The sequence below is a fragment of the Nannobrachium achirus genome, assembly GCF_963921795.1.
Source record: "Nannobrachium achirus genome assembly, chromosome: 16".
NCBI classification, from domain to species: domain Eukaryota; kingdom Metazoa; phylum Chordata; class Actinopteri; order Myctophiformes; family Myctophidae; genus Nannobrachium; species Nannobrachium achirus.
Genome location: NC_137823.1, coordinates 48,789,867 through 48,861,955, shown reverse-complemented (window position 1 = coordinate 48,861,955; position 72,089 = coordinate 48,789,867). Strand labels below are relative to the sequence as shown.

Sequence of the window (72,089 nt, the reverse complement as noted above, 5' to 3'; positions counted from 1 at the left end):
TAATAAAGCATGACTAAAAATCATCTCTGACTGAGAATTGTCCACATACATAGCTGAAAAGTTGTCTTTTTTTATTTTGGCAGATAGTGGCATATTGCGTATATCTTGTGTATCTCACAATAAATGTTACACTTTGAGTATGGAGACATTTGCCTAGAGAATCAGACTGCTGTCAGAGGCTATGACTGGCTGCCTCCTGCAAGGACAGAGCAGAGACAGGTGTCACAATACTCACTGTCCTCCTGAAACAGACACTCTCTGTTTCACATTTCACACTCATGCAGACCGCTGCCACAGTTGCTCTCTCTCTCTCTCTCTCTCTCTCTCTCTCTCTCTCTCTCTCTCTCTCTCTCTCTCTCTCTCTCCCTCTCTCATTGGTTTTGGTCACATGGAGAGCATAAGTTCAACAACATGTCACTGACACCTGTCACACACACGCACATGCACACGCACGCACGCACGCACGCACGCACGCACGCACGCACACACACACACACACACACACACACACACACACACACACACACACACACACACACACACACACAATGAGACCATTATGCTTATTATTCCATATCTATGTCATTTGTATTTGGGAGGAAAACAAGCAGTGGAACTTGGTTTCATGGGAAAATGTGATATACTGTATTTGCTCAGCACTGCTTTCACTCATGTTCCACAACCCCTTGAGAACCATTTACTTGTTTCTATTCCATCATTCCAAGTTGGATAATGTATCTAGTTTCATTACAAATATGAGAGTGCAGACAAGTAATAGAAGAACAGAAAAATGTGAATATTACACCCCTGAAATTATCGACAAAAGGAGTGGAATGTATGAGTAAACTACAAGTTTGTGTTCTCCCTGAAAACCATTATATGAGCATTCTACAAGATTCTGCCTCCAATCTTCACTGTCTCTACTATCATTTAGCTGCTCATAACAGACTCCATACTGGCTCATAATCATGCATTTGCTGTTTGTTTTCACATGCTATGGAGATTGTTTGCCAAGATTCTTTTCCCTGAATATTACCTTTAATAAGGGGGGTGCATTTTGGTCAATTTGCTAACAAGGGGGATCTGGCATCTTCACTCATCCTCCCCCAAATTCCCCACTGAATATAATGACCATGTTACTAATAAGAATGCCAAAATTGCAGGCAGCCAGCCAGCCAGCCACACATGCTAAAGAAACAGAACAAAACCACATACATACCTCCTGCATGAGGAATTGCAAGTTGATAATCCTGCTCCCCTGAAAAGCCAATACAGCTATAGTGGTTGTGATAAGTGAGCTAAAAGACCATTCCCATTTGTATTCTGTCCTGAGGGACAGGGCAACAGTTTACTACAGAACATGTGAAGAGGTGGTCACACCGTCTCCTATGCGTGACTTTGTCTGTATGTTTGTAACTATGTATCATGAGCTGCAATACCGCTGGTTGACCACAGCGGCAGGCCTAGGTGACCAAGTGGCGCTGTTGAGACACACACACATGACAGTATAACTATGGTCTGATTCCTTGAACTGGAGGCAGGTACTATACCACAGGCCTGTGTGTATGTATTAAAGCACCAAAACCTTCTAATAAGTGCCTCGCACTCCATTTGTTTATCAATTACTAATTCCTCTACAGTTCTTGGCGTCTATAAACAGGATTCCTAACCCGCGGACAGATCCTACAGAGAAGGAGCCCACAGCAGCTGCAGAATCAAGGTAAGGCTTGGCCTTACCACTTTTCTATGTTTTGATTGGAGTCTGTAAAACGCAGTACGAAATTATTTGGTTTGATTACACTGTCATATAGAGAAGTGGTTCTTTTCAGGCCGTGACCCCCAAAATAATCATATTTAAACTGGGGACTCCCCTCTGATGAGCACTAGTTGAGGCATTACATTTTGTATACTATGGTTCTATTGTGAAAATAGCAGATCTACATGCTCACAGCGCCTCTCTTTGCCAGGTGTTGTGAGCATGTAGATCGGCTATTTTCACAATTTTTTGATCGGCTATTTTCACAATTTCTGCCTCTAATATGTTTAATTGTCATTTCACGGGTATTATAAAGTCCTTAAAATGTCACTTTAGAAATGAGCAGATACCCTCTATACACTTAAAACCTTATGTTGGTTTGTTTACTGTTGAGTGAGACAACAATGTTGCATATTAAGTTAATCATCTGGGGACCCCCCCAAATAATTTGATCCACAGGTTGAGAACCACTGAATATAGGGGAAATCAAAATGTCAACGTTGTCCAGACAAGTCGGATGATATAGTCTATTATGTTAAAAATCAATGTTGCTATACATGTGGTGCCAAATGCGCCCGTCGTCCAATGTGTCCTTGTTGGGACAGTAGTAGCCAAGGTAACATGGAGGGTCATGGCCAGGGGTCCTTCTCATCAGTGGACCAAACAATACCTCAAACCCCCCCGCCCAGCACTGCCTCTCAGCCTGTAGCGCTGTCAGGTGGAGACGATGAGTGTCAGACACAAAGGCTGCGTTGAAACACACAGGACATATGTCTCTGTCTTCCAAAACAAACACACACACACACACACACACACACACACACACACACACACACACACACACACACACACACACACACACACACACACACACCAGTATAGTCCAAAAACAGTTGCAACTGCACATAGATCCATGTGCACATACAAATGTACAGTACGTATGAGATGCTAATAGACACAAAAAACACACGCGCGCGCGCCGCGCGTGCAATGCAAGCCCACCTCTTTTGGAGGTGTTGAGTGTATTCGTTGTCTCCGGGAGTTTTCTCCCATTAGCTTGGGGTTAACACCTGTGGCTTCCTTGTTTTACACCCAGCCCGGGAAGAAATGGATACTGTTGCTGAGTTACACACCAGACCTGGGTGAAAATATGCTGGAGCATATTGGTTCCAGTAATAATGACATTACTCCTAGCTTTAACTCCCTCAGCAGCCTCAAAAGTGAGAAATGCTGCTGTAAAAAAACCTAAAAAACTAATCATCTTGACGTATATCCGCAGAGCATCTTAATAATCACAATATCGCTTTCTGACAGCAAATGTGATGGGCAAGGCACGTTTATTTGTATATTACACTTCAACAACAAGGCAATTCAATGTGCTTTAGTTTAGTTTGCATTAAGCATTAAGCAAAGGAACCCCATTAGAAAAGGACATTTGAATTCAGTAAAAAATAAAGGGACGAAACATTCTGGCTTCCAAGACTGATAACACAAGAGTGTTACTCAAAGACGAAGAAGTATGCATCTTTTACCAAACAAGGGAGTGTGTGTGTGTGCGTGCGACCGTGTGTGTGTGTGTGTGTGTGTGTGTGTGTGTGTGTGTGTGTGTGTGTGTGTGTGCGTGTGTGCGTGTGCGTGTGCGTGCGTGCGTGTGTGTGTGTGTGTGTGTGTGTGTGAGATTGCACATGTGCATATTTATTGTGTTTCTGTTCTTAAGGACATAATGCACGAGTCTGTATCCTTGCCAAACGTGCAGCCTGGCAGCTGAAAGTGAGGATGGAAAAAGATGGTGGAACGCAGACTGCTACAACATGCAATGTGTGTCAGTAATAGAAGAAGGGTTTCACAGCCTTATGAAACATCACTCTCTCTTTCTCTGGGTAGACATAACAGGAGGATCAGTCGTACTCATTTGCTGCTGGACACATTCCAGGTTAGTGATTGGCCTGTGTGTGTGTGTGTGTGTGTGTGTGTGTGCGTGTGTGTGTGTGTGTGTGTGTGTGCGTGCGTGCGTGCGTGCGTGTGTATAACAGAGAAAGTGCGCACCAGATTCAGTCAGTCCGACGCCTCATTACTCCCATTACGTGGATACGCGTGGGGTTAGGGTTAGTAATGGGGAGAGTCGGACGAACGCAACGTCGGAGTAATGCGTGTCGGAACAATGCTACGCACCATTTCAAGTCACTCAAAGCCCAGAGCTGTTCATTGTGCACTAAAAAGAGCTTGCGTGAGTGTGCGGGTGCTGCCAGCAGCAAAGATACGTCTATATGTTTGTCAGCAAGATAGTTTGTCAGTGCTCACATGCGTGTGTGTGTGTGTGTGCACGTGTGCGTGTGCGTGCCTGCATGTGCATCCTCTATTCCTGCAATATAGCAAATGAGGTTAATTGGGTGCAAACAACACTTTCTGTGATGCCATTACGATATTAAACACACAACAAACAAGCCTTGGCAAAATCAATACATAATTTTAGCTGTTTACAAAATACACTGTGGGACTGGATATGTATTTTATGTCCTTGAAAGTGGCACCTTTTTGAAGGCATGGATGCAGGTGCTTCAAAGCAATATTCAGTAAACAGACAAGCATTCTCTACCTCCTCAAGCACATCTCTTCAAAAGAGGTGCAGGTGAAAGAAAACAGAATTAATTGAGATATCGGCGTGACAGTGCTATTAAGTACACTGCTAACAAAACCGCAAAGGTAAAAGCTAAAAGCAGAATGCAAAAGGGACAGCATTTCCTGACCTGCAGTCCCATTTGTATAACCTTGATACCGTATTTTATCCATTGGAATATAATTGCGCGTTGCATTTCCCTGCGATGAAAAGCAGAAAACATCAACAACAACATAGAAAGACCTTTATTGATCCCACAAGGGATCAAACCTTTTTTCATTGGAGCCTGACAAAAGCTGAGACCCCCCTCCACATGCATGCACACACAAACACAATTGTGCTTTACCATATACACTTGTACGATGAATAGTTAAAAATTGCAAGTTAATTTTGTGCAACATGCTTAACATGTTTGGACTTCAAACAGGCATGGTCTCACACTCCTAACCCTGTGGGGATAGGGGTGCATCCCTAGAGGGGGCCCCGACCTCCTGTTGGGGAAACATTGATGTAGAAGACAAGACACTAGGCGGCCTTGGTCAATTACCTGATGACATCTGTGTATGGCTGCCTGCCATATTTGTGTGGCATGGCCGAAGGTCAAACCCTCTAGAACGGGATTTGTCTGTAAGTACAGTATGTACTACAGTATATGTATGTTTGTGTCCTTTACTTCTGTCCCCTCAAAAGTACAGCAATCACAGTTCATGCCGCTATGTGCATGAAGTCACGAAGCAGAGGCCCATCCAGCCACCTGGACAGCTTACCGAAATGAACGTCACAGAGAAACTCATGAAGAGCATGAAAGTCGGATCGTAGATGGAAAATGTATACATTGTTCTCAGGTAGCACATTCATACTGGGGAAGTATCTTTAAAAGATTGCTTTTTATGGTCCACCTGCTTAGATCAGGTTAATGTCTTCTGTACTGTATATTTATTTATTTTTTTACACTTTAGTACGAAAACAAATACAAAAACAAGATATCTTGAAAACTAACTGGTTAGATTGACATTGTTCTTCAACTACAGGCTCACAAGTCATAGATATTCCATCTGCACACAAGATATCTGCAAATCTAATGGGCAGATTGCCATGAAATTCACTGAGCATATTAAAGATCCCTGGACCACCATAACCACTTGAGTGACCGCACTCTCCATATGGAGCTGGTCAATATCTACATCTGACCTCACAGACTCCATATATACTTTATGGATATACTGTAGCTGACCTGTTCTGACATCACAGTGATGACTCGACCAGCTTAGCAGAAGGGTATATGCCAAAGCAGCCATGTGCACGCGCCCATGTGCATGCACGCATGTGCGCGACCTCGCCCTTTAGTGCGAGGTTAGGGTGTCTTACTGGTTATTATTTATTATTATTATTTCATGAGGCAATGTTGCGACAACTTGCAAGCACAGACTTACACATGCGGCTGCTCATAAGTTTTCCTTTTAAAGAGATGAATAACGGGCCGTAAAGGTCAAAAGTCAATGTCACAATAAAGGTCAATGTTAAAATTAAGACCAATTAAGAACACATAGGTGGATTTACATGACATTTGGTGAATTGGTGTGAAAGATCAGTTGGCTTGCCTGAAGAGATTAACATTTGGGTTTTAAAGGTCAAAAGACAAGCTCACAATCCAGGGCAAGGGGAAAAATACTCATCTACGGTATAAATGACACTTGACACTTGCACAGTGTTGGCGGATCTTTAGTCAAAATGATCTGACTGGGCACCGCACTCCCTCTGTCCTCCGTGATACATGCGGTGGGTTTGAACTGTCGATCGGTCGGGTGGTTTGCAAAGGAATTTTGCGGGCACAAGTGGGTCATTGAATTACATTTCACTTTGACATGTGATCCATGACTTTTCAACCTTGGTCATAATTTCTCTTGCTATCACATGATTACAATATTTTAGATATACTTTAAATTTGGATGACAATGCAATGAATCCAACATATTAGGAGAACCTGTTGCTAGCTAACCTTAAACAGTATTTCCCCAGTTAAACTACACATTGGATTGAATACTAAAACAACTGAATAAACATTTATTTCCCACTGAACTTGATTCTGACGCCTACTAACCAACGGGTATCAAAAGAGTGTATACAGTATGTACACTCTTTGCAACATACAATTCAACTTTTTCAACTTGAAGAGGTATTACCTATAAATGTAGTAGAAATACCACCGCATATTAACAGCTGGTAGTGGTACGTTGTGCTTACTAAGTCAAACTGTTGTCTACAGTATGCAGGCCCTCCACTTAACTGTCTCAGCTCGAGGAAGTATAACCTATGCTCGCATCCTCCAAACCTCTTGACAGGCGCAAGAGAGGATGCCAGACATTCCTATTTGAATTCCATATCCAGCTTGGGGTGGTGGTGGTGTGTGGGTGGAGAGGAGAGGGGGGGGGGGGGGGTTCCCACCCTACTTCCATTGACAATAACAGTGAATGGGTCATCACTGCATACTCGCCAAGCTTTTCTGCCCTTCGGTGTAAGATATTTCAGTTTTTGACTGCGGTTCTTACTCCTCCACTTGTGGAAGGAACAGGTGTTTGCCTGCACAGGAGCTTCCCACTACATTCACCCTACACTGATATAGGTGGACTATGAAACTGCATCTGGCCCTTTTTATTAGCCTCTTTAAACCCTATACTTAGTAAACTAATAGCTGGGACTGGGTTGCGGGGTCAGCTCTACTTGGTCCGCTCTATCTTTCCCTTTATATCTCTATAAATCTCTGCGAAAACTTGTCAAACTACTGTAAAAGCTCACAATCTGTTCATGTAGTTAGAAGAAAGGTATATGCCCAGTTAGTTTGGTCTGTTCAATGCCGTTTTCAATGTAGTGTTTTTCAAACTTTCTCATATCAAGGTGGATTATTTGTCCACGGACCACTTGTTTGATGAGATTTAGCCTCTCAAACCCAAAACGTAGAATATTTTGTTATCGTTTCATTTCCATGCTGTATTGATGTTGGTACCATAGGAGAGGCAGGCAAACGTTGATCAAAATCTAAATTCTTCTATACATTGTCTAATTGTGAAGACTTCTTGTAAATTAAGTAATGCAGAATGTTTAACAATAATTTAACTCGTGAGAGTGTAAAATGAAACCAAATTTGGTTTCATTTTACGACCCGAGTAACGACCTGAGTTGTCAGGCAGCTAGCAAACAGCTAGAGACCTCCAACCATCTAGCAGTGGTAGTAGATTAGGACCAAACTGTTTAACCCCTGACCCCTAGAATCTGACGGGCCACTGAGGGATTGTGGCGGTTCGCTCGTATTGCATTCTTCTCATTGGTCGGTTTGATCTGTTTACTCACTCAATTAGCACAAACTGCCTATCAGCCTTGACTGCTGAGCTATGTTAAAGTGTTAAAGTGGAATTCGGATGAATTTTGTCTTCAAAATGCCATGCCATGGCTGAGGACAGAGTGGTTGACATTCACTGATGCCTTCTATAGTGACACTGTACACAGTAAATATTTAGTTTGGTCCTCTGATGTTACATTGATTGACAAATTCTATACAAACTGGATTGGAGCAGGAGGAGAATGTGACCGTGAAGAATGACACTATGTTTCTAGCCTAGGTTATATTGTCTTGTTCAGAAATGATGCACAGAGAGCAGGGAGTGCCTGAAACCACAAAATAAGTATAAATCACAGACTGAAGTTGCGGTTCTGAAAGCAAAACTGTGAGTTAGATTCCAACCTTTATAAATGGCATGCACTTTATAGCATCTTTTAGGAGAACAGAAAGGTGTGCATGCATGAGACTGGGGATTTGGTGCTGCGTGCATCTGCTGCAAGATTCCCTACATGTAAAATCCCTGATCAAATCACCAAACAATTCCCCCCAAAACAAGAAGAATGGTGTTTTAGTTTTTGTTGACAGATATTGGTCACGCATGATGAACATAGATTCTCATAGCGAATGACACAGGCAGAAGACCGTTCTCCTAAATGTAAATGTCCAATGTTTCCAATTTCCAAATATAAGCAAAATAACACACACATTTTGTTAAAATATGACCTGCTGCATGCTTGTATTATATTTTTATTTTAATCTTCTACTGTCTTTTTCCTATTATGGATTGATTGATTGATTGATTGATTGATTGATTGAATACTTTATTAGAAGTTTGCATAGGAAGGTAGGTACAGGAGGACAGTAGCCTATTCACTGATACAAGGTCAACTAAAAGGATAAAGACCACAAGAAAGTTGTTAGGCTTGTTTTGGGGTCCCTTTGAATTAATTCATACAACATTAAATGACAGACCAATAAAACACTGTATTAGGCACACAAAAAAACAAACATCATGTTGACAGCTGTCACAGGTTTGTGTCCTCCTCATGATGTATAGGACTATAAGGGCCTTACATACAAAAAAAAAGCTGAATTTTGAACACAAAGGTCACACACTATGGTATGCTATTGAATGGTAGGCTCCTTATTGAAAAATATAAAAAAGAAAAATTGTTGCCCTCACCTTCACCTTAACACAACACTACAAGTGAAAGTCACAGTAGATCAAAAAATGATGAGCTGAGTGAAGTTAATGGTCTAATAATTGCTGCCCTCAGCCAGACATCCAGTTTAATGGCAGTAGCCTAGCTAATTAAAAGACCATTAAACTCCCATGCAGTTGTGGACATGGTTACAAAGACAGAAACTAGAGCAGGCGTTTTGGCTGTATAGCCTAGGCCACCTCATTGGTCAGATGGAGGCAGAGCCACGTCAAAGCCAAGCAGCCTGTTGCCTGTCCGTCTCTGTTACGCTCTCCAAACACACTGAGCAAAAGACAGCCGAAGGCTCAGCCAGCAGCGCCGATAAGAATCGGGTTTTGACACTCTTATCTCATCATAGTCGACTCCTTGAAAAGACAACATAGGAGGATTATCATTTCCCTTTTTTTCCCACGCCTGCTGTTTTCAAATGAAGCTTTTGCTGCTCTTCCCGTCAAGTTATCCGTGAGATTTCCGCGGCTTTTTCTTCGCCATGAGCTGCTTGGATGTTATGTATCAAGTCTATGGTCCACCGCCTCAGCCTTACTTCACCGCAGCCTACAGCCCCTACCATCATCAGGTAATAACTAAGGATCATGCTTGTTGACTTAAGTTGAATGAAGCTAATTCTTGACAGACAACGTTTGACATGAGCCAATAACTGCTTATTTGGTGGCTATTTTTAGATATTTATCCATGATAAAAAAAAGAAGATTAAAATAGGTCTACCAATTTGGGAACATTATTCGTTTGCATAATTTCGAACCCGTTCTCCCCACCCGTTTGTGATTGAAAATTGTTTTATTTTTTTGTTATTTTACAAGTAGTTTGTTGCAATGCAAAAGTTTCATGAATATTGAAAACAATATATATTACTATTTTACATATAGGCTAGTAAAGCCGACGCGCAATTACAGGGTAATCTTCAACGAAAGTGCTTATATTTAGTTTGATAAAGCCAGATTTAAGACTTTTCATTTGCAACGTTTTTGTCGGTTTTTGTTTTCATGACAGCCTGAAGTCTTGTTCAATAATGTTAATTAATTAGGCTAATGTTAATAATGTTCAATTTATGTTAATTCTTTCTTTATTATGCAGGCCAATTATTTATTTCGTGTTCTGATAGGCTATAGGCCTATCTATCAGGACACCACAGCCACTGCACGTCTATATTTTTTATTTTAGTTGTTAGGCCTAACTCGGCATAGACAGTTTATTTATATCAAGGATTATTTTACAACATCGGGGACTGAGCACACGATTATTGCATTAGTGGTCCATTGGCGACAATTGCATTAACAGATTATTTCTCAAATTGTAGGCTATTTAATGGCCTAGATGTTTTCCCCTTATAAACTGTGGCTACATCGGTGGAGTGCCGATATATAGGCTGAGAGTGTTTTGTTTTGTTGTCACTGTAATTAAAAAATGAACAATCAACACATTGTTCAAAAAAAAGAAAAGAAAAGAAAACATAAATAAAAATAAATCTATGCCCACTCTTTCCAGAATTTGATCTGGCCTATATTTCCCTCTTTATCACTTTCTTAAAATCTCTCTCGGTCAACATCCAGATACGGGTTCCGTTTGAAGTTGGAGCTGCTGTCATATTTCAGATAGTGTGAAAAAGATGTCCCTTTAAACAGCTTGTAGATAAGCCTCAGCCTGAGTTAGCCTCCTCCACAAATTTAGCTACTATAAGCCATAAATGAATAGGCCTATCTGTCTATTGAATTTAGATCTACAGGTATGAACATTAGCCTATAGTAGGCCGGATATATCCCTGTCAAAATAATCAGGGAAAACGTTTTAAGTTGGATTTGAATAAGAATTATTGAAGTAGTTGTAGCCAGGCTACTTATATAATGTGATTTTAATTATGCAACATCATTTAAACTTGACATTATTATTGATAACCACCGAGACTCGATCAGAAAACATTTTTGAACAAATATCATCTGTTAAACTGCAAGTGGCGATGTCAAACAAACTAGAAAACGAGACAGCCTTTTCCTGTTACATCAAACAATTAGTCTATATTTTCTGTCCGTTGTTATAGAAACTGGCCTTTTATTCTAAGATGCAAGAAGCGCATGAGAGCACTTCTTCGTTCTCGAACCTCCCCGGCGCGGCGCCCATCAAAGAGGAGCAGGACTGCGGCCGGGACAAGGAGCCTCCTCCGCAGGGCGAGTACCTGAGCTCCCGCTGTGTCCTGTTCACCTACTTCCAGGGAGACATCAGCGCCGTGGTGGACGAGCACTTCAGCCGAGCCCTCAGTCAGCCCAGCGGCGGACAGCAGCAAGCCTCCTCCGGGACAGCCGGCAACAAGCCCACGAGAGGTCAGTTGCTGGTCAGATTATAGCGTAGGCTACATACATGTGACTCTAGAGGACGCGTTGATGCTACAAAGTCGAGTTTTCTTTTTGAATACTGAAATCTGCAGTCTTTTCATGTGGCTGTTGTTGGGTCGTTTTTGCAAAGTAAAATAATAATAATAAATAAATAAATAATAATATGGACATATTTTGATCATTTTGATCATTTTACTGTATAAACAGACTATTAGTTTTATTAATTTTTTTATTGTATTTTTTAATATAGGCTATATATAGCAATGTGAGCACTAAAATATTTTTTTATTTATTGGCATATAGTCCTATTTGTTATAGCCTATAACATTTCAATGTTCAAAGCCCTGATAATTAATGTCCTTATGAATAATTTTTTAGGTTCTAAGACTTACAGCAAATAAGAATAATAAATGCCACAATCCTGTGGTATATCCCTTTAAAATGTATAGGCCAACTTTTAAAGGGACACTTTTGACTTGTTCATGTCATGTCAAGTTTGAATGAATGGACTGATCAGCGATGCATGTAACCACACTGAAGTATTTTATTGGGATGTTTGTTTCCTTCATTTTAAGTGTGGCTCTAGAATCCATTCAGAATGCAGTCACGTACATTAAGTTAATTTCCATGTATTGTTTATTGCACATTGCAGATGGATCATTCCCAATGAACCAGAGGAGCTTCCCTCCTTCCTTCTGGAACAGCACGTTCCAGCCGTCCGTCCCGACCACCCTGGGCAATGCGCTCTCCTCCCCCCACACAGAGCACCCCTTCCCCGGGGACCCCTACTCCTCCGCCTCCCTGCACAACCACCTCCACCAGCCCAGCCCCGACGCCTGGCACCCGTCCCACCACCACCACCATCACCACCACCACCCCTACTCACTAGGCAGCGCCATCAGCAGCCAGGGCTCGGCCTACTCGCGGCCGGGCGTGCACGAGGTGTACGGCACGGCCTTTGACCCGCGCTACGGCTCGCTGCTGGTGCCGTCGGTGAGGCCCCACCACCGGCTGGCCCCCGGGAGCTCGGCGCCGGGGCCCAGCGGCTCGCCGTGTGACATCGGAGGGAAGGGGGAGTCGGCGGCCGGGTCTGCCTGGAGCGGGGCCTTCACCGGGGCCGGCTCCGAGATCGGACTCAACATGGACACAGGTAACGGTCAGCAGCATGCAAGTTTATCGCTCATAAATGCAACCCTTTGCCTTGTTAACATAGCTTACCGTACCCGCAATGATGAACAACCAATCATGCACCCATTCATTATATATCCATCTCTTTTTACAACTCTGTCCATCAGATCGTTTCGATGTAGCTTTGCAGTCTCTGTGGTTTTGAAAATGCTCTTTAGAGCATGAAAGCGCGAATGAATTAAAACCAATTAACCCGCCTTATAGATCACCCTTACTAGACTTAATCCATGCACGGTTTGAATTGACGGTGTCAGGTGTGGTAATGGTCAGTGGTGACTGACTTCAGGTCAGTGTCCTAACAGAATGAATTCATGTCAGGGTCCTCTCAGACTGGCTTCAGGTCAGTCCTAACATCAGCTGTCGGCTACCCTTCCCACCGCTGCTCTGCTTTCACCTCCTTTCCGCCTCAGGGGTGTTTCCTCTCGCCTCCCCCTAACAACAACATATTGGGCTTTCTTTTCCTAATCTGCTCACTTCGCCTTTTCTCTCCACCTCCCCCTCTCCTTTCTTTTCCTCCTTTCTCTGCCCTACTCTCAGGTCTGCAGGCGCAGGATAAAAGCAAGGACTTGTACTGGTTCTAGAGACCCCCCTCACCCCACCCCCTTCTCATCCTCCTCCTCCCCCTTTTCCCCTCCTTTGCTGCTGGCCGCTCTGTCGCTCCCCCCCCCCCCTTACCCTCATGCTCTGTTCCGTTCTGCTCTGAGGAACGACCTGACAGACAGACTGACATGACGGACAGGGCAGACAGACTGGAGGACAGGCATGCATGGTGGCAGGCGGCGCTGTAACACAGCTTCTGGTCTCGCTTGCAGCTCGGCGCTACGGCGGACTGTGCGGCGGCAACGGTGCGGCTCTTCTGAGCTGAAAACCGCGACACGCGAACACCCCGACGCCCCCTCCCCCCCCTTTTTTGTGGAATGCAACACCTCAAATGGACGCAAAGACTGCGAGAGCACCGTCTCGACTCCCGTCGTCCTCCTGCGACACTTTGAGGATGCAACAGACAAAGACGAGCTTCTCTGCGTCTCCGTGACAGACGTGAGGCGGCAAATACCTCCTCTGCTCCGGGGACACGCGTATGCTATGCACGCAGACGGACAGAGACACATGTCTTTTCACACTCGAAAGACAAAAGGCAACAGGAAGAGGAGGAAGGGGAGGGTCTTAACTTGATGGACTTGGCAGGACATGCCTCACTGGGACAACTGGGGCTATAGATGCACACACACACACACACGCACACACACACATAAAAGGGCCCTCTTCTTGTGGCGGACAGCCTGGTACAGCCTGTACCATTAATTCAAACGACATTAATGTTGACAGTCACAGTCCGAGTCCGTACGATATACTTTGCTTTTATCCTGCGCTACGTGGACACCGGTGACATGTAGTGTACCGAACAAAAAGAAAAACAGCAGAAGACACTCGTCCTTGATGTTTTTCAAAAGACTTTTATTTCACGGTGGAAAGTGGACATGTTGAAAAGAGGCCACCGAAATGTGTGAAAAACATTTGACCTATTGTGATTGACTCTGCGCCGAGAAAATAAAAAAAAGTCACTTGCTGAACTGCTTCTGTTTCGTCAACACGAGAGAGAGAGAGAAAGAGAAAGAGTGTGTGTGAGAGAGAGAGAAAAGTGAGAGAGTGGCGGGCCCTCTTGTTAGATGAGTGAGGAGAGCGGCGGCTATTTGAAGCCACTTGACTCTATCTCTCCTTGCTCAGCTCTGCTCCCCTGCAGCTGTCAACGACAACTGCTCTTAAACTCAATGTACACATACACACACACACACACTCGCGCGCGCACACACACACACACACACACACACTCGCGCACACACACACACACACACACACACACACACACACACACACACACACACACACACACACACACACACACACACACACACGTGCGTGCACACTGACACACACACACACACACACACACACACACACACACACACACACACACACACACACACACACACACACACACACAAACACACACACATCCACAAGCATGATACTCGCACGCACATTCTTGAGAACACAATTATAAACCTATGTATAAACACACCATCCCACTGCGGTTTTTGAGCCAGGCCTCGCGGGTTCATAAAAGGAGCATTTAGTGTTATCTGGATTTTGACCTCACTGGGGACAACTGGCGGATGGGCAGAAAGTGTGTGTGCGTGCGTGCGTGTGCGTGCGTGCATGTAGATCCTGGGTGTGTGATGTACAACTGCTCCTCAAGCCCACCATTTATCTGTTACTTAAGGGGAAAGTTTACCGATGTACAACCTAAATCCCATTGTTTTGATGAGAGAAGATCATTAATACTGTTTGGCAGACAGCACCCTATATTTTTGTATTTCTGATGATGTGAAACGCGTCATTTCACATGTCAGAATGTGAATTGATGCATTTCATCATCTTCCCGTGGAGAAATACACAGAGGACTTACCGGTATGGTATTTTTTGCCACACTGTATTATTGATCTCACATCAAAACAATGGGATTTAGGTTGAAAATCAGCAATTTTCCTCTTCAAAATGAACATAAACTTGCGTTTTTTCCAAGTACTGTAAATACTGTTAATACTTAATAAGGCTACTACAGTATGCTGTATTCTATGTGAATGTATTAATATATTGCCTAAAGTGTTGTTTTTGTCCATAGTGTCCAACCAATTCTGATAACTATAAAATAATCCGGACTCAAGGCCAACTTCACTATCGTGTCCGTTCTCTTTTCGCTATGGGCAAAAATAAACCTTTCAATATCTTCTAAGGTACCTCAAAAAGCATTCTGAAGGCTTGGAGGTGGTAGAGTATAAAACCAAAGTTATCTTTTTTTGTCCATCAAAGTAAAGATCTTGATAGGATCCTCTGTATCACAATGTTTCTTAGTCAATGGCTCTGAACCATAAAGTGAGTTCAGAGACATTGCCATTGGGTGACAGGGTTGCAGGCAAAGATTTTAATTGAGAAATATCCTCCTGTTTCTGCAAGAATTTACTGTAGCATTATTTGCGGGACACTTCCGGTTAACAGCAGACATACATGCTCACGTCGCGTCGCAGATGCAACCGTTGTGAGCTTGTAGATCACTCTCGGCTGCGGTGCCGGAAGCTGCCTGCACATTCTGCGTAATGCGTGATGGGATGTTGGAAAGTTGTGGATAGGTTTATTTATCTTGTTTTCTGATTATATAATGAATGTCAAATGCAGGTGACAATGTCAAATCATTTGAGAACAACTGATTTAGTACCGAAATTGAGTTCAACGACGAAACAACAAAGCTCTCTTGATTTGATCTTTTGTCTGACATAACAGCACATGATTTTGAATACTTTACTGTACTTCATAAATGAGCGCACAATGTCATAAACAATTAATTCCATGGAGGTTTTGACAAGTTAAATTCTAGTCTCGCAGTTGCCAGAAGATTATATTTAACATCAGGGGCACAACTATTGACAGAGGTTAAGACAAAAAAATAAAATGCACAACAGACATGAATTGACCAACCATGACCTTACTGTACGTTACAACCAAATACATCGGAGGCTTACCTGACTTTTTCTCTGGCAAGACCTGGACATTTTGATTTGTGATTCACCTGAGACTAATGAGTGAAATACAATTGATCAACAAGCATAATACATAATAACTATCAGGACACCTCAATAAAGTCACAGGAGACGGGACTTCTAAAAAAAAGGCTATCAATGCTGAGAAAAGATACAGTGCCATTAGGTTACAGAGGTAGTTACTGACTGTAGGTATATACAAATACATGGCTGGCATTGTGCCGCATAGACCTGCTCAGGCTATAGTGGTGTGTTGTACAAGAGTGTGTGCAACCACTATCAGGTGCTGATGGCAGTGTGCAGTAATTTGTAAGGAACAGTGCAAGTTGTCAACCTCACAAGGTCATACTAACCAGGTTGGACTTAAAGGTCAGTGGAATTCTAGACCAGTAGTTCTTTTCATGTGAAGGACCTCCAAATGTAGTATTCGTATTTGACCCTGATTTGAAAGGATTTTGTTACATAAAAGAACCCTCTCAAGGACTCCTGGGGGTCCCCAGGCCCAGACCTCACTAGACAGTTCTCTTAGCAGATGGTGTTGGTGGAGAATATAGGGATATCAGTGTGGGTTGGGGTGTGTAGTTCTAGGGTGGATGGCTGACTACTAGAGGGATGGCTTTCGAGAAGCGGGATTTCTGAGTTGTCACTGTCTTGATGAACCAGTATGCAAGGAGCAGCGCTGTGATGCTGATGGAGGATGTGAGAACGCTTTACAAGAGCCTTGTCGGTTATAGTGTTGTTTTTGCCTTTGCCTGTTTGTACTTTAGCCTGTTGCCCATTTCAACCTGATCCCCCAAAGATGCATGTTGAAGCCAGGGGTAATGACGGGTATATCCACAGCAACAACACCTTTTGTTTGGCTTTCTCGGCCAAATAGAGGAATTTTAAAGGCAAATTAAAGGCTTGTTACATTAAGTCCACAACAAGTCTGTTCATAATCCATGTCTGTCTTCTGAATTCCTGAAACCTTTCAAATAAACACGCGTTCCTGTATGAGCAACTACATCTAAAAGCTCCCTTCTTCCAAACATTCAGCCCATTCTCTTTTTAACAGGTAGATTGAAGGAAATTCACCTGTTGTTATGCTTGAATGCAATGTATATGCATCAATGGCAAGCAGCTCCTCTTTCTTCTCACCAAGCAATGCAGGAAGGCTACCAGTCAGGATATAGTGTTAAGTGGAGTGGGAAGATAGTATGTTGACCTTGCTGTGTTGAATGATGGACCTATCTTTATATTACAAAAGAGTAAGTGATCTACTTCCGGGTCATGTATCGCTAACTTAAATACCAAACCACTTGGCCAAGATGTACTACATATGTACTAAATATAGCTTAAAAATTCAAACACCCATGTCACCTTTGCAAGATGTCGTTTCCAAACCTCTGTATACAGTTGTATTCGTTATTACCCTCATATTTTGCCTCTGTATAAAATAGTCCGCCGGTCAAATATGTCCGACCGGAAACGTGCGCTGCGGCACAATAGTTCCGCCACAATAGTTCCCCCCCCCCCCCCCCCCAATTTTTTTTTTTTTTTAAACTTTTTTTTTTTTTTTTTAAACTTTTTTTTTTTTTTTTTTTTACTTTTTTTTTTTTTTACTTTTTTTTTTTTTTACTAGATGTGAGCGGCCCTTTGGGCCGCGACCCTCTAGTAGTGTACAAGCGGCTAACAAATTGTACATTCACGTCAATAAGAAGCCTCACACAATTGTATATGGCGTTGTGTTTGTGGGCCTGTTGTCGTGGGCATGCGTAAAACAAAATAATAATAGAAAGGGGCATTCTGCACCTCATATCTCCACCAGACAGGGTGTCTCCAGGACTGTTTAAGCGTGTTCTTTTGTTGTAAAATAGTCTCTTTCTGAAAACTTGTGTGAGTTTTGGACAAAATATGTAGGAGTAGAGGCAAAAGGTGTGTTGAGAATCCAGGAAAAATCGTTATTGTGTGACCTACTGTATGGTTCAATGGGCTCGTATATCACAACCATGAGGCTGATTTATAAAATTTGGATTAGATGTCCTTTATTATTCACAAATTTAAATCATTTTGCTCAAGTCAATGCATACAGTATACAGTGCATTCAATGCATACAACATGTTGTATCCACCAGCAAAAGGTGCATATTTTTTGGGTCTGTGTGTTTCTGTGTGATTCATTAGATACTGAAGAATCTGCAGTACTATACTAATAGTACAATCGTAACGTGATGCAAGCATGACGTGCTTTGCAGCAAGGTTTCTACAGCAGGGAACAACAGAATGAAGCTGTCTTCTTGGATTTGTGCTCTCCTCTGTTCTAGTTTTCATAAGTGTCAAATATCTCTCTGCGTGAGTTAACAGTGCATGTTGAATGTTGCGGATATGTTCACCAGCATTTGTGCCGGCTGTGCCAGGCGTTGTCATTTGCATTTGCGTATTTGCACGAAGAATGTTTCAGGGTCAGTGAACATGATCAGCATGATGCTGATGATGGCTTATAGCTGAAATGCACGTTTTCTTGCCCCCAATAAATAGAAGATGATTGACCCGTGAGTGCTGGTGATCGGTTTGTTTTGTTGCACCTGATGAGAGCTGTGCTGTGAGCCTTGAGTGCTTCAACTCTATATTAATCCTTTTATTCACTTAAACTCTATATCATTGACTGGGGAACCTCAGGGTCTATATTTGGTACTTGATAGATGAATATAGTATACTGTAGTAAAATCCAGATTGATTATTTAACTCTGACTGTAAAAATGGATGGGTCCACTTTCTACACTCTTCTGTGTATATAGATGCTGATAATAGCAAACAAGTACAATCAAATAATACAATACAGCACGAGTAAAACAGAGCACAACACAAAGTGTGTTGACGTCACAGCTCAGCCATATGTTATTTTTCTCAGAGTGTACGTGTGTGTGTGTGTGTGTGTGTGTGTGTGTGTGTGTGTGTGTGTGTGTGTGTGTGTGTGTGTGTGTGTGTGTGTGTGTGTGTGTGTGTGTGTGTGTGTGTGTGTGTGTGTGTGTGTGTGTGTGTGTGTGTGCGCGCGCGTGTGTGTGTGTTTGCCAGTTGAAAGCTCGGACAGCTGTAGATTAATATCAGCTTCTGACTGGAGTGATGAAGGACAAGAGAAGGGTGGAGAGGTCTCCGTCTTTCTCTCTCTCTCACTTTCTCCCTCACACACACAATCCCTGGAGAGACAAAAACAAACGGCTCTATTCAGGCAAGCCTGCGAGTATATTCAGCTCGGCGGGAGAATAGAAATGTGTAAAGAAATGCTAATTGGCACATGAAACTCAGGGTGAGGGTTAAGGTCAAGAGTTCTTTAATCAAAGCATTGCAAAGCCTGATTCATACTCTGTCGCGCGACGGTGCCACACACAAAGAATAGCCAACCTACAAGCTCACAACCCGTCGCAGATACGATGCACTGTGAGCTTGCAGGTCGTCTATTCTCGGCCATTCTCGGCATTCGGCAGCATCGCGAGACGTTGCATAAATTGGGCTTAATGCTGTGTTCACACTGGCAGATACAAAGCTACAGTCTACCATTAATTCTCAATGGAAGCCAGCGACATGAAGATACAGTACAAAGCAGCGTTTTAGCTGCTCCAAAACGACCAAGTGTTGTTGGCACCGTCGCTCTCCACACAATGCCTGCTTTTTAGGGGGGGAAAGTAATTATTACCGTCTAGCGCAATCTTCTTTTTAACCCAGGGCTTTATTTTCCTTTAAATATACTCGTCTGACGCACGCTTGATGACGTCAACGAGTGAGTTACTCATCAATTCGACTCCGACAGATACTGTACACTGTGTCGCTTTGAAGCTATACCAAGTCAGCGTCTTTCAGATGAGGCCCATGTTTACCCCTCACACTTTTAATAAATGAGTTGGGCGTCATTGTTCTTCCCAAATTGCACAGTTTAAGAACTAGGTGTGCCTTTAAGTTTTCCCTTTTACTTCTGGAGGACTTTCAGGATTCAAGGTCACTGAATGCGCAGTCTGCGATCGAATGCACTCAAGCTGGCAAAATGGCACTAAGTTCATATAATTTGAAAATACTTAGCTTGATACTGATGGAATAGTTAGGCAGAAATGCCAGAATTTGAATCTGTGGTATAGTCAATACAGATGCCTCAAATTCCATAGTGAATCTAGATTTATTTTCCCTTCACATATATAATTCTCTATCAGTACAGAGCTATCGTGAGACTTGCAGTTGTAATGTAGCCTAACCTCAGGTCATGGTAAACCACAATAAGCTGAAATAATTTGGATTTGTGAAAGTAAAGCAGAAATGACTGTACAAAGAGTAAATAAAGGCGTGTCTGCACTCACAGGATAACATTAATGTGAAACCGACAACCAGGCTCTAGTCTTAAAGTATATTTTATAACTCAGTTGCCCCACATTATCCACAATGTTAATCACCTGTGTTTTTCTTACATTGCATCACTGTCCCCATTGCTCTCTTTAGTATTGTGATTTAAGGGGTACAGGAGGTGTTTCACGCATATAGATCTACAACCTCAGTTCTCATGAGTACGTAGGAAGACATTGGCTGTACCAGGCAAGCAAAAACTGCCCAGCAACTATTACCTATAACATCTTATTAATATTTTTGGTAGACAGCGAGGAACCTCTGTCATTACTTGGCCTACTACAACACCATCTCTATCTGAATCGCTTTGTCAGCGCTGCAGACAAAGCGATAAGCAGCCATCAGTTTCATAGCGTGTCCAGCTATTAACCCCAGCCATGCCAACACTCTCGCTTTCCAGCCTTTGGCATGTCAAGGATCTTGAGTATAGAGTGTCATTATGACCTTGTAATGTGATGTCCGCCCACATTAAAACGTGGCTGAGGTATTCAGCCCCCCTCAGTGCACGAGGAGCCTCGCTCGGGGCGATTAATCCAAATCTACTGGTTCAGGAATGGAAATGTGTACTATGTGTACTATTGTGTACTGTAAGTACATGAGTCATATAAGAAAGCTAACAAGCTCCCCATGGCCATCCTGACTTTTCACTACTGTCCCAACCCATTCTGTCACATGGATTTTAAACAACAAATGGCTTACACAGTATATCTTTGAGTAATCATTAGCAGGCACGTGTACATACCGGTATAGACATCAAAGGGGGCTTGAGCCACTGCCCTTTTATCAGTCAGTAAAAAGTGCCCTCTCCAGATCATGAATGTAGTTTTCACTCCAAACTCTCCAAACTCTCCTGAACTTGAATGCAGAATCTCATGTTGAAAGAATTGCCCTCTCTGTGTAGAAATCAAGCATCAAAAATACCCGACCCGCGACGCGTTGTGAGCTTGGAGGTCTGCTATTTTGGAGATTTTCACCAAAAGGCCCTTTTAGAAATGTCAGCCCCTGCCTCTCTAATATTCTCTGCATGTCCCTGATCATTAGTATGTTTTGTGTGTAAGGCAGATGCTGGCGGGGATGCTTCAGCTTTTAATAAACCCCCTCTGGTCATAATTTGTTATCGCCATCGGGGATATTACCGTATTAGCCGAATATAGTACGACTCTGATTATAAGACGACCCCTATTTTTCAATTATCATTTGGGGAAGAAAATATGTTGAAGACAAATATTATAATATTATAAGTTATTTATAAAGAACGTTTTTATTGTACAAATTATTATAGAAAATGTCATACAGAGATAACATTCTGCTGTATTGTATTGCATTAACCATCAAAGTCATGTTCTATTCAAGAACAACATTCACAATTCAGACTGTGAAAATCACAATAAAAAAACACTACATTTCCCATCAAGCTTAGCGGCCCTCTTCATCATTCAGATGCGACGATGCATTAAACAGGATCCATAGGCTGTTAGCCTGTGTTAGCTTCAGTTGCTGTTTAGATGTGCGCCCGTCATCCACGCCGATGTTCGCGAGAACAACGCACAAGCACGCGCCCCGGTAAGTTCAGTGCCAAAGCCATCCGATTTTGCCAAACGAGGTGAAATAAGCCGAGGTCCAAATTTCGCTGCACAATATGTAGTGTACGGTAATTACCGTAGGAGTTCGCGGGGGCTATGACGAGAGCAGGGAAAGGTCCTGAAAGATACATAACGTATCTCTTCGGTGAAAAGACTAATCCCCGATTATAGGACGACCCCCTATTTTGAGGATATGTTTATTAGAATAAAATATCGTCCTATATTCGGCATTATACGGTACATGCAATTTGGGAAATGTAGATTGTCTCATATGTTTGATAATGTCGCAACTTTACGATTTAATTTATTTAATTTTGTTAATGTTTATTTATTATATATATATATATATATATATATATATATATTTTTTTTTTAAGAAATTCAAAATATTGAAAATGTCTATCTAATATCTATTACCTGGCAAACCTCAACCTCCGCCCCTGATTTCTCACATGCCCCTCTTCTAGCGCCACCATGAGGTTACATGCGAACTGACGGTCACTTATCTCCCGATTAGGGAGTCCTACTGCTACTGGTATATATTTTTTGTATCTTGCACCCTCCCCCCATCCCTTGCCCCGCCTCGCACATCACGGCCCGATGAGGAATGCCAAGCCTGCTAATGCCCCTGAGCTGCCGAGCGACCAGCTACCACATTCACTCACATCACTCACACCATGCCGCGTGGCCGGCCCTTTCTCACACGAGCACCACCCGCATTTTTCACATTAGTCGACATAAGCGCCCACAAATGCGAACGTGGAATCCTCCTGTCCGCACTTTATTGACGAGGTCCCTCGCTGTGCAAAATGCAGGGAAAGAAACAGAGCGAGGGGAGGGGGAGTGAGGCAAATCATGAAAGGCTGTCACGATGATTGTGAAGGTTGTTAATTAGAAGGTTTCATGTGATGGTGGTGCTATACTGTAGGAAAGGGTCACACAAATTTACAGATTTTATCCTCTTTGGAGCATGAATGTGTACACCAACTTTCATGCTAATCCTGGCATTACTTTTAAAGGTTAGAGATAAATGGACCAGTGTGAAACAACCTATTTGAAGTGTTTTGTAGGGATTTTTATTTGAATCTAAATGTTACCGCTCTTTGAGGCCCCAGAAAGCATTGGCTGTTGTCTTTAATTAATGGGGACTCAATGGGAGTCTGCTATGTTTTTAGGTCTGCTACTTTATTTCATGTGAAGACATGGCTAAAATGTCCTTGAAAGGAAAGTGCCTATACTTTAACTTCTGTCCTTGTCTAGGAACATCATCCCATGCTCCATCTATGTCTCACCTTTTCTCTTCATCTCCATTCGTCACCCCCTGATCTATGATCTCTGCAAGCAGAGCAGATCAGAGTTAAGTGACAATATCGGGTTTCCTTCCCCGTCCGACTGTTTACAGGAGAGATGGAGCGGAACAGCCCTTTAACAATGGAGAGTCACTCTTCCTGCGCTGTTCTGTCGCATTCCCCACTTTTCGAATATGGCTTGCTACAGTTCCTCCCCTGAGACAAACGACATAAAGGGAGAAGGAGATAGAAAATTTGACATTTGTTGCAAACAAGTGATGTGTGTGAGAGAGAGAGAGAGAGAGAGAGCGAGAGAGAAGAGAAGAGAAGAGTTGGACTCAAGATCTTGCCACCATGAAAGTCATGGGCGAGAATAATGGTTGATAGTGGGAATGTGTTGCTACGATTATAGTTAGGAACTTTTGAATAAAATAAGCTGTTTAGATTAATTACAAAGACTGAAGTACAAAGTAAGTTGAATAACAAGTCACAGTAGAATACAGCCCTGGTCCTGAAGTCTTTGTCATGAGTGTGAATGAGCCCTGTAGCAGCTGCACACCAGTAGCTTACCAGCCTTCAGTGAATTCACAATATATCCATGCAACCATTGAGATATCCTCCCATGTACATTTGTTTGTGCACGAGTAGCATGATTGCAGTATGATTGCTGAGACTAACCGAATGTGAGTCCACATCACAAACCCAAAACCGCGTTATGGGAACTCAAACCCCCCAAATGTGAGTCAGCAAATCCACAGACAGGTTGCGTTAAACAAATCAACCCTCTAAAAAAAAAGAAAAACTGCCTGTCAGAACCTACAATTAGCAGGCCAAATACGTGTTGCATTACAGAAAAGACACACACACATACACACACATGAATGAAGACGAAAGGGGTAAATGTGTAAGTGGTGGGGTAGGAATAACAGCTGTCGTGGTCACAAGCCAAGTTTTGACTGGCAAAAAAAAAACTTTTGGGTAAAACAAACGCTCTTGGAAAACCTAAGCCTGACTGATTTTTATTGTGGTGTGTTTACCTCAGAATGATATGATACCCCATATTGTCAGCTTTCGGACGAAGTGGAAATTGCAACAGCGTGCATATAGGCGCACAACTGCCAATTTACTGTCAATACTAGGCCGCTCTGATACCTGCACACGTGGGCTTGCGCTCGCCAGAAACTGTGTGTGGCTGACATACATCATAATAACACGTCATCGACGCACACGTCTTTACACCTGACGGAGTGACTCAGCTGACGAAAACAATTTTGCTGAAGACGGGGGAAGCCATTTATATCGACTCTACTTTGTCAGGATGGATGACTGTCTATTTATTTATGTTTGGCTTATAGTTTGGGCGGCGCATGTCCCAGGTATCAAGCTTCAGCTGACCGTGTGACATTCAAAACCAGGAGAAAAGGGAAATCAATCGTCAGAAGTTTAGTTGGCTTTTTACATTTATCCTCATGCTGGTTTCTGTTCGTTAACATTTATTTTCAATTCAGGCAGTGGTGAATGGACTTGCTCTGATCGTTTCATTTATTAAAATCATTTGTATATCTGTATAGTATAGTGTGTGTGTGTGTGTGTGTGTGTGTGTGTGTGTGTGTGTGTGTGTGTGTGTGTGTGTGCGTGCGCACGTGCGATCAAGTGAGTGAGTGAGAGAGAGAGAGAGAGAGAGAGAGAGAGACCCCGTGGGTGCTCTGTTAAGCTGGCAGATGGAAATGGAAAAGCCAGCCAGCAGGTGGTATAAATCATGTTGATATAAACTGAGGTGGCACATATATACAGTACACATACAGGGTGTGCTTTGAACAAACTGGGAGAAAAACAACCATTGGATATTCAATGGCAATGGCCTTCTCTCCAAGGTCTAGTTTCTCCAGCATGTGAGCCACCATGGGGTCTATATACTGTGGTTGGGTTCTCACATGAGTGGCACAGTGTTTACACAAGCCACACACATTTAGTTTCTACCGGGGTAAAACCTTCAGTGTTAAATTGAGTAATTGACACAGAAAATTTTAGATTTCAGACCACAGTCAACGTCTCTTGGTTGTTGTGGGCCTCCTGTGCTTGACTACCATAACTCCCTTATTGGCCTCCCGGCATGCTCTGTTTAAGCCTCTCCAAGTGATCCTGAATGCTGCAGCACGCCTGGTCTTCAACCTCCCAAAATGTTCACGTCCCCCCCCTCTCCCCCCCCTTTCAGTACCCTTCATTGGTTTCCGATTTCTACCTGCACCCAGTACAAAACACTGGTGGTGTTGATGTGCAATGCAACTAAAGGCATGGCACTCCCAAACCTTCAAGACATGATCCCACTCTACCATCCTACCTGCTCACTTACATCAGCTAACACAGGAATGCTGTCCCTGTCTGCCGGGCCTTCCCCAAAACACCCTGGACAATGCTCCACAACACGACGATAGACTCTTTTTCACTACTGCACATGGCTCCCAAACTGTGGTAATCTGAAGACTTCCAAACTTCTTGACGTATAAGGGTGGAGATGTGGACTCTCTTGCTTTGAATGCGTACAGTTGTGATGGTAAAGACCTCATTACAATGATCTACAAGGTGAGAATTTTGCATCCTAGTGCTGTTGAATTACTTACATCTAACTTGTGCTGGTAGATGGTCTGTCGCTGGATTAATGCTCACAGATGTCCTAACCCCCCCCCCCCCCCCCCCCACACACACACACCAAATTCATTGCAAAGACTTCTGTCATAATGAAAGACTTTGCATAGGAAACACTTGTTATGCCTTTATTCATTGCATTCAACATGTGCAGACTCTGAGAGTCCTTTGTCTTTGCCACAGATAATGAAATAGACGGCCGTACGGTTCTACAGATGACCGAAGGAATGAAAATGGAAGACCAAGTAAAGTTCCTGTCTGCTTTAGAGCAGTTGAAACAGTAAGTTAATTGAACTTCACCTATAATGTAATTTCAGACAATCATTCTTACTTTTTGGGGCTTGAACTAAAGTCTTATATTTTTACCCTTTGCAGTGCAAAAGAAGCCCCTGTGACCCAGACAGCCCCAGTAGCAGTAGTCCTACCAATGTTGAATTGCAAAGTGCAGTTGCCTCAAGCAGTCGTCACTGCATTGATTAACGAGGATACAGATCTAAGGTCGCATGGGAAAAATAGACTAAAAAACATGCTTATTCAAGCACTGTATGACCACTTGAGTCATGAAACAATGTAAGTATCTATTCTAATCTCTACATATTGATCTGATTTTTCTATCCATCTCCATCTATCTGTCTATCCATCTATTCTCTGTCTTCTCTGTCTATCCATACAGTATTTCTCTCTTGATCTCTATATCTCTATATATCTTATCTGTATGTCTATCTACTATAAGGTTCAAGTTGTGTGTCTGTTAGTGGCGGGTAGGTGGCCGGATGATTTGTGTGGTTTGGCAACGGTTTCTGTTGTGATTGATATAACATGCCCATGAATGGAGGTAGGTCTGTATTCCTCCTAGTACTGATGTCATAGACTGGCCTCCAAGTTCTATGATAATTGATATGTCTTGAGACAAAGGGGTACAAAGGATAATGCATAACTGAAGGGGCATGTGTTCCGATGATACTGACGTCATAGGTCGGCCTTAAGTACTACGATATTGGTAATGGGTACTGCACTAAAGGCTGACCGACTTTGCGCACAGGGTCTGGTTTTCAGCGCGGAAAAAACAGACAATGGCCGGGTTTTCCCAAAACGCAGTCATACCTCGGTCGTACGAGCCCTTCATAGGACACTAAGGTGTGCTCAGCCATCGTAGCAGCCCATTTGGTTCCATTGTACACTCTCAACCAGTTTCCCTAAAGCCGTCGTAGCCTGACAGTAGCCTTCGTAGGCTACGAAGATATTCTTGAAACGGTTTTGCTGCTACGATGGGTCTTACGACCATGCGTGAGCTAAGAATGCTCTACGATTGCTTTGGGAAACCCGGACAATATTGTCAGAATGTGGACAAATTCGGACCCGGTGCGCATGAAGTCATAGAGACACCGTGTGTTCGTTTATTGTCTTTTTTCCCGTGCAGAAAAGCAGACCCTGTTTGCAAAGGCCTTAACTAATTGGATAACGGATACAAAAGGTATTGCATATCAGAAGGGGCACAGGGCACGCTAGTGTCTCTAACTTGATCTGATAACAGCTGTCAGCCCTAGGTGTTTTCCAGTTATCCTCTTGTGCTTTTATCACTCCCCTCACCCAGGGCAAATACATGCTTGCTATGTTGATCACATTCTCCTATTCATCATCGTTGATAACTTAGAGCCGATACAGCAGTGTCAGTGCAAACAAAAGTGCCACTGCATACTGAACTGTCACTGTGAGCTACCTCACTGTGGACAGAACTCAACATGTCCTTGTGTTTGTTCATTTTATAACTTGCAGGTATCCATCGCACAAGCAGTACGTGGAGCTCCTCCAGTCTGTCCTGTATAACTTCCCTTATCTGAAGGAAAGTTATGGAACTGGATTCGTAAGTATTAGTCCACTGACAATATGAGAAATGCAGAAGAGAATGATATGTACCTGAAGCTTTGTTGACAGCTTAAATCTATGAATCTTATTCAGTTACAGTAGATATGCAAGTATGTTTTCTGCCCAAACAGTGGTCACTGCACCTAATTTGCTACCTGTCCATATTGCATAGATCTTAGTTATGCTGCAAATAAGGATTGACATTGTGCAATGCTTACACAACTAATCTGTTGAATGTGTTAATTCCTAAGTGAATCTATTTTTTTTAGGAAGCCTTGCATGAATCCTTGAAGAACAAGTTCAAAAAGGAAAGAAAGCCACAATTGAATGTGGAGGAGATAAATAAAATGAGGAAGAAGTACTCCACTCCATATCGTGGGAGAAAGAGACCACCAGATAGCCGGCGTTGGGAAATTAGGAAAAAGAAGGTAATTTTCAGACCACGTTCCCTTTAGAAATAGATACTTCAGTGATTGGCAGAATTACCCATTAAAGGACCACTTCGTCACCTTCGTATAATTGTAGTCATTATAAGATGGTACCATTTCTGTCTACTTGAGTTGTATGTGGCCTGTTCCGAAATCTGCCTACCAATGATGACATTGGTAGGCAGATTTGTGAACTGTCCATAATATGTTACCATAATGAACATTATTGAGGACCAATTATATGAAGTGCTCCTTTAAGAAAACTGGTCAGTCTTAAATCTTCAGAAGATTCCTTATGCTGTGATCGATTTTATTCTGAGAAATAATTTTCATCCAAGATTATTCATGTCATTTTCAGGCCTGATGGTGATTGCAGCGATCCTCCTCCTATCTTCTCTTTTCAAGGGAAATGCATCTCACTGTTTGTGATGAATAGGTTAGTTTTGTGTTTAGCTCAGGGGGGGTTTCAATATTGAAAGCTAATGTACCTATTAGTACAATGTTATATAGAGTTTAGTTACAGTGTATACAGCACTTCCCTTTCACTTCACTTTCCCAAAGAGTGGGTCGGGACCCAATTGTGGGTTGCGGACCGAATTTTGTGGGTTGTGTGTAAATGTTCCCCCTTTCTTCCTTGTTTCATAGCGGGCCAAAGCAAAAACAAATGTCGTTGCCGTTTTATCGCAGCGGATCTACGACCATACTCCTTGTTGCACAGGATGTAAACACATGGTGAAGGTGATTGGGCCGAGTCTCTGCTCTATATTTAAAGTGTAACTTCTTGTGATTTGAATTGAATTGAATTGAATTGAACCGTGATGACATTCCTTCACGTCCAAATTTCAGCCTTTTATGAACAAGCACGGTTTGTCCAAGGCATCTACTATAGCACTCACGACTGAGGGATGGAACTACCAACATAACAGTGATTGTCCATCACATCATCCCTGAATGGAACATGGTAAGCCTAAACACATAAGAGAGACGGTTGTGCATACTTGCTGAGAACCACCATGTTTAATATCATTATGCATAAAGATGATATGGTTGACATGGGAATTAATTTCAGTTCTGCAGTGACACTTACTGTCCCATCTCTTGCTGTGATTGTACATTTAATGGCTGAGTGGTGCTCAGCCAGTAAATTGAGTAGGACTTCCATGGTGTTGTAGTATTGAAAATGTATGTTTTCTGACTTTACATACCCATACTTTTTACTACTGTACATTTATGGGACTGTATCTTGCTCTTACATTATACATGTTTGTTTTTGTTTTCTGTAGAAACCCTACTGTACAATACAGATTTTATGTCCCCAACATGTTTCAGATAATTGTAAGCCCCAAATAACAGTCTTACTTTGAGACGGTATGTACCGGTATTTTAGATACTAAATAAAATGAGAAGTAATAACTCTATTCCCATGTCCTTCTTTTCCAACCTAAACATAACTGGAAGCAATTCCCATGAGGAATGGGCTAAGATTCCTGAGGAACGCCACCAGAAGCTGGTGTCTGGCTATGCGGCTATTCAGCAGGTCATAACAGCAAAAGGTGCTCTACTAAGTTCTAAAGACTCTTGTCGTGAAAGGCTGAATAGTTTTGAGATGGCAGAAGCCATGGAAAGTGACATTTTGTGTTGGATTTGGAGAAACCACTTGTAATATCGGTTGTGTTGAGCTATTTCAATTGTTCTTGTTTGATTTGTTTATTGCAAGAAGCTGATCGTTTATGAATTCGGCCAATAAACCAAATATGCATAATTGTGACTACAACTGTTCTTACATCGTACAACCCTGTGATAACACATTATGGAATGGTGAACATATGATACCGATGCACTACAAGCCTTTTGTTTTTCATGGACAGGCTTGTGAGGTGGTGGGACACACAACCACCAAACAGGATTGTGTGGGCAGGAACGCTTTGAGTAGAAATACAAATGACTGTATCACAATATAGATGGCACAGATTTGAACAAATGCTCTGCTCAGTCAAATTTCTGTCCCAGAGTTGACAAAAGTTACAAACAACCATACCTATTCATTATGCCTAATGCCAAAAGTAGCTATAGTTTTATGTTTTTGTTACACAGTAAAATGTGTTACTTTAACTCTAGAGTTACGTAATCAAATTAACACTGTACATTCATGAAGCATGAGCAGTGATGGCTCACACAATCAGACATTGTGTTTTCCTTTTTATTTTTTTAAGTGGGCCAGTCAGCTGTACGCTCCTGAGCCAAATGTTTCACCTCCCTGCGGTGTTTTCCCCTGTTCATCCCCGGATCCCGCCAGGGCGCCTGACGCTGCATCTCTTACGCCAGCTGTCCGTAGATTTCGCGGGGGCAGTTGAAAGCTCGGCCTCCGCCGCGGCCCAGACTCTGCCAACCTCACATTGACGGGTCTTATGTGGGGGACGATAGATGGCTCACATCAATTGGCATCATTTTATTTTTAAGATGACAGACGTCACATCTTTCCGGGGTGTCGGGCTGCCAGACTTCGCTCCGAGGGGCGTTGAAGCCGCGTAGATCCTCTTTGATGAAAGAGGACGGACGGTGTTCCTGACAGTCAAGTAAGGCCTGGCAGTCAAGTGAGGTCCTGTGCGGGTGCTGAATGTGTGTGTCTGTGAGAGGGAAGGCAGGGGCGTCACAAAGGAGGGGGGGGGAGGGGGGGGGGTGGAACTGAGTTACTAGGGCCCAAGGTGGAAGGGCCTTAATTATTTTATACTTTAGCTACTGAAAAATAGCGGTGCCACGCTGCGAGCTTGTAGATCTGCTCTCTTTGAAAAGTTGTGAAAATGTGTGCAAATCTTTGAATATATGTATTTTTTTAAGCGAACATTTGTAACTCAAATTTTGCTTCTGGGGGGTCCCTGGAACTAAATATTTTGAGATGGAGGTCCGTGGCCAAATATCATTTTGGGGGTCCTTCACATGAAAAAGTTTGAGCACCACTGTCTGACTTAGAAACGTTGAAAAGTTTTTTCAGAGAATCGTAGAAGGATTTGAAACTTTCATGATTTAAAAAAATAGCAGATCTACAAGCTCGCAGCTGTGAGCTTGTATATCTGCTATTTTTCAATAGTTAAAGCACAAAATGCCAAATAATGCGTGTACCCAGTTCCCCCTATGAAGAACATTCATGGGGGGCCCGCAGTGAATCCTTGTATCCTTGTATTGAAGAAGGATGCGGGAGCTGAAAGCTCATCGGAGCTGGCCGGGTGTATGGAGAACCGGAACGATTGGAGACTCCGATGGAAGCTCGTCTGAGGACGACCGAGAGATACCCAGGTTCCAGAATTTGGTGCGACACCCCTGGGGAAGGGGAGAAAAAGAAGGACGAAGCGGCGGGGGAGAATGAGGTTGACGGGCAGAACACATAAAGCCCAAAATTGCACGTTCTCACACTTTGTGTATTGTTAAGTCCTTTGCTGAGGGAGGAATGTGTGTTTGTGTGCTTGTGTGTGTCGGAGCAGAATCCTCTACCATACCTATATCGTATGTCACCACTCTCAAACGTCAGCGATAACTCACACATGCACTTGTGCGCGCACGCGCACACACACGCACTGAGCTTGTTCATGTCCTGGCTTGGGACCTCCAGACTTGTCAGAGGTGGAGGTAAAACAAACACAGTCTTATACCTGCACAGGTAACTTAAGATGAGACACACCTTGAACCCCCGGCCCCTAAGCCACGATCCCCACTTCCTGCCCCAGAGCCCCTCTCTAATGAGTCCCATGAACCATTAGGGCCACCGGTGGGCCCCAGGCTGTGTGTGTGTGTGTGTGTGTGTGTGTGTGTGTGTGTGTGTGTGTGTGTGTGTGTGTGTGTGTGTGTGTGTGTGTGTGTGAGAGAGTCAGAGAAGGGATTTTGAGAGCATCTTAATGGAGCTCAACGAGTGGAGCGCTAAAAGGGAGAGAGGACGGTTGGAAGAGGGGGGTGAGAGGTGATTGGTGAGGTGTGAAGAGGGGGTGTGCTGAACAGTGTGTGTGTGTACGTGTGTGCATGCGTGTGCATGCGTGTATGTTTGAAGCTAAGTTTAGACAAGTGATCTATTGGATTCATATTGGATTAGAGATGGGGTGGGGGTGTAGAGACCTACAAAAAAGGACGTTTAAAAGAAATCAAGTTGGGAAATTATTAAAGTATCCACAACTTTCCAACATCCCATCGTGCATTGCGCAGAATGTGGAGGCAGCTTCTGGCGCCACAGCCGAGAGTGATCTACAAGCTCACAACGGTTGCATCTGCGACGCGACGTGAGCTTGTATGTCTGCTGTTAACCGGAAGTGTCCCGCAAATAATGCTACAGTAAATTCTCGCGGAAACAGGTGGATACTTTATCGTCTGGGTTTTTTTTTTTTCATTTCAGGCAGCAGTGGTGGGGGAAGGATCTTCAACCTTCAGCAGAGAGGTTAATATCTTAATTATGAGAACTAAACTTGCTATGGGGCGCCCGCTGGCCTACCGGTCCAGGTACATACCACATAGGCTCAGTGTAGCCTGAAAGCGTGTCGCTGGTCCGATTCCCGATCCCGACTACATTTGCTGCGTGTCACTCCCCATCTCTCTCCAGTCTACTGTCCTATCAATAAAGATATAAAATCCCCAAAACATATCTTAAAAAAAAACTAAACTTGAATAACAGGTGCATTCAGTACAAGAATGACTTTACTTGCCAAGTACAGTAGCTATAAAGGAGTTTACCTTGGTGACAAATGGTCTAGGGATATATTCACATGCCTTGACATGAACATACACACATTAACAGGAACTGCAAGGTCTCACACATCATGATTCAAATTCCAGTGATTCAAACGCTGTAGTAATTCAAATTGTACTGCACATTTCAGACAGGATAGAAATTCAAAAATGACTGTAATGCAGTATGACTGTGTGAATACTTGAACTGAACAGCTGAAACCTGAAACGTGAAGTCGCAAAATAAGCACGAATCATGCCCGCCGTGCAATACATTTATATTTGCACGCCGCACTCTATTCTTGACATGCAACACAAGTGTAGCATTCCTTAACGCGTGTGACACCGTCAGGTTTTCCTAGCACCTCTTGCTCTTGGCCATGACAATACACTCACAACACAAGGACTGTAGACAGGAACAGAGTAACTTGATATCTTGTCTCTAACACATCGTGCCACTTTAGGTTGACATGGTGGGGAGTTTTAATGTACTTCACTGGAGAGCAGCTCAGGGTTGCCATTCTACGTGGTGGTACAAATGTCAAGACACACACACACACACACACACACACACACACACACACACACACACACACACACACACACACACACACACACACACACACACAGTGACATCAGCTGTCATACGTACATGAATTCTATCTTTGCTAAAAGCAACATGTGCAATCTCATTTTGGAAACTGTGACAGTTCAGAAATATACAGTACTGTACTGCACCTGTACAGGCTGAATACCATGACCACCGTGTGTGTGTGTGTGTGTGTGTGTGTGTGTGTGTGTGTGTGTGTGTGTGTGTGTGTGCGTGCGTGCGTGCGTGCGTGCGTGCGTGCGTGCGTGCGTGCGTGCGTGCGTGCGTGCGTGTCTGTGAGAAAGGCTATACAGGTGCCTGGCAACAATAGCAGTGCACACTCTTTAGTCAGCTCTCTTAGTGGTATGATCCACAGCTAGAAAGGGATGCTCAGTGAAGGCCAGATAGTCCAGTCATTTTAGGGTTAGACCTAGAACAAATTGCAATAGTAGCAAACTCAACTGATTTTGTATCCTCATTATGTCCTTAGTGAGGGAAAAAAAGTCCCAAGGAATCCCACCGGGGCAAAGTTTTGAAAACGACCTATCTACCTTCACTTACTATACACTACAATATAAAGGAAAAAATTACTGAAAGAAAATCTGCTTTAAGTGGTCTAACTAGGGGTTTGTCATCATGCTGAATCCATTGCAGGCATTTGTTTTGCACAAAAAACATTCTGTGGGCTAGAAATGGCCTTAGAAAACAATACACGTATGGGTGCGTTTTCATGTTAGTCGGAGGCCTTAGGGTTTTTTTTTTCTCGTGCTAATCAGTCTAAAAGTTCAAAATTTTGCACAGATGTAGCTCAGGGCATGCTCTAATGATTTAGCTAGGGCGCCCGAGTCTGCAACATTCGGGGTCGCCACAGCGGCCAAATCAAGTTGGGCTCCCATCGACTTTAGTGATGAATAGTGATGAGTCATCACTTTTCAGAGTTTTGTTGGTGCTGTGGCGACCCCGAAGGTCGCAGACTCGGGCGCCCTAGCTAAATCATTAGAGCATGCCCTGAGCTACATCTGTGCAAAATTTTGAACTTTTAGACTGATTAGCACGAGAAAAAAAAACCCTAAGGCCTCCGACTAACATGAAAACGCACCCATACGTGTATTGTTTTCTAAGGCCATTTCTAGCCCACAGAATGTTTTTTGTGCAAAACAAATGCCTGCAATGGATTCAGCATGATGACAAACCCCTAGTTTGACCCCTCACATCCCACTTAAAGCAGATTTTTTTTCAGTCATTTTTTCCTTTATATTGTAGTGTATAGTAAGTGAAGGTAGATAGGTCGTTTTCAAAACTTTGCCCCGGTGGGATTCCTTGGGACTTTTTTTCCCTCACTAAGGACACATTGAGGATACAAAATCAGTTGAGTTTGCTACTATTGCAATTTGTTCTAGGTTTGGACAAATTTTGGCCTAAAATGACTGGACTAAGAAGGCACACCCCAGTAATGACAAAGTAACGTCATCCTGTATCTCTCTCCTCTCTGTCTCTCAGTGTCCGGTGTGCGTGCAGGCATGCGTGCGCATCATAGGTGTGCGTGGTATGTTTTCATAGCCTGGCGTTGCTCATACTAATTCCTCACTGCGTATTGGATATTAGTCTGAACTCGCGAGCAGAATTTTCATTTCCAAGGGGTGGGTTAAAAAATGGCTCTGGACACGATTGGTTAGACCAGATCAATGCTGGGCCCTGTTTGGTTCCCCCAAATTTTGGGGAAGAGAAAATGGATTCACAATTGATTACCTGAGACGAAAAACTGTCTAAGTCCATATTTTAAATTTTTGAATATAGATATTTTTTGATTTACCAGAATGTAAACCAGAAACTATTTTTAAGTTTTTAATCGGTTAAATTCGTTATGCACTCCCCCTCATTTTGTTGAATTCGATTTTTTTTACTTAACTCATGTATATTAGAAATTATAATACATAATACTTATGGAAAGTGGGAAAACAGTATATCTCCAACATTTTGTGGAACAACAGTATAAGTCCGTACAAGCAATATTCAGCAGACAAAGGGAGCAGATAACATTAAAACAGACAATTGAACAAAATGAGGGGTGAGTGCATTAACAATTTAACAGATTAAAAATGACTAGTTTGTGGTTTACAGTCTGGTAAATCAAAAAATATATATTCAAAAATTAAAATATAGACTTACACTGTCATTCGTCTCAGGTACTCAATTGAGCGGGGCCAGAGCCAGACCCATATTCGCCAAGGACATTCTTTATTTTTTTGCCCAGGTGGATTGGTCTGGTTCCAGGCTAATGTTGTCATGCTTAGTATGGTTGTGTTAATCATCATACATGGGCTTTAACAGACCAGCAACTCTCTCCCGTGCACTAGGTATGCAGCACTGTGCGGAAGAGACAGTTGTAGTGATAACACTACTTAACCTCAACAATGTTGGTGTAACTAAATCAACTAGAAATATTGTTCCTTACGAAACAGTGTGGGCTCGCATGGAACACCATGTATGGACACAAAGATCTACCCTTTGGCTGCTCCTCATTGGCTAAGGGTCCTGCCTTTGTACTGTCAGTCATTTTTTTGAGGAGAATATCCTTACTGATATAACATACTGGTCTCAAGCCCACGTGTTGTTGTTATTTATATCAGGTCACACGTTCTTGGTGATGTCACCAAGAACGCTGCTCCTCATTGGCTAATGGCCCTGCCTTTGTACTGTATGTGATTCTTCCGAGGAGAATTAACTTGACCTATAAAGATTTGGTATAACATACTGGTCTCGTCTTTCAACGAGCCCACAATTAGTGTGATTTTAATAAGCACTTAGGCTTTGTATTCGTAGTACAATGGTGTGCAAAAATGTGCCATCTACTAGCTCACAAGCTTTTAGAGCGTGTAGATCAGCTAGTTTCACTATATAAAAAAACATCCATCAATCCTTATCAAGGTAAGAGTTTGAATTGATCCTGATATTGATTTGAAGTCATATTGCCCAACACTAGCACAGGTACATAACTAGCACTATGATGTCTGGTCACTAGGTCCTCACTGGCAGTGCTGTGTTTCTACTTTACCAGCAAGGTACAGTAGCCAGTGGTTCTCACAATGGAGTCCAGGGACCCCCAGGGGTCCTTGGAGGGGGTTCCAGGGGGTCCCTGCCAAAACGATTGATATTGAGGAACCAAATAACCGCTTAACTACTCAAATCCTAATATAAATGTGCAAAATCTATTTTCTTCTTTTTTCCAAGATTTGTTTTCTGGCTTTTATGCTGAGACTGACAGGAAATGGTGAGAGAGGTGGGGAGTGACACGCAGCAAAAGTCGCCGGGATAAGGATTCGAACCCGCAACACGCTGTCAGGCTGGCATTGCAGCCTATAGGGTGCCCAGATTGCCACACCGGCCTGGGCCAATGTGCAAAGTCTCTGTCTGTCTGTCTCGAGAACCGACCGACCAACTTGCTGCAGCACCGGTCAGATAGGCAGTTGTCCAGAACTGCCAACCCCACCGCTACGCATATAGGCATGCCTATATATGGGACAAATTGACTTCAAAATCAGCATGCGTAACGGTGAGGCCCGAGTGTGTGATGCGCCAAATGGGAAGTCGTTTGGATCAGAGGATCTTCCCAAAAATGTGTGTGTGTGTGTGTGTGTGTGTGTGTGTGTGTGTGTGTGTGTGTGTGTGTGTGTGTGTGTGTGTGTGTGTGTGTGTGTGTGTGTGTGTGTGTGTGTGACTAATACGCAACAAGCACTGATTGCCTACAGCTGCGTGGCATGTTACCTATCATGTGGCCATTGCTGATTTCACACAGCTGGGGCGCTACTAGCGTGACACACTCACTCACTCACTCACTCACTGACGGACGGACAGACAGACATGGGCTGCAGGTTTTCATAGTTACAAAGCATCACTCCGCAGCCAAATTGTTCAGAGTGGATCTTTGTCCTCCAAACTCAGGACAAAGTTAAATTCCTCAACGGTGAGAGGCTGGACAGACAACCTTGTTCTTGTGAAGAGAGCCATGTCCTTCAGGGGTCCTCCATTGGCCTTGTGCTGCAGGTGATATTTCTTAAGCTCAGACAGAGGAATAAAACGTGCCATCATTCGCTGGTATTGCACATCTACCATGCTCCATTTAGGGCTACTTTGCTTGCTGGACGCATCAAAATGGACATCTTTCTTGTTAAATTGAGTGTGGTCCACATAGGCTTCTCTCGCAATTGTCATGATTCCTGCTATTCCAGGTTCCTTGCAGTTGCTGTGGTAGAAGAACGCTAGCTGACCTTCCTTCATGTCCCTCATAAAGTTGCGGGCCTGATAGTTGCGGACACCATCCCAGCATCCAGTCTGATTGGGCAGAGCCTTCAGGTCCTCAATCCCAAACTTTACATCTATTCCATTCTCAAAGCGACTTTCAGGTTCAGACTTCATCAGCCAGTGACAGTACTGTGGTTTTCTGGGCGGTTCGTCAACCTTTGTCTTCTCCAGCGCTCTGGACTCCTCAGAAGATGAAGCCTTCCTCTTCCTCTTCGCTGGATGGACCTCTTCACCATCATCTTTTACATTAGGCTCTGAGGTTTTTGTGATCCCTCCTCTGACCCTTTTCTTCGATGACATCTCTTTTACACTCATCCACAGTCCACGGGGCCAGCAGAGGCTCAGGAGCCAGTAGGAAGTGTCCTTGAGCAAGATACTGAACCCCTAATTGTTCCCGATGAGCAGGTTGGTAACTTGAATGTTTTCCTCCACCATCAGTGTAACAATGTGTGTGTGTGTGTGTGTGTGTGTGTGTGTGTGTGTGTGTGTGTGTGTGTGTGAATGGGTGAATGCAAAGGCACTATATAAATGCACCATTTACCATTTCACCTTTTACATAACTCCATATATGGGCATAAAAGGGGCACAGAAAGACAGAAATTCCTATATATGGGCATAAATGGGACACAGACAGACGGATACAACTACTCTGACAACGGGTTTTGAATGGATACATTTTGTTTTCTGGAGAATCCTTGTGTGTCTGTGAGTGTTCAATATGCATCGATATTAAAAAGAAAATGTACGTTGTACTTTGAATACTTAAGTATATATTTGACCAGGAGATATACTTTGCCTCAAGTACTGGGGTTGTTGAGTACTTACTTTGTCCACCACTGCTTACAAAGACCTGCTACAGTGGCCCTAACCTGGTCTCTCATTGGAGCGAGTGACTGCAGCACTCGGGTCCTGGCCTGTGGAAGTGTGTGGGAGAACAGGTGGGCATAGCTTCTGTCAAATGGGGAGAGATTGATGGGGAGGGCTAGAACACTCGCTGGGGGTATTCTCTTACAGTGGACGGAGAGAGAGACAGCTGGGCCAGAATACATTGGACTCTGTGTGTGTGTGTGTGTGTGTGTGTGTGTGTGTGTGTGTGTGTGTGTGTGTGTGTGTGTGTGTGTGTGTGTGTGTGTGTGTGTGTGTGTGTGTGTGTGTGTGTGTGTGTGTGTGTGTGTGTGTGTGTGTGTGTGTGTGTGTGTGTGTGTGTGTGTGTACGCCAGGGTGTGCATTTGTATGTATGGAGATGAATTGTGGTTTTGCTGTCTACTGAAACAACAGGATTTGTAGTGGAGCCATGGGAATCCACTGACACCCGGGTGTCATCAATCCATACCCAGCAGTTGCTTACAGCCTGTCAATGTGCAACAAATATATACTGTATACGGTATATATATATGTGTTTACAGTATGACTGTACAGTAGCTAAAAGGCTAAATGTTTAAACATGTTATGTTCAGTGTCAGTCAGTGAAAGCCATGCACATCAAGCAAATCATCTGAAACATTTGTGTACAGAAGCTTAGGATTTTTTTGGTAGGTATGCCTCTCTTGAAGTAAGAAATGTATTCAAACAATTCAAGTAATCTGCTGTCAACAAAGTGTAGTGCTGTGACAAACGTTTGTGTTCTGTTATCCTGTCTGTCTTCCCCTATAGTATAACGATTGGGAACAAGCTGCTTGCTTGATGTAAAATTCCTTTACACTGTGACAAGTTAAGTAACCTTTTGTAACAATTTATTTTTCTTCTCTTTTTGAGCGGTGCTAACCGCTCCTATAGACCGCTTAGAAAAAATGATGTCACAAATGATGTCACAAATGATGATGACATGAGTCCGCTAGACCAATGAAACACTTCGATTCTGTTGATCTGTCCATGATGTCATAGTCACATAGGCACCCGATTGGTTAACTCTGATTTAGAACGCGTTTAGGCCGCCTAAATTACGTCATAAAAAATTATTGAGCGGTGCTAACATTGAATTTCAAAATAGTTCATTTGAATTTCTCAATTGTATGAGTCATGTATTATTATCTATAATACATGAAAACAAACCACACTTTTAGACAGAGCGCTTTAATCACAGGGCCCTGTCTAAAAGTGTGGTTTGTTTTCATGTATTATAGAGATATCCAGCTCAAGACAATTTTGAAATTCAAAGAATATAAATAAACAGCTTATCACAAATGATGATGACATGAGTCCACTAGACCAATGAAACACTTCGATTCTGTTGATCTGTCCATGACGTCATAGTCACATAGGCACCCGATTGGTTAACTCTGATTTAGAACGCGTTTAGGCCGCCTAAATTACGTAATAAAAAAATATTGAGCGGTGCTAACCTTGAATTTCAAAATAGTTCATTTGAATTTCTCAATTGTATGAGTCATGTATTTTATATTTTTTTATATTTTTATTTTATATTAATACATGAAAACAAACCACACTTTTAGACAGAGCGCTTTAATCACAGGGCCCTGTCTAAATAGAGAGATATCCAGCTCAAGACAATTTTGAAATTCAAAGAATATAAATAAACAGCTTATGATTATCATGTAGATCGATGTACAAGCTTTACCACGCCTAACCAACCCCATATCCTGGACACTTCATGGGAGTGAAAATACTCATGTATTCTAATATTTAGGTACCGGTATGTAGACATGGCAAAGTCCAGCTTATGGTCCTTATAGTACCAGTACTCATCCAGACACAGCCCCACACAGAACACCTGGAACACAAAGAAGGAGCGGTGGCTCTCTCCCTGAAGAGCTCAAGGAAATCAGGCACCATCAACAGTTGGGTCTCTCCTTAGGTCCTCTGTACAGGTGGGTCTCTCCTTAGGTCCTCTTCCTCAGGTGGGTCTCTCCTTAGGTCCTTAGGTCCCACTTCTCCAGGTATTCTTTGTCTTTCTTCAGGTGATGAATAACACCGGTAGGTTTCCCCCGCACAGTCCTTTCCAAAGTTTCCTCTGCCTTCTGGATGCCGAGTCTGAAGTCGGCCACATTTGGACGCAGCTTCCGTCCCCTATGGTAAACAGCCAGTGCAGACTCAAAATCCCCCATGGTGCACAGTGCCTCTGCCTTACAGTACAAGTAAAATGTCTTGTCATGTTTAAGAGATGCCTCAGTGTCCCTTAAAGCATTTTCTGGATCCCCCATCTTCAGGAAACATTTAGATCGCTCAGCGAGGCAGTCCTTGTCTTCCACCTTGAGCATTAATCCCATGGAATAGCTTTCTATAGCTTTGACATAGTGCCCCTTTTGGTACAACTGATCTCCCATTGCCAAATAACTTTGAAATGTCGGGAAGAAGGGGATGACCTTTGGTGGGACGACCTTTGGCGCTGGGGCTCCTTCCGTGTCAATCATGGTGGCGGCCATTTCAGCCTTTATGTGGTGCTCGCTGCTCGTGCGATACCAGACAATTGTGATCCGCTTTTGGAGAAATTACCTGTGTTGGTTTGACTGCTGCTTTTATATCCGTTACGCTGACGACAGATCTACCCATGACGTCATCCATTGCTTTGTGGAGTTCAGTTTTGAAGCCTTGATTTCGGCAAATTGGATGTACTGTAGCCTACATGTAGGCTACACATTTCCGTATGCTACGTGAACACATCACATTGTGACTGTAAGTAAGCTATGTAGGTACATTGCGAAGAAAAGGCTTGAAATCAAAGTTCACAGTATATCATTGCGACCGTAGGTCGCATTTACTACCAAAACCTCCACCGGCTGTCCGTCTGTGAGTCAGTGAGTCAGTGAGTGAGTCACACTTTTGCCCTGCTCATTATCTCCACAACCGTTGCCCCCATCCATGCCAAATGTTGCACACACACTCCTTACCTGCCAAACTACAACCTCCAAGGACCCCCAGAGCTCCAGGGACCCCCAGGTCCCTGGGGGACCCCCAGGTGTAAAGAAATGTCCCTCCGTGAGTGACACGTCACACGTCACACTTTTGCCCTGCTCATATCTCCACAACCGTTGCCCCCATCCATGCCACATTTTGCACACACTCCTTACCTGGCAAACTACAACCTCCAAGGACCCCTGGAGCTCCAGGGACCTCCAGGTCCCTGGGGGACCCCCAGGTGTAAAGAATGACCACATGTGCAAAAATGACCAAATGACCACCCCAACGGGGCTGCTCACAGGGAATTCCTGGGGACCACCCACTCCTGGTGCTCCAGAACGGATGCAAAAGTGGTGGCGCCCCCAGTGGAGGACCCCCTCCACTGCAGCTCACATAAAATGCCGTAACTCGGGCTAGGAGCGTCCGGGAGAGCCGGGGCCGGTACCTATTCGTCCGCCAAGGCAACGCGGAGACCCCACCCCTCATTTCTCACATGGCCCCCTTCTAGCGCCACCTGCAGGCCGATTTTTAAAACACATTTTTGGACACTGCTCCTACAGTTTTTGCCCTAAAATCACGCAAATCGCTACACAGTATGTCTACACTCATCCCATCAACATGAATCTGTCCCATATAGCGCCACCTTCAGGCCGATTTTTAAACAAATCACAGCTTTTGTGATGCTTTTTGGGAACATGAGGCGGAGACCAGCGGACAATCTTGCATTATAGAGTTTCATGTGACTAGAGGCATGTTGCATCTGTTTATGCCGCCATTGTATCATGCAAAATGAATCTGCACAGCAGAGGACAAAAAAAGTCTCCCATAGAGACTTGAATTCATGAGTATTTTTTTGTTTTTGTCGCATTCCTAAGCCTTCCTTATTTGATGACCAGCAGTGGTTCCCTATGGAGACTCAAAGAGCCTGCTTTGGTTCTCCTCAAATTATTGGCTTAGGAATTGTGAGTAATCGATAAGAAGAAAAGGCCATTTTGCGGGTGAACTATCCCTTTAAATATTATTGCTCTAAGGAACTTTCATGTCAGCCCAACATATCTGTGTCAACTAACACAAATCAGGGCACCCGTATGGACTAGTGTGTGGTTCAGTCTGTGTGTCCATAGGTCACATTTTACGTTGGGTCATAGAAACCCCGTTGTTTCAAAGTGAGGCTTACCTGTCAGGTGTCTGTATATGCATTCAAGTGCAGTTTCATTCAAGAGGGCTTAATTTTCATTCAAGAGGGCTTAGGGCTGCTTTTTTGATCTGATGGCAGTGGCCCTCAATGGTGACTTGCATGCTTTGCATATTATTGCGACCATCAGGTTGCAGTTACTATCAAAACCTCCACCGGCTGTCAGTCAGGCTGTCAGTCAGTCTGTCAGTCTGTCCGTCACACGTCACACTTTTGCCCTACTCATATCTCCGCCACCGTTGTCCCTATCCATGCCAAACTTTGCACACACACTCCTTGGCTGCCAAACCACAACCCCTCATTTCTCACATGCCCTCTTGTAGCGCCACCATGAGGCAGATTCTAGCAAAACACATTTTTGGACACTGCTCCTACAGATTTTGCCCTAGAATCACGCAAAGCGGTACACAGTATCTCTAAAGTCAAACACAGAGACAGGAAAGGTTAATCATACCTGCTTTTGCCAGTCAACTCAGCGTGGCAAAACTGAAAAGAGGGTGGCAAACACCTGCGTCACGCTCTCTTCAGTTTTGGATATTGAGATTCTCTCACTCTCTTGAAATGAATTAGCACCAAGAATTCCATTGTATTTGAATACATACCAAACATCGTCCATATAGTATTGTACACAAGTTGAACTAAACAAGATATGTTCTGGTTTGCACAATGAAAAACGAAGCCTTGGGCAACGCTGTCACAAAGGGAAGCAATCCTTTTTTTTAAAGAAGTGGCTGTTTCTAAACTGATCTCTGAAAATGGGATATTGATTCAGTAATGAGCCTTGGATGGCACAGAGCGCCCTCACCCCCTGAGCATTTTATAAACTGTTATTGTCCCCTTCCAACCGAGACAAGTGACCTTCTACTTGGAATGTAGAACAACACTGAAACATACACTCTTCCCAGCACTACATTCAGAAAACATACTTTTAACAAAACAGGATATTTATGCAAGACGGGGGACTTTTCCCTCCACGCATTCAGAGAAAAATAATAAATTGTCAAGTTAAAAGCCTGTTTTACATCTGCAATCCCTATGCTTTGACAATTTTAATTAATTCTCCCATTTCAAGGACTTTCACTTGCAGAGCCAGTTCTACATTTTAGGAACAATGAGGAATGTAACGTAATATTTATTTTTGCAATTATATTGTAGTAAGCAATGTGGTCATAAACATTTTGTTTATTGGTGCTCTCAACATACTAATACTAATACTAATATTTCTCAATAACAATTATTTTCAATCTATGTTCAGCAGGAACATCCATTGACATCCACAAGGAGAAAGCAGAAAACCTGACCCGTACACTGTAAGAGCACTTGAACAGATCAAAGGGCCATTCAGAGATGAAATCGGGAATTGGTGGCACATATGACTAAACAAGGTGCTTCACCCGATTGACCAAGGCCAACCTATTGAGACTTCCACTTTCCATTCACACTGTACAGTACATGTCTTTCATTTATTATTTCATTATTTATGAATACATTAATTTAATGAGACTATGTTACTTTTTACCAAAGGAACAAAACAACAATTTGCTTCTGCGTCAAGGGCAAAATCACAGGACTCATGAATCAGGCCCCTGGGGAATCAGGTAAGTTGTGACATGTCCATATTACATTGCTCAAACAACAAGAATCCTCTTAATTGAGCGGTGTTGGAATTTTGCTCCTTCTCATAGTGTCAAATTGTGGATGTTATAATTGTATAATTTATCTCACTTTCAAATATAAAAATGTATAATGCAATTTTATTTAGTTTTGATTTGTTTTGTTTCTTTCCTTGAACTGTCACTGAACTCAGTTGCAAAGGATCTGTTGAGGGAATCATTTTCAGTTTGTAATCAATGGCACCCTCTGGTGGTATTTTTCCAGTATGAGAGTATATGTTTCCCAATAATGACCACTGATTTATATACTGTATAACTATAACACATGCATGCAGGATTAGGCAAAGTTCCAGCATTTTCTTTAAAAAAATTATGTTTTACTTCATAGTGAGATAGTTGAGATATAAGCTTTTAGCCATAGTAATAGTAATGATTAATGTAATGATTAGTTGCCAATTATTTCAATTCGTTTTGGGGGGTGCTCTGAAATGGCAAACATTTGGACTCAAAAATGGAAGGACACCCACCGCTATAATACATGCCCTAGTACTGCAAAGAAAAATGGAATAAATAAACCAGTGCTGAACCTTAGTCACAGTAGGAACTTACCGGGTTGCAGTCTAAAGTAGATTGTTTTGTAATGATGTGTTTGCAGTTGAGGACATTGGTCATCTTTTAGCTGAACATTAACCATCTATTATTGATTTTATGTAAATCTGGGATGACACAAAAGTAGTGAATAGTGTTTTAATAGCCTACATGCTGTAGAATACTACAATTTAGCTTTTAAAGTCATTAGTCTCATAAAAGACACTGCTGCATGAATCAGTGTTCTGATTCTGATTTAGTCTTTTTTTTTAATAACACACAATTAGTTTTAGTCTTAGTCTTCTGAAATTGTTTAGTCTAGTCTTGTCTTAGTCGACTAAATATCAAAGTCGCAAAGTCTCTTAGACTTTATAGTCTTAGTCAACAAAGTGAACTTTGGTGTGAATCTGTGTGGAGTGTAGACTGGATATTGAATTGGTGCAACGATAACAAAACACAAAAGGCCACATCATATTGAAAGGGTCAAAGCTCATGTCCCTAATCCATTGTGTTGTGGGCACGAATGGAAGACACCAGCAGTATACAAATACATATTGTCATTATAATAGGATCATGAAAGGATGTGAAAAGCATAGTGCTAGTGTATGTATCAGATAGGTTTGGATCAAACATATTCAATGAGACATGTACTGGATATTAGGTCTATGTACTTTGATGCACAGGGACTCACCCCCACTGTGTACTAAATCCACCCACAGGCAAACAGTTTTTGACCTCTCAGTCCTAAACTGTCCTTGTCAAGCTAATGATTGACCGATGATTGAGATGTTATTTGTCTTACTGCCTTGGGGGAAAGGACCCCAATAAGGTACAGTAATCTTGGTAACTCTGTGAGTGTGAGTTAGTTAGTCGACTATGTACTTTTAGTGAGAGATTTCACCATGGATCTGTACAAAGCAACTTTCCTCGTGGCAACGGTCATCTGTACAGGTAAGATATACTGGGGAAAAAGCATTGGCATCTGAATTATTTGAGCCTTTTTCAGAAAACACATCTGATTAATTCTGAGGGTTAGAGAGTGTGGTCATTGTATAGGAGCCAGTCATCACAATTATTCAAATGTGTAAGTGAAACTGAATCCGGATCAGCAGTGGTAGGCCTACTTGACAGAAGTTACTGGGGGGTTTATGTAAGTATTGGTCTTATATTTCCATCTATAGATTTAGCTTAATATCAACTATCTGTCGCTATTATGCCATTCCATAATATAGTCTCTCTATCATCCATTTTACCAGTGAGGAAAATTGTGTAACATCACTACTATTCATTTCATTTTTGCTTTCTTTAAATCAACATCAGTAGCCTATGTAATACTATTTCTATATCTGACATTTTCAAACAATTCTTTCAGGTCTGTAAATTCTGGATCATATGATGATTAAGTAATCTAGAAAGAAAAAGTACCTTTTTTTGTTATTTTCTCATATTACACCATGCTTTATTTGCGAGGGATCAACTTACAGTATATGACCCATTTTCAGTTCCTGACCTTTCTTCCTGAATCGCTACATAACATTCCACTATTGCGTAAATTGTCCTTAAACATAACTAACATTAAAACAGCTCAGTGTTTTTCAACAATGTCTTGTAGTTTTGTATGTACACAAATTACTCATTGACTGGTCAGTGTTGTTGCCATCAAAACAGAGTTTTGCCACAGGGCAAGTAAATTACAGCACCCTTTATTTTCTCACTGGCAATTTGTGGTAATCCTTTCAAGTTATATGGGAGCATGATGAACCAGTATGCAGACTTTAATATTTTTATGTATTATTCTGACCAGCACCTGGGATTTTGGAAGTGAGTGTGTTGTGTAAATTGTTATATGAATATTCCATCACCATAACACCTCTTATTTGAATCAAGATCATCCTAACTGCAACTATCACAAATCACTGTCACTCTTTTTTATTGATAGATAACACAGATTTTTTTCTTCTTCGTGTTCTGTTCTTCCAGTTTGTGGTAATCTGGACGAATATACCAAGACAGATGGGGCATGGATCCTCTCATTGCATAAGAGGGAATACTTGGTGAACACTGTAGCAGAGTGCGCTGTCAAGTGTAATACTGAAACATCCTTCACGTGCAAGTAGGATTTCATTGAAAAGTTGCATGTAAAAGTTCACAATTTATGCTTGCCACAACCAAACATGCTGGCAGACAACAGTTCACGAAAGGTTCAAACGGACAGCAGCTGCTGTCTCCATAACAATTACTGTTGTTTTTCAGGTCATTCATGTACATAGAGAAAGACCAGGAATGTTGGACAGCAGAGGCAAACTCCAAAATAGAGCTTGTTCTACGCAGGAGCAGCACAGCTCTGTATGAAAGAAAAGGTAGGCTCCTCTTGTCTCTGTAGATTTGTATTTATTTTATTATAAGGCTATACTATGGGCTACTGCCTACTTCATATGTTTTCACATGACTGTGTAGCAAAAAAAAAGAAAAGGAAAAAAAAACACACTAAAATAATTGATTTAGATAGTATAGTAGGTAATATTTTTGACTACCAAAAAAGAATTACAATTCCAGACACTACCCTAAACAGTTCAACTCTGTGCTAATTTGTACACAGCTGCAGGAATGTGATTGTCACAGTACTGATTGCTTGATTGAATACTTTATTATCAGTTCATATGGGATAAGCACAGGACAGTACTGTTCATACAAGGTCTACTAATAGGATTTAAATCCAAGAAACCACTATGCCTTGTTTACATTGGGGTCCTTTGTACTCAATTTGTTGAGACAATACAATGCATACATTGAGACAATACAATACACTGGCACTCTGATGCTGTTATTTGATAGATTTGTTGAACTTATCTTTTGTCTATCTTGTTTAGGGTTCCTGTTGGAGTGTGTGAATGGAATAGGAACAGATTATAGAGGCACAAAGTCTAGAACGAAGTCGGGAAAGACTTGCCAGAGGTGGGCTGCGAAATTCCCACAAAGGCCCAAGTAGGTTTTCCTCTCATATCATATCATATATCATATATCATATCATATCATATCATATCATATCATATCATATCATATCATATCATATTGTATCATATCCACATGAGACATCATATGACATGTCACATAATTTCTAATTCTTCTACATCATATACTGTATGTAATCTCAGACCATAACATTTCACCTTGTGTTCTGTGTTCTGCAGCATCACCCCTCAGACTCATCCCAGGGCAGACCTGGACTCCAACTTCTGTAGGAACCCAGATTCGGACAGCAAGGGTCCCTGGTGTTACACTACGGACCCCAACACACGCTGGGAGCCCTGCAACGTAGAAAACTGCAGCCGTAAGATGGACAAGTGACTGAGAATTAAATGGATGGATGAATGAATGAATGAATGAATGAATGAATGAATGAATGAATGCATGGATGGATGGATGGACGGACGGACGGACGGACGGACGGACGGACGGACGGACAGACAGATGGATAGATGAATGAATAGAGGGAAAGAATTATGAATGGGAGGGATGGATGGATGGATGGATGGATGGATGGATGGATGGATGGGTGGGTGGGTGGATGGATAACAAATGCATTGACACCACTGTGTTGTGTGTGTTTTCTGGTGACCAGAGGAGTGCATGCACTGCAGTGGAGAAGACTACAGAGGGAAGATCACCACCACAGAGAATGGCTTCACCTGCCAGCGCTGGGACGCGCAGAAACCACACAACCATGGCTACATCCCCAGCGCGTAATACACCACACACAATTCATTCTGCTGCATGGCAGTGCTTTCTCACCTATCTCAGATCTGTAATGTAGAGTTACAGACCCGTAAGGGTAAGAACCACTGATCGTCCAGTGGTCTCCACGTCATGGCACATGTTTTCAGGAAGCCTTTAAAACTGCAATCCATTATGTCCTACTCAGGATTTGAACCCTGGCAAGTGCCATGATTTCTACCGCTGAACTAAGACAGGAAACCCGTTTTGGTACAAGAAATATTACACGTTGAGCTTCATGCAATACCTCTTGTCATCCAGTAGTGGTTCTACCCGACAGTATCAAAATTTCACTTTGAAATGGATTGCAGTTTTATGGGATAATAACATTTTCTTAAGCTTACTTCAGTATAGAACCTCTTTAATCCATCTATCAAAACTAAGGTGAATGGTAATGTTTTTTCCCATCTCTCGCTCTCTCTCTCTCTCTCTCTCTCTCTCTCTCTCTCTCTCTCTCTCTCTCTCTCTCTCTCTCCAAGTCTCCCAGAGAAGTACCTGGAGGAGAACTACTGCAGGAATCCGGATGGTGACCCCAAACCCTGGTGCTTCACAACGAGCGAAGCCAAGCGATGGGACTTTTGCAGCATACCCCGCTGCAGTGAGTCCCCCACCACCCATTCTGTTGTTGACACTGAAAAGAAGACCCAGGTTGGACACACACAATTGAAAGTGTGACCGGGCCTTTGAGAAATCTGGATCTTTATCTGTGATAATAGATGTCATATGGAAAATTACACAAATACTAATTGGCGTCACATAAGAGTAGTAGGTATAGGATTTGTGGCCTTCTCAGCACTGTACTGTAACTGGCATCATATACTGTACACTACACTACAGCATTGATCTGCTATTTTCTCCCCACATTATATATTATTGCTCGATTCTCTTATGGTTCTCATCACTTCCTTCTACTATTCCATTAAATGCATCCAAAAACAATACAGAAAACAATAAGGAAAAAAAAGTCAGATCAATGCAATAGGGGCAAAGAGGCAAAATTAGTTTAGGGTCTATTTGTATTTTCCTTTGTTATTTTTCTGCAATCGCAACAGGACAACCGGACAAAAATACTTCTTTTAGACACCAGATCTTCTTAGATCCCCAAAAAACGATTTATATTTTTTAAAGGCAGCCGTGTTGACAATAAATAGTAGGTAAACACATGGGTGCTGTTACCAATGATACTAGTTAAGGTTCCATTACCCATTTAGTATCGCAGAGCCAACATGCCTAAGAGGAGACTCGGTTTTGAGAGGAATGGAAGCTTGATTAGTAGCCTATTAATGGTAACACCTGTTTATTTTGTGTGAAAATGGCCGTTGTGAAAAAGATCTACTGAGCAGGTCAACAGACAAGGCAAAATACACTGGTCCTCATCTTTCCTCTCATCCATCACCTTGTCCTTCCTGTCCTCGGCAGCGTCGGAGCCACCTACCATCGTCCCAGAGCTGACCTGCGCCACTGGCGAGGGAGGAAACTACCGGGGGACAGTTGCCAGGACCATCTCTGGCAAAACCTGCCAGAGCTGGTCGTCCCAGACACCTCAAAAACACAACCGCTCGCCCGACAATTACCCATGCAAGTAAGAACACCCAGATAACTAGACTGCACTCTGTCGAGGTGCCAACTTACAACTTGTGCACTCGTGGCCATATATGGCCTACTTGTGCGCCAGCAGAGTGCGAAAGTACTGTGATCGGTGCTGGGTATGTGGGTATGTGACGACGCTTATTGGTTAGTAGTGATGTCACATAGAACGCTGCTCCTTCAATGTGCCTTTGTACTGTCAGCGGGATACAGACAGCACCGATCGTAGTGCTTGCACGCTCTGCTGGTGCAAGTAAATAACTACAGCATCTACAGTATCTATCCATCTATCTATCTATCCATCTGTCTGACTGTTTTGTCTATCTACCTACTACTTATTTACTGTACATACCTATTTCTGTCAGAGGCCTGGACAACAACTATTGTCGTAACCCAGACAATGAGAGGATGCCATGGTGCTACACCACTGACCCAGAAACACGCTGGGAGTACTGCCAGGTCACCAGCTGTGACGGTGCCCCCGGACCAGGTAGATTTCACTACTTAAGTTCATGACAAATTATTTTTGTTTTTTACATTTAGGGAATTTCTGCTGAAGACTTCATCTCTTTTGTGATTTCTCAATGTACTGTTTGCAGAGAAACGGACCGGAGCTTTGCTAGATGTCGATGTTCAAATGCTTACTGATTAATGTTCTGTTATTGGGCATCAATAGCATTATCCCTGCTTCAAGGACAGAACAGTTATGGTCAATTCACTCATCAAGACCAGACCACGTATAGGATGTAGTGAACGAACATTTCCTGACAACTGGTTTCAAGTATCAGAACATATAGTACCAAACACTATTTCAGCCATTAATCACTTACTGTAAGCCCTGCCCTAATAGAAAAATAGTAGATCTAAAAGCTCACATGATGTTGCATTTCTTTGAAAAGTTTAATTTTTGAAACTGTTCACCTATAATGAAATTCCCAAAATAGGGAACATTAAGACAAGACAATGAAAATGTTACATCACAACGGCCTTCTGCTCATGATTAAATTGGAGAAACTTTGACTCTTAGAATGCTGTGTTCCCATTGGCTTTTCTGACGCCAGAGTAGAACAGAAGCCTAATACTGTATCTCCCGTGGTTTGGAGGTATTTCTCTTTGGATGAGTGGTAGATACCATAAAATAAATGTTTGGTTTTCCGTGCAGGAGACCCAGGTTCAATTCAAGGGGCTTACGTAAACATCACTCTGTGTATACGACCGTCATCTTCCTCTTCCTCCTGTACTGTATCGCTTCCTCATCCTGTAAATGGAAATAATGGCCTGCGTGTCTGTTTTGTTGCAGATGAGCCAGTTATCCCTGCTGAAGAGGACGATGACTGTTACGAGGGGGACGGGTCGAGCTACCGCGGCGCGACCACGGTGACCATCAGTGGCAAGAAGTGTCAGGCCTGGAGCTCCATGACCCCTCACAAGCACAAGAAAACCCCATCGGCCTTTCCACTGGCGTGAGAAACAATGCTTTGCCATACAACAGCATTTCGTTGTTGTCGGTTGGAAACTTTGAAGGGCCAAAACAGTTCGTTTTGTACAGTATCTATCATTCTAAATATGAATTAAACTAGTGAAAATAGCTGATCTACAAGCCGTCCAGAATGCCATCTGTTGATCTTCTACTGCAGGAATTGGGGCGCGGATGTTTTTCTTAAGGGCAAGATGTTGAATGAATAAGGGTAGATGTTGAATGATTGTTGGAATCCTTTTCAAAATGAGCTATAACTTCACCCATTCCACCACAAATACAGTACATGACATGGTGATTCTTTTTTTGCCAAAATACCAAAGAAAATGGTCACGATCAGTGCCTTTCATCTCTGCCTTTGTGACAGTGACCTGAGACGGAACCTGTGCCGGAACCCAGACGGAGACAGAGCGCCCTGGTGTTATACCACTGACCCTACTGTTCGCTGGGAGTACTGCAAGCTGGAGAGGTGCTCAGCCAAACCTTCTGGGGTCCTACCCACCAAACCACCAACGGTGGTCCCTGCAGTCACCCAGAGCCCCCCAGTCACCCAGAGCCCCCCAGAAAGAGGTGACTGCACTGAGTCTTAGATTTGTTCACTAACTCATTCATTCCTTTTTTATATTATTTGTACTAATGGGCATGTTTATAGTTTTATTTTATAGTTTAGAATCGATGGTTTGTATGCTGGTGTTTATCTGCAGTTAAACCGTACTGCAACATGTGGCCAAAACATGGTTCCACTTTCATGTAAAACCTTTAGGAGCAATGCTGTTGTGTTATGTGGACTTTTATTCTTTTAAACACATCTGCAGCAAATACAATAAAATAAAATATCTTATCTAAACATGAATAATTCCATCCTAAATTCCATCCATCCATCCGTGTCTTTCTGTCAGACTGTAAGGTGGGGAATGGAGCAACATACCGTGGTCCTACCTCCATGACCCTGGCGGGAGTCACCTGTCAGGCCTGGCCCGCACAGATACCCCACCGACACAACAGTTTCACCCCTGTGACACACCCCGACAAAGGGCTAGAAGGCAATGTAAGTGTGTGTGCATGTGTGACATCACTGGAACTTTTCATCACAACTTCAGTGGCGTGTCAGAGACACACAGAGGACTGCTATGTTTCATGGCTGCTAATGGAATAATAGCCCTATAACAAATACTGTACTATATACTGTAGATAATGTTGAAAGCGTTAAGCTTGATTTATACTTTGTTGTACGCCATGTATACATTAAAGCATTAGTGTCCCTTTAATAATTGTTGTTGTTGTCTTGTGTTACTGTCAGAGTTGCAGGAACCCCGACAATGATGTGAATGGTCCGTGGTGTTACACCACTGATGTGAACAAGAAATGGGATTACTGCCAGATCCCTGACTGTGGTATGTTCATCCAGAGATCATCATCAACCTTTTAATTTGAATAAACCCCAGTTTTATATGCATCAGACTACTGTGACAAGTCCTCCTAACTCCTAACTCTAACTAAAAATGAACATTTTGGCGTTAGCTGGTTTTGGACCGACAGGAGAGATATTGAGATTAACATATTAAGTCAGATTTAGGCAGACACGCATTATCTGAAGAACACTAATGCATCGTTAGGTGGCTACATAGTGTCAACTAGAATTGGCCTCACAATGTGTTTTTGGGGGAAAGTATATTAAAACAAAACGTAAACATAGTGTTGTATTTCACTTGTTGTTTCTTGTCCTCCACTGCAGTGGGGATGAAGTGTGGGGTGTCACCTGTCTCTCCAAGGCGTTGTTTTGGTCGTATCGTGGGAGGCTGTGTATCAAGACCTCACTCATGGCCATGGCAGATCAGCCTCAGGACCAGGTGAGAGGGATTACCTGGGATTAAATATAATATGAAAAGATATTGTAAACAGTGCATTTATATAGCATTTTTATCCAAGGCGCTTTACATAGATTGTGCATTACATTCACCCATTCACACACACATTCATACACCGGTGGCGGAGGAAACCATCATGCAAGGGCACCAACCTACTCACCGGGAGCAACTTGGGGTTCAGAGTCTTGCTCAAGGACTCTTCGACATTAACTCAGGGGGAGCCCGGATTCGAACTGGGAACCCTTCAGGAACCCTTTGTGCTCTAATGTCGGTTTCTCTACCCCTGAGCTATGCCGCCCTATATTGCCGCCCTAAGTTGTCACTGTCCAGCAGAAACCTTGTATCTCCAAGTTTCAAATGTGCATCTTTTTTCGTAAATTAAAGCCCTGCCTCATCATATGACTGTTGCATAAAACTTGTGAAAATAGTAGATCTACAAGCACACAACGCTTTGCACCTTGAGGCGTTGTGTGCTTGTAGATCGTCTATTTACAAAAGGAACGGTTTTGGATACAGTATACAAGGTTTCCACCCGATAACGATATGCTGCTGCACATTACACTGACTACACATAGATTATCACCCAGACTTTTGTTTTTGGCTGAAATTATCAAATTCCTGGGTGATAATTTGTTCATCACATGCTCAGTCTTATCATAGATTCTCCTCTGCTATGAATTCTGCAGGTGGCTGATTTTCAGTTGCTAAGCACATGGTGGCACTTTATTTTGCAATGATGATCAAATCGGGGGCTTATCATATAGCTATCAACCTTAGGGCTTTTATCTCTTGCTTACCTCAAGATAACTTAAATCATTTGAAAACCAAAGTCCCACCAGTTCACCATCAGTTTGCATATGGAAGCAACACAGCTATAGATAATGTAATATGGCTCTAGTTTAAAGACATCTGGACATTTATACAGTACATGCTAGTTCTCTTTTGACTCAGCCTTTAACAATGTCTCACCACCTCTGCTTTTTTAACAGCTTGAGGAGGAGCTTAAGGAGGTTTGCACTTGCACTTACAGTAGCAGTTTTAATTTTCTTAGCGCTTACACTTTCATTTTCATGCAGCCGAAACGCATGTTTATTATGATGATCAATCATTCGGTTGTGTTCTGGGCTGGCTTTGATCAATGGAACTAACATAGTTTCTTTATTCTATCCTATTGATCATATATGACTATGACTATGATCATTTTTAACGTTTTTAAAGAAAAGATACCATGAAATGTTTTTACATTCATGTTTATATCGTGCAACTTTTGTATGTCCAAAACCTTCCTTTTTTTGTTATTATTTTATAAACGATTTAAAGATTTAAAGTTAAAACTGCAAGGCGTTGTGTGCTTGTAGATCTGCTATTTTCATTAGTTTTGTGCGACAGATTCGAGGTTTCTGCTCGACAGTGACGATATTCATGTTAGGCTATCAATAAAGCCTTAGTGTTTTGCCAATTATTTGGGAGCACACTTGGAATATCCTCACAGCCCACCTGTAGACCCTGGCCGGGACAGGTTGTGAATCGCTGGTTTAGAGTTCCATTCTATTGTATTGACTCATTGTACAGTGAGAGAATCATCAGGAATGTTACAGTACATTACTTTACCCAGTAGCAGGCCTTACTACTCCATCCAGCCAGTGGTAGCTAATTTCAGTGGTGAGCACTGAATGCCACTAATTGTTGTATTACGTCTTGTCTAGTCATGATCAATGTAACAGAGCCTTCCAGATTGATATAATATATAAAATATGCAGTATAATGTATAACAACAATAAATATAAAGCAACCAACAACCAGTCAACCTTTTGGGTATGTGATAAAATATTAATACAATCCATCAAAATATAATATCACCAAGAGACTATTCTACATGACAAACTATAAAATTGTACAAGATAATTAGCTTTCTTCATTGCCATTCTGCATGCATCATGGCTTGCAATGTTGTAATGTTGCAATACTCTGTCTGTCTGTCTGTCTGTCTGTCTGTCTGTCTGTCTGTCTGTCTGTCTGTCTGTCCATCCATCCCTCTGTCTGTCTGTCTCCATCTTACTCTCCAGGAATTCTGGAATACACTTCTGTGGTGGAACGCTGATTGCTCCCCAGTGGGTCGTGACTGCTGCACACTGCCTGGAGAAGTACCTTTAACACACACCACATACATTCACTTCCTAATATACATAGAGCACACACTAGGGCTGCAACTGTTGATTATTTTCTTACCAATGGTTCCATTGATTACTTTTTCGATTAATCAAATAATCAAGAAGCATAACTCTTTACTAATTATATTTTTTATTCATCAACAAATCACTGAAAAAACATTAAAACAAATGTATAATCTATTATTATAGCTCTATATTTGGGTAGTACTCGTTGCTATAGTGTTTTATCAAGGGTCTCCATGTTTCTCCAGACATTTATTAATCAGAGTTCTGGTCAGGATACCACTTTTATCCAATCAGGATAGAGAACACAAGTGAAACTGAAGGTGGTGACAAAAAGAACTAAAGAACTTGAACTGCACTCTGTCGAGGTGCAAACTTGTGTCTTGTGCACACATGGCCTACTTGTGCGCCAGCAGAGCGCGCAATGAGGTGTGCTTGACTGGCATCACCACTGGTGATGCCAGTCATCATCACTGGTGATGCCAGTCATCAACACTGGCATCACCGGGAATGCTTGACTTGTAGATTGTTTATGACACAGCATGTTCCGTTTTGTGTGTGTGTGTGTGTGTGTGTGTGTGTGTGTGTGTGTGTGTGTGTGTGTGTGTGTGTGTGTGTGTGTGTGTGTGTGTGTGTGTGTGTGTGTGTGTGTGTGTGTGTGTGTGTGTGTGTGTGTGTGTGGAGGAGTAAGTCGCCATCATTTTACAAGGTGGTGATGGGCATCCACACAGAAAGAGCCAGTGAGGCGTCCAAACAGGAGAGGAACCTGGATCAACTGATTCTTGGGCCCAACGGAGCTGACATCGCCCTTCTCAAACTCAGCACGTGAGTAGCCTACTACAGTGAAAGTATAATGTTGCTCTAACCAAGATCAGCCGGATATCACTTGAGCATATCAGAAGCAAAATAAGGCTTCGTAATTTAGAATTGTGGCTTGGGTTTTGGGATATTAATGAATAATACACTCCCTAAGTTACTTGGAAGAAAATATGTTGTCCAATTGTAGCTGTGGGTCAGCATACACTGATGAATCCATTAGAAAACGTTTTTTTCCCTCCTGTGAAGGTCATACATTCTTACTAATCATCTCCGCTAGGGTCAGGGATTATGTTTTTGCCTCTGTGAGTCTGTCTGTCTGTCTGTCCGTCCGACAATCTGACTGTGAACATCTAATCTCGGATACCACTTGCCCGATCGGTTCAAACTTTGCACACACACTCACAATAGGCCAAGGAAGAGCCTCCACCCCTGGTGCTATAACAGGTCGCCTCACATTTTGTCACTATAATTCTTGAACCGTAGGTCGTAAAATGTAAATCATTTTTCCCTGGATTCCTTGGATCATGATGCAACTCCCCATATATGTGCGGGGCTTAAATAGGGAGTTGTTTCCTGATGAAATAAATCCAGAGAAAAATGATTTAATTGAATAACCTTCGGTGCAAAGTTTCACGCACATCGGTCCAATGGTGCTGGAGGTCCGACTTGGCGGAGACGATAAGGATAATCACTATTTTAGTTAGTCATATTTATTTCGAATATGTCAAATTAAAAAAAGTACAATTTTGCACTTCCAAACACAAGACAAAAAATAAAGAATATAAAATGAAAACATAGCAAGTAATAAAAACACAAAACAAATCAAAAATAATAACATATCCGAAAAGGAGTGAGAAGAAGTAAAACTTATAAACTCCCACCCCCTTTTGTACCTGACTTAGTTCAAAATAACTTAAAATTTCACAATTTTATATACCAATATATATTTCAATACATGTGCATGAACATGCACATATATATCCACATACACATACATATACAAACATACCTACATACTTAAACCCACATACTACATACACGCATGCATACATACACACATACACACATACACACATACATACACACACACACACATACATACATACATACATTGTACACCTCCCGCAAAAAACAGACTTTCTAATACTTTCTTTTCTTTTCTAATACTTTCTTTTCTATAAAACATGATATAATTATATAATAATAATAATATCCCATAATACAGTAAGTAATCCTGCTACCCAATGTAGACTCACTCAAATAACTCAATAAATAACCAATCACTTATCCATTCCCAGCCTCCCTGTACCTTGTGAACAACATAACTTTATACAACCCTTTAAACCGCTTAATGCTTGGACATTGCTTTAGTTCCTCACTCAAACTATTCCATAGTGTTACTCCGGCCCTTGATACACAAAAACTCATCATGGTAGTATTTCTGACTAATGTTTTAAAATTAAATTCTCCCCTCAAATTGTATCCCCCCTCCCGATCCCTAAACAACTGCTGAATATTTATCGGTAGAAGATGGTTTTTAGCCTTGTACATTATTATTGCTGTTTGGTATGATACTATGTCGGAGAACTTTAATAATTTTGACTGTAAAAATAGAGGATTAGTGTGTTCCAAGTAGCCAACCTTGTGAATGGTCCTTATTGCTCTCTTTTGAAGAATAATTAATGATTGTAATGAAACTATTATTGCAGCTGTAGTTTACAATCTAATATGGACATGACATGACGTTTGTGTGCGTGTGTGTGTGTGTGTGTGTGTGTGTGTGTACGATTCCAGCCCAGTTCTAATAAACGACAAGGTGCTGCCTGTTTGTCTCCCGGAGAAGGATTATGTGGTCCCTAGTGGAACAGAGTGCTATGTTACTGGCTGGGGAGAAACTCAAGGTACGTAACGTGCGTGTGTGAGTGTGTGAGAACACTTTATGAATCAGAGGTGCAGCATGACAACTCTATGTTGTCTGATGATGTTGATGATGATGACGATGGGGATAAGTCAAAGAGTTGTTCACAAGGATAAAGATGATAAAAGTGACTGTAGCAATTTATGTAGACCTCATACAGTATGGTGGCAACAGGAAAACTGAAATTACAATTGAACAAATATTTATTTTTTAGATTTACATTTTTAATGTTGTTATAACTAACATATTTTTTGTATGTAATAATACAAATACACTTGCTTTACCTTATTCTACAGACACGGGTGGAGAGGGGGTCCTGAAGGAAACCGGATTCCCTGTGATTGAGAACAAGATCTGCAACCGTCCATCCTACTTGAACAACAGAGTGAGAGACCATGAGATGTGCGCAGGTAACATCGAGGGAGGAACAGACAGTTGTCAGGTATGTAAAACATCGGTGCGTGAGTGGGTGCATTTAGATGTATCACACACTTGGGTCAAAATATTCATAAAGCAAGGTTAAACTTTAGTGGGTGCATTTAGATGTATCACACACTTGGGTCAAAATATTCATAAAGCAAGGTTACACTTTACTTTATTCCCAGTAACTGTCCATGATTTAAAAAGCACCTTGGTGGTTCAGCCGGGCCTGTTACACCGTTTGTTGCTTATCATCTCCTCATGCACTGCTCCTGTTTTTGTGTCTCTCTCCATTGTCCTGTCCAAATAGTTCAATTAACAACCCCATCTTTTTCTAGCCTGGTCCCAGCCTGTTCGCTCCGTTCCACAATCTGTTTTGTCTCTCCGCATCACAGATTCACAGTCTGGAAATGACTCACTTGACTCGCATTTCTGAACGTCCGTTGTGATGTAGCGAGGTCGTTGCTGATTGGGTGTTGTTCCAACTAATCAGAGTAGGGTTAGGGTCGCTGCGTCATCAGCCTGCCAATACACACTGGTGTGTTTGACAGACATCACCAAAGACCAATCGGAAGCCACAGCTGTGTGAATCCCGCTTCTATGTCCCACCTCCGCTTGGAGATAGGAGGCTTTCCAGACTGTTATGCGGAGAGAGAAAAACAGATCGCGGAAAGGAGCAAACAGGCTGGCAACCAGGCTAATCTTTTCCCCCCTTTAGTTTTTTTTACTCACTTGCACGCTATATTAGAACAAAACCCAATCCAAGACAACCACTATCTGAAACTTATGATGAACCCCACCTATCTGTTTGTGTGTCTATATGCGTCATCTGGATGTAAGCCATGCCCAGGGAGGTATTATTAGGCTTCTGGTCTTCAGGCAGGGCCACTCTGCTGCATGTGTACTGTATGCAAACTCAAAATGTGTGTGTGTGTGTGTGTGTGTGTGTGTGTGTGTGTGTGTGTGTGTGTGTGTGTGTGTGTGTGTGTGTGTGTGTGTGTGTGTGTGTGTGTGTGTGTGTGTGTGTGTGTGTGTGTGTGTGTGTGTGTGTGTGTGTGTGTGTGTGCCTTCTCCCTGCAGGGGGACAGCGGTGGCCCTCTGGTCTGCAACGCTCAGAGCAGGTTTGTCATCCAGGGTGTGACCTCCTGGGGTCTGGGCTGTGCCAATGCCATGAAGCCTGGCGTCTACACAAGGGTCTCCAAATTCGTTGACTGGATTCAGAGAACCATTGCCACCAACTAAAAGGGCACACTACAAAATACACGTCAGTCGGTCGCTCTTACTGTGAACAGTAATGAGATGAAGAAGCCCAGCACATTGTGAGACTTCCTACAGACATTTTTACAAAATAAGTACAAAAAGAACAGAGTATTTCATACAGATTGTGTCATCTGAAATGTCATGTGCTTCCTTAATTGACGAATGAAAATGAATAAAACTCAAACGAGAAGTTGTATTTTAATACAAATGTATCAAAAACGTGCATACTTTTCAGTTTTGTTTTTTGTGTTTGCCATTTTTACACAATGTGTTCAAATGTGTTTATGCACAAACATGCACAAAAATGGAAAGAGGCACCACCGATCGAGCTTACTGTAGGTGAGTGAGTCGCCGGGCCGAGCTGTCCTCTAACCCTGGCACTTCCTCTATCTGTTTTATTCAAAGACGGCTTGTTTTGATCTGAAGGTGAACAAATATCATATATATATAATATATATATATATATATAATATCAGGAGCTCTATGATAGGGAGGCTGCTGGAAACTGGACAACAGGGGCAATTCTGCAAATAGACTCCATGGCCAGTAATTTGGGATCTATATCCTGTTAGTAGGAAAAAATGTCTGTATTTTATTTTATCCCGGACTTGTCCTTTAAAGAGGTGGTGCCATAGTTTGGTACTTTCTCTGTTTTGTATGTGTCTATGGAGTTAACATTACTCTAATAGACCCCCAGGTGTGGTTATAAATATGTCTTCCCTGTGTATTTTTGGTTTCTTCCTGAAAGTTGAAAGCCTCAAAAGGCCCAATTGAAATACCTACACCCCTCCCCTTTTTACCATACAACAAGAGCTGTGGGTGTGGCTAACCAGTGGCCCCATTGCTAGACCAGTGGTTTGCAAAGTGGGGTCCAGGGACTATCTGGGTTCCTTTTGGGAGGTCTAAATTGACCCCTACAAGTCTGTAACTCTGACAGTATACAAAACGCCAAAGGGAGACAAGCGAGGTCGCGCCATGTCTTGGCCATCTGGCTAGTGATGTATATCGGACCAGTTACCCATATATGGAGACCCCTGATACCCATATATGGAGATCCATGTTATGTGAAAGTCCTATGATGTCTATGACATCTGACATCATACATACAATCCCTTTTATGCCCATATATGGAGATCACTGTCTGTAGAATCAGCCACACACATAATATGGGCTGTCTTGGCCATATTTGGATTCTGTTAGTGTGGTATGTGGCCGATGTGGCCTCGGCATATATGGGCATCCCCATATGAAGTCCTGTTGGATATGGGCTTAATATAGATGACACCAGGGATCTCCATATATGGGCATAAAAGGGATTCTGTTAGTGTGGTTCCCCTGACATCACAGTGATGTCAGAGCGTGATGTCAGAGCGGAAAACCCATAGACCGTACAAAAGCATACACGGTCGGACGGTGACATGATGTGCCTTTGAGGATCCATGTTCTAATCCCAGTCCTACTATGAAGGTGAGAGAGGATCTAGTGCAGGGGTTTTCAAAGTGGGTGACGGGGCACCCTTGGGTGCCGTGACGGCAATCCAGGGGTGCTGCGAGATAATTCGATAATATTTGGAATTTATTTGGACACTTATTAAATATTTAGTATCATTTTGAACTTGAAGTACAATGTTATTTTCAGTCAGTTCTAACCAAAATGGATATTATCTCAACGTTCTTCTCGCAACATTATCACTAAAATATGCCATAAACATAAGGTGCTGGGATGACAATTATGAATATAATGTAGGGGTGCCTCGGATGAAAGTTTGGGAACCCCTGATCTAGTGGTCTAAAGATCAGACTCTCAGTTCAGAGGATCCATGTACAAATCCCAGTCCAACTACAAAGGTGAGAGATGTTCTAGTGCTCTACAGCTCAGACTCTTATTGCTGAGATCCCAAGTTCAAGTCTCAGTTGTCCCACACTCTTATAGCCTAGTAAACGATCAACTTCCATAATCCAGTTTTCCGGAAGTGGGCGGTTTAAGAGGCTAACTTGCTATATCACTTGGACCTTTTCAATGTTAAAATACAAATGATTAGTTAAAAGCACCAGAGAATATCTGCAGCCCAGAGGTAGTGTAGTGGTCTAAATCAGTTGACTCTCAGTTCAGAGGTTTCATGTTCAAATATCAGTCCTCCTATGCTGCTTCTATTACATTTCTTTCAAGGTTAAATGGAATTAGTCAAAAGCACTAGAATATATGTCCACTGAGAGATGGTCTAATGGTCTAAAGATCAGACTCTCAGTTCAGAGGTCCCATGTTCAAGCCCTGGTTCTCTTACAGATCTTTGCTGTGTTTGTTTGTTGGAGCTTTTCAAAGTTGATATATTGTAGAGTGAGACAGTGTAGTGGTATAAAGATCAGATTCTCAGTTCAGACATTCCGTGTTCAAATCCCAGTCCTGCTACAAATCATGCCTGTATTATTTGGACCTTTTCAAGGTTAAAATACAAAAGAACTGCTGTTTTCGGCATCCCATACTAGATAAGACAATATCTGGTTTTCATGAGTTACTTAGGCTACAGCTTTCAATTTCAATCAAAAAGCCATATAATTCTATGGAGTGACAACTGTGCCTTTATTATCCAAGCAAAATAATTAAATAAAATAGAAATACGTACAAATGGAACCAAATGGACCCTAACGGGCCCATTTGGTTCCATTTGTACTCTGTCAGAGTTAAGGGGAAGACCTTGAAATGTAAAAGTTTGAGAAACACTGGTATAAGCATAAAATACCCATATTTAATAATAACCACAAACAAAGAATAGTGTATTGTGTACACTGTGGGACTGGTGTTTATCCACATGTAATATACATTAAACATCTGGGGTAGAGAAACCGTCATTAGAACACGGAGGGTTCCCGAAGGGTTCCCAGTTCGATCCCGGGCTCCCCCAGGGTTAGTGTGGAAGAGTCCTTGAGCAAGACTCTGAACCCCTAACTGCTCCTGATGAGCAGGTTGGTGCCTTGCATGGTTTCCTCTGCCATCAGTGTATGAATGGGTGAAATGTCATGCACAATCTCTGTACAGCTCCTTGGATAAAGATGGCACTATATAAATGCACCATTCATTCTTTCATTCACCTTCCCAATCTGTCATAGGGTTGTAGATAGGGCCAGGCAGGGACGTGCAGAGAATGTTAGAGAGGAAGGGGCTGAAATTTCTAAAAGGGCTTTGGGGATAAAATATTGAAAATAGCAGACCTCCAAGCTCACAACGCGATGCACTGCGATGCGTTGTGAGCTTGGAGGTCGGCTATTTTCGGTGCTTCTGATTCCACAGTGAACTATTGGCACAATCAAGTGAATACTGGAGATGTGGCGTAACGGCATGGATTTCTACACAGAGAGGGCAATTCTTTCAACATAAGATGCTGCGTTCAAGTTCAGTAGATTTTGGACAAGGCAATTCTCTTGAATGCTGCATTCAGGTATGACAGGGGTGTCCAAACTTTTTTCAAAGGGGGCCGCATTAGAAAATATGAAAACACCCAAGGGCCGACTATGTCTCCTGACAAAATGTACTTTCGGTTGGACCATAAAAAGTCTCATACATATGCATCGCAATTACAATTTTATTTAACTATCATCATCAATATTTAATATCAATTTTTTTTTTGTCGGGTGTGTGCTCTGAACAAAACACAAATAACTCACATTACCAAATGTAACCAGACGTGCAAGGTAAAACATAGAATTAAGGAAAACATTTCTAAGACATTTTAAGTGTGCCTGCAGCTCGCTAAGCGTGTGCAACCTTGTGTAGCGGTTGGTGTTAGCATTAGCATTTTTAGCATTAGCATTTGTTTGCATTAGCATTTGTTAGCATTAGCATTTGTTGAAATAATTAGGGTTCCAGGGGTTGCACAGCAATGTGTCACACATCCATACGTTCGTCTCGACGAGCTATACAACATACTAAAAGATAGGCACTATCGGAAATGTAAGACTTAAAATCTATGTTTTGACGCCTTACATAGTCTTATGTAATTTTGAGGGTTTTGAAGACAATCTGAAAAAAATGAATTAATTTCATATCCACGCGTTCGTCTCGAAGAGCTATACAACATACTAAAAGCCGGGCGCTTAAAACCTATTGGTTTCCGAGTTATCGCACTTTGAAAAATCTAGGATTAGATTTAGAATTAAGGAGAACATTTCTAAGACATTTTAAGTGTGCCTGCAGCTTGCTAAGTGTGTGCAACCTTGTGTAGTGGTTGGTGTTAGCATTAGCATTTGTTAGCATTAGCAATTGTTAGCATTAGCAGTTGTTAGCATTAGCATTTGTCTAAAAAAGTAGGGTTCCAGGGGTCGCACAGCAATGTGTCACACATCCACACGTTCGTCTCGACGAGCTATACAACATACAAAAGGATAAGCACTATCGGAAATTTAAGACTTAAAATCTATGTTTTGACGCCTTACTATAGTCTTATGTAATTTTGGGGGTTTTGAAGACAATCTGAAAAAAATCAATAACTTTCATGTCCACGCGTTAGTCTCGAAGAGCTATGCAACATACTAAAAGACGGGCACTTAAAACCTATTGGTTTCCGAATTATCGCACTTTGACAAATCTAGAATTAGATTTAGAATTAAGGAGAAAATTTCTAAGACAGTTTAAGTGTGCCTGCAGCTCGCTAAGTGTGTGCAACCTTGTGTAGTGGTTGGTGTTAGCATTAGCATTTGTTAGCATTAGCAGTTGTTAGCATTTGTTAGCATTAGCATTTGTCAAAAAAAGGTTGGGTTCCAGGGGTCGCACAGCAATGTGTCACTCATCCACACGTTCGTCTCGACGAGCTATACAACATACCAAAAGATAGGCACTATCGGAAATGTAAGACTTAAAATCTATATTTTGACGCCTTACTATAGTCTTATGTAATTTTGGGGGTTTTGAAGACAATCTGAAAAAAATGAATAAATTGCTTATCCACGCGTTCGTCTCAAAGAGCTATACAACATACTAAAAGACGGGCGCTTAAAACCTATTGGTTTCCGAGTTATCGCACTTTGAAAATTCTAACATTAGCATTTGTTAGCATTAGCATTTGTCAAAAAAAAGTAGGGTTCCAGGGGTCGCACAACAATGTGTCACACATCCACACGTTCGCCTCGACGAGCTATACAATATACAAAAGGATAAGCACTATCGGAAATTTAAGACTTAAAATTTATGTTTTGACGCCTTACTATAGTCTTATGTAATTTTGGGGGTTTTGAAGACAATCTGAAAAAAATGAATAAATTGCATATCCACACGTTTGTCTCAAAGAGCTATACAACATACTAAAAGACGGGCACTTAAAACCTATTGGTTTCCGAGTTATCGCACTTTGAAAAATCTAACATTAGCATTTGTTAGCATTAGCATTTGTCGAAAAAAAGTAGGGTTCCAGGGGTCGCACAGCAATGTGTCACACATCCACACGTTCGTCTCAACATACAACATACAAAAGGATAAGCACTATCGGAAATTTAAGACTTAAAATCTATGTTTTGACGCCTTACTATAGTCTAAAAATCTAGCATTAACATTTGTTAGCATTAGCATTTGTCGAAAAAAAAAGTAGGGTTCCAGGGGTCGCACAGCAATGTGTCACACATCCACACGTTCGTCTCGACGAGTTATACAACATACAAAAGGATAAGCACTATCGGAAATGTAAGACTTAAAATCTATGTTTTGACGCCTTACGTCTTATGTAATTTTGGGGGTTTTGAAGACAATCTGAAAAAAATCAATAACTTTCATGTCCACGCGTTAGTCTCGAAGAGCTATGCAACATACTAAAAGACGGGCACTTAAAACCTATTGGTTTCCGAATTATCGCACTTTGACAAATCTAGAATTAGATTTAGAATTAAGGAGAAAATTCCTAAGACAGTTTAAGTGTGCCTGCAGCTCGCTAAGTGTGTGCAACCTTGTGTAGTGGTTGGTGTTAGCATTAGCATTTGTTAGCATAAGCAGTTGTTAGCATTTGTTAGCATTAGCATTTCTCAAAAAAAAGTTGGGTTCCAGGGGTCGCACAGCAATGTGTCACACATCCACACGTTCGTCTCGACGAGCTATACAACATACAAAAGGATAAGCACTATCGGAAATTTAAGACTTAAAATCTATGTTTTGACGCCTTACTATAGTCTTATGTCATTTTGGGGGTTTTGAAGACAATCTGAAAAAAATCAATAACTTTCATGTCCACGCGTTAGTCTCGAAGAGCTATGCAACATACTAAAAGACGGGCGCTTAAAACCTATTGGTTTCCGAGTTATAGCACTTTGAAAAATCTAACATTAGCATTTGTTAGCATTAGCATTTGTCGAAAAAAAAGTAGGGTTCCAGGGGTCGCACAGCAATGTGTCACACATCCACACGTTCGTCTCGACGAGTTATACAACATACAAAAGGATAAGCACTATCGGAAATGTAAGACTTAAAATCTATGTTTTGACGCCTTACTATAGTCTTATGTAATTTTGGGGGTTTTGAAGACAATCTGAAAAAAATCAATAACTTTCATGTCCACGCGTTAGTCTCGAAGAGCTATGCAACATACTAAAAGACGGGCACTTAAAACCTATTGGTTTCCGAATTATCGCACTTTGACAAATCTAGAATTAGATTTAGAATTAAGGAGAACATTTCTAAGACATTTTAAGTGTGCCTGCAGCTCGCTAAGTGTGTGCAACCTTGTGTAGCGGTTGGTGTTAGCATTAGCATTTGTTAGCATTAGCAGTTGTTAGCATTTGTTAGCATTAAAAAACCTTAAAACCTATTGGTTTCCGAGTTATCGCACTTTGAAAAATCTAGCATTAGCATTTGTTAGCATTAGCATTTGTCGAAAAAAGTAGGGTTCCAGGGGTCGCACAACAATGTGCCACACATCCACACGTTCGTCTCGACGAGCTATACAATATACAAAAGGATAAGCACTATCGGAAATTTAAGACTTAAAATCTATGTTTTGACGCCTTAATATAGTCTTATGTAATTTTGGGGGTTTTGAAGACAATCTGAAAAAAATGAATAAATGTCATATCCACACGTTCGTCTCGAAGAGCTATACAACATACTAAAAGACGGGCGCTTAAAACCTATTGGTTTCCGAGTTATCGCACTTTGAAAATTCTAACATTAGCATTTGTTAGCATTAGCATTTGTCAAAAAAAAGTAGGGTTCCAGGGGTCGCACAACAATGTGTCACACATCCACACGTTCGTCTCGACGAGCTATACAATATACAAAAGGATAAGCAATATCGGAAATTTAAGACTTAAAATCTATGTTTTGACGCCTTACGCCTTTTGGGGGTTTTGAAGACAATCTGAAAAAAATGAATAAATGTCATATCCACGCGTTCGTCTCGAAGAGCTATACAACATACTAAAAGACGGGCGCTTAAAACCTATTGGTTTCCGAGTTATCGCACTTAGAAAAATCTAACATTAGCATTTGTTAGCATTAGCATTTGTCGAAAAAAAAGTAGACATTTTAAGTGTGCCTGCAGCTCGCTAAGTGTGTGCAACCTTGTGTACGCACCGTTCTGTTCATGTGATATATTAGAGCACCGTTTCCCAAACTGTGGGTCTGGACCCATTTGTGGGCCACAAAATACATGTGTAGTGTGTACATTTCAAAAGATAGTTTTTTCTGTATCTTTTTTGTTGTTTGTTTTGTTCATACATTTTTAAACAAACAAACAAATGTAAAAAATACCATGAATAAAAACACACACACACACACACACACACACACACACACACACACACACAGTAAATATCTCCTATATTTCTCTATTACTATTATTTATTTTGCCCGTTAGTAGTACTGTGTTCTATTCAATGTTATATGAGATACATAAAGTACTGTGTTCTATCCATCTGTATTTCAATTATATAGCCTATGAGATAGGCTACATAAAGTATGTGTTCTATTCAATGTTATATGAGATACATAAAATACTGTGTTCTATTCGATGTTATACCAGTAAGACTCCCTAATCGGGAGATAAGCGACCGTAGGTCACATGTACACACAAAGAGGGCTGTAACTGCCATTGGTTCCTAGTTGTGTGGGCAATGTGTAGACATACTGTGTACCGATGTGCGTGATTTTAGGGCAAAATCTGTAGGAGCAGTGTCCAAAAATGTGTTTTGCAAGAATCGGCCTCATGGTGGCGCTAGAAGAGGGCCATGTGAGAAATGAGGGGTGGGGTCTCCGCGTTGCCTTGGCGGACGAATAGGTACCGGCCCCGGCTCTCCCGGACGCTCCTAGCCCGAGTTACGGCATTTTATGTGAGCTGCAGTGGAGGGGGTCCTCCACTGGGGGCGCCACCACTTTGGCATCCGTTCTGGAGCACCAGGAGTCGGTGGTCCCCGGGAATTCCCCGTGAGCAGCCATGTTGGAGTGGTCATTTGGTCATTTTTGCACATTTGGTCTTTTTTTACATCTGGGGGTCCCCCAGGGACCTGGGGGTCCCTGGAGCTCCGGGGGTCCTTGGAGGTTGTAGTTTGGCAGCCAAGGAGCGTGTGTGCAAAATTTGGCATGGATCGGGGCAACGGTTGCGGAGATATGAGCAGGGCAATAGTGTGACGTGTGAGGTGTGACAGACAGACGGACAGACTGACTGACTGACGGACTGACTCACAGTTTGTGCAGGTTTTGATAGTAAGTGCGACCTACGGTCGCAATGAGATACATAAAGCACTGTGTTCTATTCAATGTTATATGAGATACATAAAGTACTGTGTTCTAGTATTCAATGTTATATGAGATACATAAAGTACTGTGTTCTATTATTCAATGTTATATGAGATCTGTTTAGTGACTTCCAGGTGATCCAGTCAAGGTTGTGGCCACTAGCAAGGCTTTCCGTTGGTGTAATTCCTCTGTTCAACCAGTCAAGAGCTCGTATGTTATGGCTTTGCCATTCATCTTCCCAGATATTGGCCCTTGCTGCTTGTTTTGTTGTCTGGAGGGGCAGGACTGTCTGCATGAAGCTGGCTCTGGATGGGACCTCCGTGGGGGTGCTACATGGCCATGTAAGGGTTGTCTACATGTCTGTCCGTCTCCTGTGTCCTGCGTTCATCTTGAGCGATACCCAATCGCCTGATGTGTGGAGGAGAGATGCCGGCTAGCGCATAGAGGCACAGGACAGGTGTTGTTTTGATGCATCCCGTGATGATGCGACAGTCGTTTAAAGCTGTGTTGACCAGCTTGGTATGGCATGATCGACTCCAGCTCGAGCAGGCATATTCTGCAGTAGAGAAGCACAGGGCCATGGCAGTTGTGCGGATTGTTGGTGGGTCTGCGCCCCACTTGGAGTTTACTAGTTTTCGCAAAATGTTGTTTCGGGTGTTGACCTTAGCTTTGGTGTTCTCCAGGTGTTTTTTGAAGGAGAGTGTCCTGTCCAGTGTGAAAACAGGCAATCTAATCAAAGTGTTATGAGCATGTAGAGACCATTTACCTTCATCTCTGGTTCCAATCTGACGTACGCTGGAGCTATGTACAGTTTATTTTCTTAAATGTATTACTATACAGGATTAGAATTAGAATTACCCTGCGTCAAACCTTGGCAAATAAATTGTTTTAAAACAAGCCAAATAGCATCACTTAGAAAAACAAAAACTGCAACAACATATTTATATTCTTTTATTTTTCATCATACACTGGTTACAGTTCATGGTCTTCAGGGTGGTAAAGCTCGCTCATCAGCCGGTAGATGTATGAGGGTGCGTTTCCTCCAATATTGGAGATGAAAAGTGTAATGAGCTCAGGTGGGACATAGTCGAACACTGGGCAGTGCACGTTCACCTTTGACAGAATCTCACCTAAAAAGACAATTCAAGACCACCATTAACAGGCAGATCATCATTAAGGATGCCTGTCACACATCAGACTTTGCAACTGTAGAAAGCAATATTTTTTTCATATAAACATGGGTGAATTGTTGTCCACCATGTTTTGTATTAATAGTTTAATAATATTAACAAAAAAACAACTGGGAGGAACATCCCAGTTGTTTTCATCACTTTTGACAGGTTATTTATTTATTTATTAGGAATTCAGCACTGAATCATCTTGTTTGATTACATTTCCTTACATTAAAAACTATTCTCAATAATAACTGATATCTTCCTTTCCAATATGCACACTGGTCAGTTTTTAAATCATATATTGAACATTTCTAAACATTTGTTGATTAGACCATTTGCAACATTGGCAAAATTAGTGTTACCTTCTGTGAATGGGAGCACCTCATGTGGGGAGACAAACTTATGGAACGTATCCTCTTCATTTGGAAACTAAGGGCAGAGAATGTTGTTGTTATCTGTCTGTAGTGAGAGATAACATACTGAATCATGACAGATTAAAATACCGGTATTCTATAGTGTAGGGATGGGACGATAAACGATGTTATCGTATATCGTGATAAATAACAGATTCGAGATTTAATTTATCGTGATATCGTCCTCCGTCATGCACTGGGATCAATTCACCTTTTATTTGCCAAGCTGCATAGTACTTAAACCGTATTGGTAAAAGGTACTTATAATATACATACTTTTTTTCACTCTATCAAATGTCTTTTCCAAAAAATAGCTGAACTACAAGCTCACAACAAGTCATGTTGCAACGCGTTGTGAGCTTGTAGATCAGCTATTTTTAATGGATTTTGATTATCGCGATAATATCATAAATCGCAATTTCTTTTGTCACAATAATCGTGATATGAAATGTTTATATCGTCCCATCCCTACTATAATGGTCAGTATTTTTCAATGTTACCTGAGGTGAGAGCTTGAACATGGGAGCACACACAATAAGCGGTGTGGAGTGATGCTTGGCTGCCAGCGCAAGAGTGTGTGTTCCATTTACGGCCCTCAGCCCACCATTTGCCAGGATGGTCTGTGTACCAATAATGACCTGAGGAGAGATCATTAGACAAGCTTACCCTGAAATTCAATAACCAAACAAAAACAAATACGATTACGAAATAAATAAAGAATAAAACGCTAGACACTACGGGATCACACCAGCCATGACGCCAAAATCCTCTGCCTTAATTTAACTGTCAGAGTCTACAAATTGAACTGTGGTTCCATTTGAACACTAGCACAAGTTATACATTGATAAATTAACACTCAGGATATTTCTGTGAGAGAGTGAGAGACGCTATACCCACTTATCATATCCATGACATTTATGCATCATCACAGCTGGTAAAACCTTTGCCTGTTAAACCGTCCCGGTTGTATGAATTAAAATGATCATGCATCTTCAGCAGACCGGCCAGGCCCCAAGCACAGAAACCAAACTGGTAATAGGCAGTCAGGTCAGGTCCTGTGATTGACAATAGGGATGTGACGATAATCATCATTACCGTTTATTGGGATAACTCCCCCTTAACTGGAAGAAACGTCAGGCAGACCCAGGCTCTAGGGTGGGCAACCGTGTCGGGGGGACCATCCCTAGTCAGGTCAGGCTCAAGGCCCTGTGATTGACAGATGCTGATTGGCACCCAGCACTTGGGGCCAGACAGGTCTACAGAAGACACATGATAATGTGAATTCACAAGACTGGGATAGTTTACCGATCTCAAACATGCAGGGTAACAGGAACAGGGATTCCAGCCAGGAGATGTTTGGGAAACTAGAGATGTGCCGATTGGTCGGTGAGTGATCGCATAATGCCTCTATCGGCTTTGA

General features: G+C 42.2%; 4 protein-coding genes across 6 annotated transcripts in view; 2 read left to right on the top strand and 2 right to left on the bottom strand.

Annotated features, from left to right (window-relative positions):
• Nucleotides 1-9,402: 9,402 nt before the first annotated feature.
• On the top strand, nucleotides 9,403-13,029 carry vgll2a (vestigial-like family member 2a; the record flags this gene model as incomplete). Its single annotated transcript, XM_080744514.1, has 4 exons — nucleotides 9,403-9,489; nucleotides 10,969-11,248; nucleotides 11,913-12,410; nucleotides 12,986-13,029. 4 exons carry the CDS (start codon nucleotides 9,403-9,405, stop codon nucleotides 13,027-13,029), a joined length of 909 nt encoding a protein of 302 aa, XP_080600640.1.
• A 24,402-nt stretch (nucleotides 13,030-37,431) lies between these two features.
• On the bottom strand, nucleotides 37,432-38,121 carry LOC308301104 (thymocyte nuclear protein 1-like; the record flags this gene model as incomplete). The annotated part of the gene is made up of 1 exon (XM_080745002.1): nucleotides 37,432-38,121. One exon carries the CDS (start codon nucleotides 38,119-38,121, stop codon nucleotides 37,432-37,434), a length of 690 nt encoding a protein of 229 aa, XP_080601128.1.
• Nucleotides 38,122-45,866: 7,745 nt separating this feature from the next.
• plg (plasminogen) lies at nucleotides 45,867-60,595 on the top strand. Of its 2 annotated transcripts, none has more exons than XM_080745251.1 (19): nucleotides 45,867-46,026; nucleotides 47,056-47,188; nucleotides 47,329-47,435; nucleotides 47,946-48,060; nucleotides 48,267-48,406; nucleotides 48,698-48,818; nucleotides 49,329-49,447; nucleotides 50,269-50,431; nucleotides 50,802-50,926; nucleotides 51,737-51,899; nucleotides 52,281-52,483; nucleotides 52,813-52,961; nucleotides 53,214-53,307; nucleotides 53,649-53,763; nucleotides 55,848-55,925; nucleotides 56,643-56,780; nucleotides 58,569-58,675; nucleotides 58,989-59,134; nucleotides 60,193-60,595. In XM_080745251.1, the coding sequence occupies exons 1-19, from the start codon at nucleotides 45,978-45,980 to the stop codon at nucleotides 60,352-60,354; spliced, it is 2,427 nt and encodes an 808-aa protein (XP_080601377.1). In that variant the 5' UTR covers nucleotides 45,867-45,977; the 3' UTR covers nucleotides 60,355-60,595. The 2 variants fall into 2 exon arrangements, with proteins under 2 accessions (XP_080601377.1, XP_080601376.1); XM_080745250.1 differs by having other exon boundaries at nucleotides 56,640-56,780.
• A 9,445-nt stretch (nucleotides 60,596-70,040) lies between these two features.
• The window catches only part of eif2b2 (eukaryotic translation initiation factor 2B, subunit 2 beta), a 17,441-nt gene continuing 15,392 nt past the window's right edge, over nucleotides 70,041-72,089 (bottom strand). For both annotated transcript variants that reach the window (XM_080744327.1, XM_080744326.1), the window contains exons 6-8: nucleotides 71,170-71,307; nucleotides 70,619-70,685; nucleotides 70,041-70,211 (exon numbers count right to left, since the gene is read on the bottom strand). In XM_080744327.1, coding sequence (XP_080600453.1) covers nucleotides 70,054-70,211; nucleotides 70,619-70,685; nucleotides 71,170-71,307 — 363 coding nt within the window. In that variant the 3' untranslated portion in view covers nucleotides 70,041-70,053. The remainder of the gene's footprint in view (nucleotides 70,212-70,618; nucleotides 70,686-71,169; nucleotides 71,308-72,089) is intronic.

Excerpts from the sequence above, each read along its gene's own strand:
- plg (XM_080745250.1), top strand. The coding sequence starts at position 45,978 with ATGGATCTGTACAAAGCAACTTTCCTCGTGGCAACGGTCATCTGTACA. Across the intron at positions 55,926-56,639 it reads GCTGCACACTGCCTGGAGAA|GAGTAAGTCGCCATCATTTT; the intron begins GTACCTTTAACA and ends GTGTGTGTGGAG. Across the intron at positions 59,135-60,192 it reads GAGGAACAGACAGTTGTCAG|GGGGACAGCGGTGGCCCTCT; the intron begins GTATGTAAAACA and ends TTCTCCCTGCAG.